The sequence below is a fragment of the Geotrypetes seraphini genome, chromosome 16 (assembly GCF_902459505.1).
Source record: "Geotrypetes seraphini chromosome 16, aGeoSer1.1, whole genome shotgun sequence".
NCBI lineage: Eukaryota > Metazoa > Chordata > Amphibia > Gymnophiona > Dermophiidae > Geotrypetes > Geotrypetes seraphini.
This window is the reverse complement of record NC_047099.1, coordinates 17,609,645-17,671,722: the sequence shown is the minus strand read 5'-3', so window position 1 is coordinate 17,671,722 and position 62,078 is coordinate 17,609,645. Positions and strand designations below refer to the sequence as shown.

The 62,078-nt window shown below is 41.8% G+C and overlaps 2 protein-coding genes across 2 annotated transcripts; both read left to right on the top strand.

The window, feature by feature from the left end:
* Nucleotides 1-16,427: 16,427 nt before the first annotated feature.
* LOC117349752 (olfactory receptor 8D4-like) lies at nucleotides 16,428-52,450 on the top strand. The gene is made up of 4 exons (XM_033923342.1): nucleotides 16,428-16,451; nucleotides 27,006-27,856; nucleotides 49,217-49,280; nucleotides 52,256-52,450. Exons 1-4 carry the CDS (start codon nucleotides 16,428-16,430, stop codon nucleotides 52,448-52,450), a joined length of 1,134 nt encoding a protein of 377 aa, XP_033779233.1.
* Nucleotides 52,451-54,194: 1,744 nt separating this feature from the next.
* LOC117349750 (olfactory receptor 1J4-like) lies at nucleotides 54,195-55,166 on the top strand. The gene has a single exon (XM_033923341.1). It carries the CDS (start codon nucleotides 54,195-54,197, stop codon nucleotides 55,164-55,166), a length of 972 nt encoding a protein of 323 aa, XP_033779232.1.
* The last annotated feature ends 6,912 nt before the right edge of the window (nucleotides 55,167-62,078 follow it).

The window sequence follows — 62,078 nt, the reverse complement described above, 5'->3', positions numbered from 1 at the left end:
CAGGAAGTCACAGCTTCCTTGATATCTTCATCACTTGAAAACTGCTGGCTATGGAGAGATTTCTTCAAAACTAGGAACAGGAAATAACCTGAAAGAGCCAGGTCAGGACTGTAGGGTGGATGTTTCAGCTGCTGAAACCCACATTCTCGGATGGCAGCCTGTGATTGTCATCAAGAAGCAGCATGCCTTCTGTGAGTTTTCCTCTGCAAAGTGATCATTGTGTTAGTGTAACTCTCCCTGGTTATGATTGTCTTGTGTGGCATAAACTCCGAAAGTAAAAGTCCTTCATCATCCAAGAAGACAGTTGCCATGACTTTGCCTGCAGATTTTTCTGTCTTGAACTTTTACGGAGTGGGGGATGACTTGTGCTTCCACTGCATTGACTTTATTTTAGACTCAGGATCTCTGTGATAGACCCAAGTCTCATCTCCAGTCACCAAACGATGAAAAAAATTCACTTGGTCTTCACGGAGCATCTCCAAGTTCTCCTGACAGCATTGGAACCTCATGGCCTTCTGACATGGTGTCAACATTCTTGAAACGTACACAGGTGAGGCTGGACTCATTTAGAGTGGACTGCTGGGCACGATGGACCACTGGTCTGACCCAGCAGCAGCAATTCTTATGTTCTTATGTTGGAGCCCATCTTGTATTAATCTTGGACATGCCCAACTTTTCATGAATTATTTTCCAAACTGTACCTGCCGAGATGCCCATTTCTTTAGCTGTTTAGTAAACCTTAATTCATCTGTCTGTCAAAATTAAATCCTCAACTTTCTTCCACATTTCTGTGGAAGTTGCTTCCACAGGCTATCTAGTGTAAGGGTCTTCTTCAATAGACTCTCCATCCCATTTAAACTACTTGCTCCAAAATTTTACTTTGTAGGATGATGGGGCAGACTCACCACCAACTGCAGTTATGCATTCATGGATCTCCTTTTGCTTTTTCCCTTCTTTTGTGAGAAATTTTATCACTGAACGGTGCTCCAAATCTAGCAGTTTCTTATTTAATTCACACAAGGACTCTCCTGACATTCTATCTCTTAGAATGTTGGACTTCAAATGAGCTGCAACTGTGCATAATTAACTTTGAGATATGTCACTACATAGGCTGACTTGTTTCAACACGTTTGCTACTTTCTTTCATACCAAGTAGATAAATTATTGAATGTCCTCATATTTATTATATACATTTATTTATTTGTGTGTTTATTTTATATATTTATAGTCCACCTACTAGCCCAACTAAAGTTTATAAAAAATAATAAGCATAAAATTAATAATACAAGACAATACAAATAAATATTAATATAAGATCATTGCATCATCATAGCATCATGAGTAACATTATATACAGTAAAACTAATTGAAATTCCTTTGCACAAAGCATCCATTATTTTAGTGCCACTTTTGACACACATTGGGGCTCATTTTCAAAAAAGAAAAGCATCCAAAATGTGGCATAAAGGGGCAGATGGATGTTTTTCTCACCAAACTCTTCCAATTTGCTATTTTCAAAACCTACTGTATTTTCTAGAAGGATATTTATGGTGCTTGTCCACATTGTATCTAAATCTCAAGGGAGCATGTTTGAGGCATGGTTTGGGTGGACTAGGGCAGGCTTATGATTTAGAAGTTTTCCTGCAATAATTGAACATTTTTGAAAACGTCCAGGGCACAATTTGGACTTTTGAGGCTAGACCATTTTAAGGTGCCCAAACCGAACAGATGACTATGGGATGAGCATGACCTCTCCGATACTCTCCCATTGGTCACAAACTCTGTCCCACCCCCGCAAACATCTGAATGGCGCATACAATACCTCTGACTGTATGATAGCTTCAGATATTATGTCCAGTCCTAGTAGAGCAGGAAGAAGGTTTCTGGAGTAGCCTGCTACATGTTGTAGTGAACCATAGAGATGAAGACTACGGCACATACTCTACTCTAACTACTACACTTAGAGTGGAATTTACGAGCCATCTAAACCCCATCCTAACACCACTGTACCCTCATATAAGTGTCACCTGTGGGCATAAGGGCTATTAGTATGATGTACAGTTGGGTACAGTGGGTGTTGAAGGGTGTTAAGGCCCGATTATGGCTGTACACACTCTGTCATTTGACAAGCAGATGCATCTGGGGACAATATCTAAGAGAAAACAGACACCTATTGTCTCTCAAATATGTCCACTTTATTGAATGTTCTATACCTCAATTTATATCATCTTACATGGGTAAGGGTCGTCAGCATATGACGTAAATGCAAACCATATCAGATCACATGCAACTTTAAAAGAAATAACAAAATCCTTTACTTATCTAAAGCCAAAGTCTAAAGGTGCTTTGGCTAACAAAGCCTTATCTAAATTTTCATACAAATACAGCTAAGAAAACAATTAGATTCACTTTACTACAGAATAAGAAAACACATCTCTCAAATATACAATGGCCTTGTAGTATATCAGCAGGAGAAGGCAAACAATCTGGATTTACAACTTCAAACACAACTTAAGGAAAACTACATAATAGAATAGCCTTATAATATTTGGCAAGAGAAGGCAAACAATATCTGGATTAAACATAGCATAAGGACACACATCTTTTCAAACATGGATGTCCTTGCATTATTACAGAGAAGGAAAAACAAACAGGGCCTGGGTTTCTTACTGCTCCAAAACACATTCTATGGAAAACTACAAGACGTGTCCCTTCAAATCCCCTCTTACGTCATGTAAATGACGTCATGAATGTACAGCATGAGCTTGGAGGGAGAGATATTCCAAATATGTCTCTCGAGGAGGAGTTTTAGGAGCTGTAATACGAATAACACAGCGCATGAGCAGTCGAAAACTTACATAAGAGACAAGAATGCAGATAATAATAGTGATTAAGACAATAAGAAGGTCTTTTACCCAGCCCTGCATCCAACTGAAATACTGGTCCCAAGGATGAGATAAACCAGAGTTATGTTTGAGCTCAGCAGAGAGGTCTGCTAATTTCTGAATGGCCATAGTAACTTTTCCTGTAGGACCTGTATTATCAGGAATAAATGTACAACACGATAAAGTACTGGGAAGAATTTTACAAACACCCCCCTTCTCAGCTAAAATCATATCTAGGGCCATACGATTTTGAAAAGCCATCTGAGAAGTGGGGCCTAACTGATCAGCAATACCTTGCAAGGCATCTCTAGAGTAATTCACAAAGCGTTGCTGATTATAATAAATGTAATTAATCCAATCAACATTCTTATTGATAGTAATAAGGGGAATAAGGGATTCAAACCCAGCCTTAACCTGGTCTCGGGCCTTGAATTCATCTGGGACCCCTCTTGGGACCCCTATAGCATCTATATATACATGCGGATCAAAACTACCAAGGAGATCACGTCTATGTCGAGACAGAGGAGAGGAAGAAAGTGAATAAGAGGAAGAGTGCCCTTCAGAAAGGATATGCAGAGGCATAATAACCTTAGCTAAAGCACACTGGCCTATCCACTGGCTGGGTAGCTTAACACGGAGCCTAAAGTCTCCACAGAGCCAGTAAATATCACCTAGAGTGAAAATCTGATGCTGTAACAATGGGGCATACCTATAATCCAAGACAGAACAATAACCTGGGGGAAAGTTGCCCACAAAACTTCCCTGTGTCAAATTAGAAACATGACATGTGTAATTACCCTTATAGATAGTAACGGCTATGTCAAGTGTTTTCTGTCCTGGCAGCAAAGGGTATTTAGAACGCCACAGCGCACAAAGGGGATCAGTAAAATTAGAGGAGATATTGGTAAATAACCCAAAAAAGCATGGTTGGATACCAGGAGGGAGGTCCAGAGGTACGGTTCCTAGATGGGGTCTAGCTTGAGCACATATGTAACAATTACTCTTATTATGTTGATCAGCAGTGAATTTCATCCATTCTAACCAAAGGTTACGTTCTGAAAACCCTACCTCAACAGCCATAGTATCTTCAAAAGTGGGATTGGCAATAGCCATCATGTCAGTAAGTTTATTGAATGTAGGGGCCAGTGGGTTAGTATTTTTGGGGCCCCCACAAAATGGCGGGAGAGGATGAGTGGAGGTAGATAGATCCCGTAAGAAAAACTGATGGGTCGGATAGCTAGACCCACCCTTAAACCATATGCCCATAACGTACATACCTTCATCAGTAGGTCTAGGGTTGTCAATAGTAAGAGAAAGCTTAATAATTTGTTCAGGAGCCCTTCTCCTATAACAGTTTCCAGTCTTACGAAGGGTCATACGAGTAAGCAGAGATTTACCATTTTGATCCACTTTTTTTAGAGCACTTTCTGGTCTATAAGCCCAGTCAGTGCCAGTATTCCACCCTACTGCTCCCCAGGATGCACACTTATCCCCCCAACGTAAGTCAGTAACACATATATATATATCTTTAGTTTTAGGAATCTCTGAGGACCAATGGCATAGCCTTGGGATATCAATTGATGAGCAGTCCATAATGTCACAATACTCAAAGGAGAAGGTGGCAACTTGCACACTACTGGAATTATACCAAAAGGTAGTATACTGTCTATCTTTCTGAATTCCAATTGAAGGACAGCCTTTGCGAGGGAGTAGTCCAGCTTGACGTCTCAGTCGCAAAGAGGCGCCGGGGGTGCTGTTTGCAGATGAGTACATTGTTGGAGTGTCATTTACAGATGGGTATGGGCAGAAAGTGTCGTGAACCCAGGACACATCATCCCTGTAGACACAGTTAGAAATGATCCATACAGGAAAGAAAACTAGCAGCAGCGCTGCCAGGAGGAGAAAAATAAAGTTGGTGGAATGCTGTGATGAGATCATCATGTTGTTCCTCTGAAGGGGGTGAAATCTGCGCAGAGACGGCTTGCTTCTGGGGTTTTAGGTTAACCCTCTTCAAGCGACTTGCGTGGATCCAAACAGGAGACTCCTCAGTGAGTACAGCGGTCCTGGTCACAGCGATCACAGTAGTGGGAGGGCCAAAGGGGAAATCCGTCTGCTTCCGATCCTTGAAAAGCTTCTGGATGATGACTTCATCACCAGGCTGGAAGGAATGGGTAGGAGTCTGTGGAGAGAAAGGAGAAGTGCAAGACACAGTTCTTTCAACATGCCCTAATGTTTCAATGAGCTTCCGAACATATTCTTCTTGTATCAAAGGAAGATCACTACTCTCAACTATGGAGGGTCTGTCTACCCATGGGGCGGGGAAAGGTCGTCCCATGAGAATCTCAAAGGGAGAGTAGCCAGTGGTGCAGTGAGGCTGCATCCTGATTTCAGCTAAAACAATAGGGAGGAATTTTTTCCAATTCACAAACGTGCCAGCTGTGGCTTTCCTGATTTTGTCTTTAATAGTCCTATTCATGCGTTCGACAATACCAGAACTCTGTGGGTGATATGGAAGATGAAATTTCCACTCAATACGGAGTGCGGTAGCTAAAGCTTTGCATACTCTGGCAGTGAAAGCAGGACCATTATCTGAATTGATGTGTGTGGGACATCCCCACCTAGGGATGATTTCACGAAGTAAAATGTTCACTACAGTCTGAGCAGTTTCATTTGTAGTGGGAAAGACTTCAGGCCATCGGGAAAACATGTCAACAATAACAAGAGCATAATCCTGGCGGGTCCCAGTGGCATGAGGTATATGAGTAAAATCAATCTGTAAGTGTGAAAAAGGAGAAGTGGGGTAAGTAAGATGCTGGTGTGGTGCTTTATGGGGTATGTTGGGGTTAGCACGGAGACAAGTTAGACATCGAGCTATATATGTCTGTATCAGGGAGCGAAGATCAAGAATGAAAAAATCACTGGCAAGGAGCTGGAGTGTCGAGCGAGCACTACGATGACCAATGCCATGATATTGAGCAATGAATAAGGGAGAACTAGCGGCTGGTATACAGGGTTTCCCCTCTTTGCACCAAAGTCCGTCCGAAGGGCGGCTTTGGGCACCAGCAATTTGCCAGGCATCAAGTTCAGAGGGGGTAACAAAGGATTGAAGCTGGGAAAAAAGAGAAGAAGGGGGAAAAGCAGGAGGAGAAAGAAGAGGAAAGAGAACAGAAGAAGGAGGGGGGTCCAAAGCAGCTTGTTTAGCAATGCGGTCAGCCAGAGCATTACCTCTGGCAACTTCAGTCTGAAGGCCAGTGTGTGCACGACAATGAAGAATAGCAACTGCAGCAGGCAGGAGTAAAGCAGAGAGAAGATCCGAAACAAGGGAAGAATGAGAAATAGGCTTACCATCAGCGGCCACGAAGCCGCGACGCTGCCAGATAACACCATGGTCGTGTACAACACCAAAGGCATATTTAGAGTCAGTATAAATATTAACGCGTTTACCAGAGAAAAGGTGACAGGCGCGAGTCAGCAGCCTGTGCCGATGGATAGGGGAGGGAAAAGGCCTCATGGATGATATCAGGGAGTTCAACCACAGCATATCCTGTGTGGAAGGTGTTGTCACTAGGACGTGAGCAAGAACCATCAACAAAAATGGAGGAAGCATCAGGGAGAGGAGTAGAGGACAAATCAGGGCGAGGGGAAGTGTCTTGATATATCAAGGAGACACAGGAATGATCAGGAGGAAGCGCATCCTGTTCACCCTTAAGACCCAAAAGACCATTTAAAAGTAGAGCAGGGCCATATGTCGGGGCAGAATATCTGATGGTGAGATTGGGATTAGAAAGGAGGATGACCTCATAACCACTAAGGCGCTGAGCTGACATATGCTGGGTATGAATATTGCGAAGGAGGGCTTGGACATCGTGAGAAGTATGAAGGGTAGTGGGGTGACCAAGGGTTAGAGGAGTAGCCATCTCTACCACCATAGCACATGCAGCTAGGGCCCTTAAACAGGCAGGCATGCCTTGAACTTGAACAGGGGTAACTTTAGAAAAAAAAGCAACAGGGCGTAACTTACCGCCATGATCCTGAGCCAGGACGCCCGCCATAGTTTTACAATTGTCACGAGCAAAGAGATGAAACATTTGTTCATAATCAGGAAGACCCAAGCCGGGGCTAGAAACCAAAGCACATTTCAAATGTCCAAAAGCGTCCAACATTTCTTTAGTCCATCTGATAAGATCAGTCATTTCAGTACCTAGGGTCTGTCTCAAAATCTGGTCATAGAAGGAACAATCAGGGATCCATTGGCGGCAGTAACCAATCATACCAAGAAAAGTAAGCATGTCTTTTTGAGTAGCTGGGCGAGGCAAACTCAGAACAGCAGCAATGCGAGAAGTGCTAATTTTCCTCTGACCATGAGTCAGGACAAAACCCAGGTATTCCACTTCAGTTTTACACCATTGTAGTTTCTTTCGTGACACCTTGTGACCACACAGAGACAACCATTGTAAAAGGTGCAGACTATCAGCTTGACAGGTCTCCTGAGTTATGGAACACAAAAGAAGGTCATCCACATATTGAATGAGAATAGAACCATGGGGGGCAGTCCATGACTGTAAAGTAGCCCGCAGGACAATGGAGAAAACCACAGGGGAATCAACATATCCTTGAGGCATTCTACACCAGGTATACTGCTGTTGCTTAAAAGTGAATGCAAAAAGGGGCTGAGTGTCCTCATCAACAGGGACAGAAAAAAAAGCATTCTTCAAATCAATGACTGAAAAAACATGAGCTGCAGGTGGAATGGAGGAGAGTAGAGAAGGGACATCCGGGACAATGGGTGCAATGGGAATCACCAGAGCATTAACAGCCCTAAGGTCTTGAACAAAACGGGGGGTGCCATCAGCTTTGACAACAGGATTGATGGGCGTATTGTAGGAAGAGATGGTGGTTTTAATAATACCAGAGGAAAGAAATGAAGCAATTAGTGAAATCATGACTTTCTCCTTTTCTTGGGAGATTGGGTACTGCTTAATGAAAACAGGAATGAGTGATTTCAGAGAAGCACGATAGGGGGTACATGAAATAAAGCCTACATCAGTGTCAGTAGAAGCCCAGACCGGAGAGTCTGGGGGAAGGGGCAAAAGTGTGTCAGGGCAAGTAGAAAGGTAAAGGGTGGACGGAGGGCGAATGGGAATAACGGAGGAAAAGACATGCAAACCTCCTGTATCATCTGTAGTGAGCTGAATGAGAAGAGGAAAAAAAAGATCTCGACCAAGAAGGCTGACAGGGCAATGGGGAATAATAAGAAAGGAGTGCTGAAAAAGAGTAAAGCCTGTATCAGGATGAGCTACAGACAGGGGTGTGGTACGATAGGATTTAGTCAAAACCCCATTAATTCCCATAGAAGGTTCAGCATTCATGCGTGGGCCCCGATAGTAATCCTCACTGATGGTGCTACAAGTGGCACCCGAATCTACAAGAAAAGGCACTGGACTCCCTTGTACAATAAGAGATATCATAGGAGAATCCTTAGCAAAGGCAGAGACCAAAGTGAATGCTGGGGTGTAAACCTCCGGGCCCCTTCATTGGGGAGTAGGGGGGCTGTGCCAGGAGATAGGAAAACGAGGAGAAGTGGCAGATGGTCTCACAGTAGAGGGAGGGGTAGGCACCACCGGTGGGGCGGGCTGAACTGGTAATGCGGGGGGTCTGGGATGAGGGCATTGATTAAGCCAGTGACTAAGGTCCCCACAATTAAAACATCCAGTACTTCTGGATGGATTATTACCACCTCGACCGGAGACTGGAGCCCTCCCCCTGCGAAACCCGCGACCCCTTCTTCCACGAGTAGTAGTCAGGCGCGGTCCCCAGGTGGGTAGCTGGCCCTGATGCAGGATTTCCCGAGGTTTAGAGATCTCAAAACAACCTGCTGCCTCTTTTTCCATTAATTTATTTTGAAATTCAGCACGAGAACTAGTGGGCCATTCTGAAATCATTTGTTTGACCAGAATTTGCAAGGGAGAACGGAGGTTAGAAAGGAAAGTCTGAATAAGTAGGGAATCCATATTAGCATGAGAACTGAGACCCGCCTCTTGGGTCCAGGTTTCATTAAACCTCTTCCAGAAATCCACAACAGTTTCACCTGATTTCTGTTTGCAGGCTACTGCAATAGGAAGGGAAGATCGAGACTTAAAACACCGATCAAGCTCTGCCTGTAATTCATTCCACATAACAGCATTTCCTGCTTCAGTATTCAGTCTATAAGCAGTAGCTGTGACAGTAGCAGGCTCTAAAACACTAATACTAGGGACGTTAGACCAGTCCCAAGGGGAACTGTGTCCAACAATGCCATCTATAATAAGGCGCATATCTTCCTGCGTATAATTTCGACCCTTGCATGCTCGTTTTAAATAGTGAAAAGTCGCACTAGCAGAGACAAGAGGCTTGGGGCAGTGTTTAATGATCTTGTTAATGTCTTCTAACTCAATGGGTTTCTTCAAAAGAGTATCCCCCACTGTGAGAAAGGGCATCTGTTCTTGCATCAGCTCCTGTACTTCCGCAACCCTTTGAGTACCGCTACGAGTGTGGAGGGGTGAAAAAGAGATTATCGGCCCCCGAACAGTGGGGCTGGTCGTGGATACAGTGGGAAATGTAATGTCTTGGGGCAAAGTGTCAGCAACCTGTCCTGATGCAACTGCACCGGACAGGACGGGAGGTGGAGGAGGAGGGGGAATAAGAGTACTACCGATAAGGAGGTCAATATCATCCTTAGATAAAGAGGGATAAAGTTTAAGAGGAGCACCGGGTGAAGGAATTTGTAAATGATAAGGAGGAGGGCTAGCAGCACAGATAGATTGTTCTGCAGCATGTAATTGAGCAGGGGAAAGAATGGACAGCTTGGATGTTTTATCTTTATCAGTAGCTGACCAATAAGGAGCATATGTAAGCCAATTAATGCCTCCCCTTCTCATATATTCTTTGTCCCAGTGCGGATCCCCTAAATAATATGGCCATGCCTCATGATCCCCCAAACACAATCCCTTTATCATATCCATATGAAACGTATCATTTGCCCCATCTCGGGGAAACGGACTCGAACTATGAAGTCCTTCAGTCCAGCCAGCCATATTATCTATCCAAGGATCAATAAGATAATATCCCGTGTCACATACACGGGCAACGTAAGCCTTACAGGTCTCAGCTTTCTTAGGGGGGGGGGGAACCTTACTACCGTTCTGACCCATTACAAAAACAATATAGCAATGCAGGAATCCCGCTTATCTTACCTTATAAGCGAGATACAGAACAGTAATATACAATATAGTCTTATACTCTATAAAATCTTATCTCTAAGCAATAGAAAAGAATAGCAATAGAAGAGAGAAAGCACATACAAAAAGTGTTAACCCCACAAACGACAGAGTGCGCAGGCAGCTCTATAAGTAATATAGTTCTTCCCAAAAGAACAATAGGAGTTTCTTTATTGTTATAAACTCCGCTATAGACTTCCCAAAAATCTATATTTAACAAATAAAGGGTGGGAACAGGGCACCTAATACCCGTGAGTATTAAAGAACAGAATTCAAAATTCAGAAATACTCACAAAATACCGGTGATATCAACGTCCCTCCCGGAGGAGCCCCCACTGTTAAGGCCCGATTATGGCTGTACACACTCTGTCATTTGACAAGCAGATGCATCTGGGGACAATATCTAAGAGAAAACAGACACCTATTGTCTCTCAAATATGTCCACTTTATTGAATGTTCTATACCTCAATTTATATCATCTTACATGGGTAAGGGTCGTCAGCATATGACGTAAATGCAAACCATATCAGATCACATGCAACTTTAAAAGAAATAACAAAATCCTTTACTTATCTAAAGCCAAAGTCTAAAGGTGCTTTGGCTAACAAAGCCTTATCTAAATTTTCATACAAATACAGCTAAGAAAACAATTAGATTCACTTTACTACAGAATAAGAAAACACATCTCTCAAATATACAATGGCCTTGTAGTATATCAGCAGGAGAAGGCAAACAATCTGGATTTACAACTTCAAACACAACTTAAGGAAAACTACATAATAGAATAGCCTTATAATATTTGGCAAGAGAAGGCAAACAATATCTGGATTAAACATAGCATAAGGACACACATCTTTTCAAACATGGATGTCCTTGCATTATTACAGAGAAGGAAAAACAAACAGGGCCTGGGTTTCTTACTGCTCCAAAACACATTCTATGGAAAACTACAAGACGTGTCCCTTCAAAGGGCTCACCATACAATATAAGGAGACAAAGATGAGATGTGTACCTGCGACTTTTTATGTGAGATTCACTGTAGAACCCCCTAGGGCAGAGGTGTCAAAGTCCCTCCTTGAGAGCCACAATCCAGTCAGGTTTTCAGGATTTCCCCAATGAATATGTATGAGATCTATTAGCATACAATGAAAGCAGTGCATGCAAATAGCCTATTCATTGGGTTAAATCCTGAAGACTGGATTGCGGCCCTTGAGGAGGGACTTTGACACCCTTGCCCTAGGGCAGGGGTGTCCAATGTCGGTCCTTGAGGGCCGCAATCCAGTTGGGTTTTTAGGATTTCCCAATGAATATGCATTGAAAGCAGTGCATGTATATAGATCTCATGCATATTTATTGGGGAAATCCTGAAAACCCGACTGAATTGCGGCCCTCGAGGACCGACATTGGACACCCCTGCCCTAGGGTGTCCAACTGCTCTGCTGGGATGTCTATGTGGCCTGTCTGCTAAGAATGCTTGCCCCTCCTCCATGCCAATGGCATGTTCTGTGCATTTTGTTTTGGATGTGGTTTGGGGTTTGTTTGTTTTTTTTCAAAGATGGCTCAACAAGACAGATGCACTAAGCACAAACACATCCATTTTTGAAAAGCGAGATAGCTGTTTTGCAGTTTTGAAAATGGGCATGTTTGGTACTGGATCTAAACTCAGATTTAGATGTCATATCGAAAATGCACCCCTTTAAGGATTGCCCCTATAGGCACACACATTTACATTTTCCTCAGGACAGGCTTAAAATTAATTCAAGATCCTTTGTGCATTACTCGGGATTCTCCTAGCAGTATACGTTTTATATAATTTTATATTTTTTTGAAATTTCTTGGGGGGTGCTCTGAAATTACTCCTCATAGTGTAAAGGACAGCATTACACTGAAATCAGAATTTCAATGTTTTCACAAGAGATATATCGTGTCTCAGAGCTGAATAGGGAAAGTATCGGATATGGTATACAGTACTTCAATTATAGCAAGACTTTTGACATAAGAATTGCCGCTGCTGGGTCAGACCAGCAGTCCGCACACGCGGCAGCCCTCTGGTCAAAAACCTGCACCCTAACTGAGACTAGCCCTACCTGCGTACGTTCTGGTTCAGCAGGAACTCGTCTAACTTTGTCTTGAATCCCCGGAGGGTGTTTTCCCCTATGACAGACTCCGGAAGAGTGTTCCAGTTTTCTACTACTCTCTGGGTGAAGAAGAACTTCCTTATGTCCGTACAGAATCTATCCCCTTTCAATTTTAGAGGATGCCCTCTCATTCTCCCTACCTTTGAGAGGGTGAACAACTTGTCCTTATCTACTAAGTCTATTCCCTTCAGTACCTTGAATGTTTCGATCATGTCCCCTCTCGATCTCCTCTGTTCGAGGGAGAAGAGGCCCAGTTTCTCTAATCTTTCACTCTACAGCAACTCCTCCAGCCCCTTAACCATCTTAGTCGCTCTTTTCCGGACCCTTTCGAGTAGTACCGCGTCCTTCTTCATATACGGCGACCAGTGCTGGACGCAGACTCTAGGTGAGGACGCACCATGGCCCGGATCCCATACAAGTGACTTATGAATAAGCTGAGCACCAAAGGAATGAAACTTAAATGGACTGATTGAGTTTGAAACTGGTTTATTAGGAGGTGAATAGAGTTCATTCAGTAGGAGGGAGATGGTGGATAGGAAAATGGTGGTGAAATTCAAAAAAGAATGGGATAAATATATGGAGGGGCATAATAAAAAAAAATCTAAGTCTGTTTTGGGCCTAGGGTGCTAGTCACCCAAAGTCGGCAGCGTCCAAAGTCCATTCTTGAAAAATACGTCCAAAATATTTTTTTTTCAAATATCGTCTAATTATACGTCCAGCTGTTTGCCACCAAGTCCTCTATCTTTATACCACATTCTCATCCCAAAAATCATCCAAGTCCCAAACGCCCAGAACAAGACCTTTTTGATGTGGGCAGGGCCAGCAAAGTAATGAACTGGACACCCAGACATGGCATCAGAGTAGTGGAGCACCTTACTGCAGTGAACTTCACAAAAAGGGTGCCACATAAGCATCTCACCATAATTCCCTTGCAGGTCATGGTGAGACCCCCCCAAACACCCCCAAAACCTACTATACTCACCTGTCTACAACCCCAATAGCCCTTATAGCTGCATGGGATATAGGGCTGGTGGGCTCATATTTTCCATCATGAATGCAGTGGTTAGAGTGGCTTATAGGCCTGGGTCCTCCTCTCTATGGTTCACTAGTCCCGTCCCCCCTCCCCCCCCCTCCCCCGACTACTTAAGCCACCTCTGTGCAGCTTTACTAGGCTTTTCTATGCCAGGTGCTGATGTTCCGGAGACAGGTATGTATGTTTTTATTCTGATTTTTATGGCGGTGTGAGGGGGGTCAGTGATCACTGGGGGAGTGTGTGGAGGTTTATACTTTGTCCCTGCAGTGGTTATCTGATCACTTTGGATACCTTCTGGGCACTTATACCTGTTTTTAGATCACCTAAGTCTCAACATATAATTTCCATCTAGGCAGTCTCATTAAACTTTCAAGTATCCCTGCAGTACAACTAAGTCTAGGTCAGCCCACATCCCACTCACCTCCTACCCTAACCACTACTCCAAAAATGCCCCTTTGAGCTCAGAGTGCACAGCGGCATTCAGAGGCCAAAAAGTCTCTGGATACGTCTAAAAACCTGTTTCGATTATTGGCACATGGATAACTTGTCTTTTAGGTTGTCCAAGTGCTGTTTTGAGTGGGTTTTTAGATGTATTTCCATTTCGATTATGAACCTCATGTGCCTGTCAGGAGGACACTCGCTCTCTCCTCCAGTTTCTTCTCCATTGCGGTTACCGTGTGTCTCTCCAGAAGGCTCAGTTGTGCCTTCCTCGTGTCACCTACCCTGGGTTTTATATTTCCCTGGGTACCAGGTCCCTTCCCCACACCATGTCCAGGCTGTCTGTAGTCTCCCTGCGCATCTTCCTCGGTATCGCAGGATACTGTCGTATCTGGATCCCTGATTTCTCTACCATTGCCCGCCCTCTGTATGATTCCACCAAAGGCGCTGACCCAGCCCCTTTCTTCTGGATCCAACTCCAGGAGCGGTCTTTCTGTTGCCTCCAAAAACTTCTGATTCAGGCTCCTGCCCTTGGCCTTCCTGACCCCTCCAAATCTTTCCAGCTCTATGTTCATGAAAAATCTGGTATCAAAGCCGGGGTCCTTACCCAGTTCCTTGGCTCCTGGCGTAGGCCCATTGCCTATCTCTTTTGATAATTGGATCCTGTTGCTGCCGGGTGGCCTCCCTGCCTTCGGGCAATTGCCGCCGTCTCAGATCTCTTACAGCATATATCTAAGAAAATGGAGCTGATGTGGTCTATCCAATGCAATTTTATGAATCAACTAGTATTTTAGCCCGTTACATTAACGGGTGCTAGAATATATGTCTGTCTGTCTGTCTTTATTTCCATGTCTCTCTCTCTGTCCTGCTGTGTTTCTTTCTCTCTGTCTCTGTCCCTGGCCCCCTTTGTCTGTCTGTCTTTCTGTGTCTCTCGCTGTCCCTGTGTCTTTCTTCTTTTATTTCTGTCTCCCTTCCTCCCGCTGGCGGTAGAATATATGTCTGTGTTTCTTTCTGTTTCTCTCCATACTCTCATTCATCTTGTCATCTTCCTTTTGACCTCATACAAATGGCTCACCACTTTCAGACTACCCCTCCCTCTCTCCACTGGTCAGTCTATATCTCCCTGTCCCTTTCTCTTCATCCCCTAGCATCTTCTTATCCCAGCTCTCTGCCCTCCCATGGATTCTTTTTTCCTCCATTTTCTGTTCTTCTTCCTTCCCCCCTTGATGCTGAACAATAAGATGGAGGGAAAAAAAGAGATGCTGCATCTCTCTCCCCTTTCCACCCCCAGACCTAACATTTCTCCCTCCCTTCCATCCCTAGGTCCAACTTCCCTCCCCCAGGTCCACCATCTCTCCCCAATAGTCCTCCCTTCAAGTATCTCCCCAGATCCAGCTTCTCTCCCTTCAGACCATTACCTACCATCTCTCCCTCTCCTCTGTTCCTGGCCCCATAAGCTGTCCCCCATGCCCAGTCTGGCACTTCTTTTAATACTCTCCCTCTTTGCACTTTATAAAAATTAAAAAAAAGTTAATCCAGGGAATTTCCTAGGCCCAACATGTTCTCCCTCTTCTCTCCATTCCATTCCGATATTGCCTTCACCTTCTGTGTCGCTGAAAAATCCGCTGGCCTCAGCTGTGATTCAGGAACGTTGTCCGTGGCTCCCCTTCCTGCTTTCAATCTGCCGCGGTTCTCCCCCCTCCCCCCCCGGCGGAATGTTTCTGAATCGCAGCCGAGGGTGGTGGATTTTTCAGCAAAACAGAAGGCGAGGGCGACATCAGACCGGTCCCTTTCTCCCTATCTCCTTCCCTACTTCCCTGTGCAGCAGCCGCAGCATTCCCTTTCCCTCCATTAACCGTGAGAGGAGCCTGCACACGGACCTAACAGGCCGAGCCTCCAGCAGTCTAACTTCCCGGCGGCTCCTCTGACGATCGCCGCCTTCTCCGACGCAGGAGCGGCTCGTGAGAGGAGCCGCTGCAGCGTCTGTGAAGTTGAAAAAAACTTCGGCCCGTTTCCGTGCTCGGCCGCGGCAGGCTACAGGTGCCGCGGTCTGCAGCTGCCGACATCCATTTTGACTTTTTTTTTTTTTTAGTTGAAAGACGCGACGGTGGCTCCTCTCATGATCCCCACCTGCGTCGGAAGTCCGACACAGGCGGGGATCGTGAAAGTAGCCACCGCCGCGTCTTTCAAAGAACCGTAAGCCGTGCATGCGCACTTCCTATGTGTCGCTACAGCTCACAGAAAAGCGTCGCACACTTAGGAACTGCGCATGCGCGGCTTACCATTTTATTATATTAGATACCCCCAAATAGCCCCAGGAACAGGTCTAAAACCCAAGGCACCAAGAATTTTTTTTTGGTTGGTCTGTGTAATAATTCAAAAGTGGGTCTTTTTCATATGATATCAAACTATGCAAAAGAAAACACATGGTCTTGGAAGATGTAGAAAAATGAGCATTCTAGTGAAGCATGACAAAGGTTCTAGAATGTGACAGCTAAGATCTAATGCTAACAATTTCAAGGTCCATACAAATCCACATTCCTCTACTATATACAATTAAGTAAAAAAACAGAAATCAGAAGGCAAGGAGCAAAGTCTGTGTGTCCAGGGATCAGATCCCAAAGGACTTATCAACCAACAAAAACACTCCTAGCATATCAGGTTATCCATACCAGAGATGAAGGATCCATTGATGAAGACAGTAAGTGATGGGGTCAGAGCTTTTTTTATTCTACCACAGGTCACTAGAATGATTCATTCTTAGATATAATTTACAAAATGCTTCTTACTATGATTTTATTCTTTATTTATTTATATACCACTTATATCCTAAGTGGTTTTAAATTCAGGTAATTTATCATATTTCCCTAATCTGTCCTGGTAGGCTCAAACTCTATCTAGTGTACCAGGGGCAATGAGGGGATTAAGTGACTTGCCCAGGGTCACAAGGAGCAGTGAGGGATTTGAACCCACAACCTCAGGGTGCTGAGGCCACACATTCCCCACAAGATCATTTCTGGAGCAAAAAAATACAAAAACCCCTGTTTCATTATAATATTTTGGTATAAAAGTTCATATGTTGACTCCACTGATCAAACAGACACTAGGTCTGGGTCAGGGTCTGCTCTGCAGGATCTGAAATGTGATTTAGGATGGCTCACGTCTGACCCAGTGAAGCCTTAAACAACATCAGCACATATCAGTAAGTTAGAAATAGGGAAGGGAAGTGACACCCTGATTTTGCAATAATTTCAAACCTCCTGCAAAAACTGCAGATTATGATTTTAAAGGAAAACCTTTACTAGATTTCTAAATTTCAGTAGAATTATTTACTATGACATGTTGATAGAAAGGTCAATAGCCCTGCTATTAATAGATTTTTCCAGGAAGGATTAAACGTGAAATCTGTCTAATGCAGTGCAACTTCTGGAGTGAAGAAAAAACAATGCCAGACTTGGTCAAAACAACTGTATCATTTTTCTAGAACTGTGTCCAGGTGGAAAAGCTGGCAGATCCACACAACAGACTCATTCCTTGTTTCTCACTTCCACAAGTGACCAGACCTTCCTTAAACTAACTTTTACTTCTTAAACCAACTTGTACTCTGTACCAAATTAGAACATAGATCATAGAACATGATGGCAGAAAAGGGCCACGGCCCATCTAGTCTGCCCATACTAATGGCCCACCCCCTAACTAAAGCTAAATTTTGCAAAGAGTGAAAAAAAAAATTAAGAATTATTTTTAAGTCTGCTACTATTTAGGTTCAGGGAATGCTCCAAGTCATGCTTCCTTTTCAGCACCCTGGCTAGTTCCATTAGACCTTTTTGAGCTAAGGAGCATTGCAGCTTTTGGCCTAGTGCAGGGGTAGGCAATTCCGGTCCTCGAGAGCCAGAGCCAGGTCAGGTTTTCAGGATATCCACAATAAATATGCATTAGATAGATTTGTATCTCAAGGAGGCAGTGCATGCAAATCTATCTCATGCATATTCATTGTGAATATCCTGAAAATATGACTGGAATTGCCTACCCCTGTCCTAGTGGCTAGAGCTGTAGCTTCAATACCCTGAGGCTGTGGGCTTAAGTCCAGCATTGCTCCTTGTGAACCTGGGCAAGTCACTTAACGCTCTATTGCCTTAGATATATTGTGAGCTCACCACAACAGGTAGGGGAAAATGCTTGAGTACCTGAATGTTAAAAACCATTTAGACAATCTCCACCGATAGGCAGTATATAGGTAACAAATAAACTTACCATACATCTAGCTAGAGCACTATGGAATTCACAGCTGGGTTCTCTATTCCTTTCCAAATGGTCGCTAAATGTCATGTTCTTTTTGACTTCTGCTACACACTGGGTTCTGATTGTCTGATTTGTTTGTATTGTATGCGACGTTGTTTTAATTATGTAACCCGCTTTGTATAAAGCAGGATATAAGTCAATAAGCCATATACCATAAACCATCTCCTCAGTGGCAACTCCTAATGTGAAACTCAGCACAGTGAGCATACATGGAGCAAAAAATATATCTTCTACGCTTTGTGTAATATAAAGATTTTGTCCAGTTTTACTCTCCTGGTCTCAATAAACCAATGAGAGCACTTTTTTTTTAATATGGCAAAATATAAGCATGTTAAAGACAGAATGCATACTTTTGGGCATATTAATGATGGGCAATGTTCAGACAGGTGTATTGCCTTGAAAAATGTCTTCTTATTTGGGACACATGGCTTGATATCTGGTAAGTGCCATGTTGACAATCCAGTGCCTGTTAACTTTCCTTGGTGACTTCTGTGGTTCTTTAGAGCGTGTTAAGTTTCATCTATCTTTTCAATCTCAAATCTTTGCCCTGCTGCCATTTAAGAGATAAAATATAAATGGAGCTTACATGTTAGGCAAAAGGGGAAGGGAAATGGAGAGAATCCTAATGGCTGACCTCCTGAGAAACTGGTTTCAATTCCCACTATAACTTCTTGCAACCTTGAGCAAGTCACTTAATCCTCCATTGCTCCAGGCCCAAATTTTAAATTGTGAGCCCACTAGGGACAGAGAAAGTACCTACATATAGTACAAGTCCATAAATCTGGACAGCTCAGGTATTGGATCAATCCAGGTTTTCAGACAGTATCTTTAAAATTCTGCTTTAAGGAGTAAAGAAGAAATGAACCAGCCAACGTTGTTGATTTCTTCATTAATAAATGCAGAATGTATCATTTATTAAAATGAGTGTATTTAAAGGAATACATAGAAAGAAACTTAAATATTGTTTATCATTGGATTAGACAATATTAAAAGATTAATGTGTTAACAAATTATACGAGGACGCACAACATATAATATGTTCATTTAATGAGTCAAAATGTTGTGTGATTGTGGCACCGAGGTACCCCCCCCCTCTTCAAACCCAGCATGCACCCAAAGAAAGCATGGGTACTTTACTGTAAAATCTATTTTTGAATGTTCCTATTTTCCTACCTCTCTCTCCTTCCCCAAAAGTCTGGATTCTCAGGCAGCTGGAGTGAAATTTTAAAGGGTTCAGCATTTCTGGAAGCCAGATTTGGGGACTTGTACTGTACAGTATAATGCGTACACCACTGTGAACATCTAGTATCACTGAAGAAATGATTACTAGGAGAGAAGATGAGAAAGGGAATCTTGAGAGGTAGGACTATCTGTCATCTAAATACTAACCCCAGACCTGTTTGCTGTGAAAGGGCATCTTCTACAAAGCCACGGTAGTGATTCTCCCACGGCAAATGTACCGAAGACCATAGGAACAGGGGAATCACTAACATGGCTTGGTAAAAGGAACCCTAAGAGTACAGTTTACAATTTTAGCATCTAATACTGTGAGCCAGAGGACTATGCAAGCATCTCTCTCAAGGTAACACCCCCCTTTTTTTTTTTTTTTACAAAACCATAGCAGTTTTTGGCGCTGACCACGGCGGTAACAGCTCCGACGCACATAGGAATTCTATGAGTGTTGGAGCTAAAAAACCATGCTACAGTTTTGTAAAAGGGGGGGGAGGGGTTTATTTACCCCACCAGGGTGCAGGATATGAGGGTGGTTTGAAAAGTTCAGTAAAATATGTTAAACAAATATTTTAAAAAAATTTGAGGGAAGGGGTAAAAAGCGGACCTGATGGACCTCGCGGATCTAAACCCGTACGGCCTTAAAAATCTGAGGTCCGTGTCGGTCCGTGTCCCTGCCGCTTGTAGCTTCTGTCGCTGACAGACCTTGATGAGATTTGAGCGCTGACGGATCCGTCTCAGCATAGGGAGGGAAAAGTGTTAGGATCCGTCAGCGCTAAAAATCTCTTCAAGGTGTCAGAGCCAGAGACTAGTGCTGGAGCGGGGAAAAGAAGTCTCCAAACTCCAGCACTAGTCTCTGGCTCTGACAGACCTCGAAGAAATTTTTCGCGCTGACGGATCCTAACACTTTTCCCTCCCTATGCTGAGACGGATCCGTCAGCGCTGAAATCTCAATCAAGGTCTGTCAGCGACAGAAACTACAGCGGCAGGGACACGGACCGACACGGACCTCAGATTTTTAAGGATGTGACGTGCAATTCAGATTCGTGAGGTCCTGTTGTGTAGGACCCCTGAACGATTTGTTGAAGGGGACGAATAGATTGTTCAGAGGATCCTCCCGACAGCCAGTTCTGTTGGTAGAAACAAAGAAATCCTCCCCTCTTTTTTGCCTGGCTTTAGCACAGAGGTGATCTAGCTGAATACACAGATGTTATTAGTTCTTTTAAAACTGATTACTAGTTTCTACCATTAGCCGAGCGAGGGAAAAAAATTGAAGAGGATGAGCTTTCAGCTTTCTAAAGAAAGGACAGATGTGTCCATTGTTTGTCCATTAACAACATAACATTAAGCCAATCCACCCAAACTGGGGCTTCTCTTTCCTCAACCCAAACTGCGGGAGTTATCTAAAGTCCGCCTTCGCTTTCCCTGCAGCTCAGCTCAGGCCCCCGACTCCCTCGCGGACCTCACGGATCTGAACAGCACGTCACATCCTTAAAAATCCGAGGTCCGCACACTTTTAGTCTGGCTCTGACAGAGCTCTATGACAATTTAACTCTGACGGATCCTAAAAGTGGCACGGACCTCGGATTTTTAAGAACTTGCGGGTTTAGATCCGCGAGGTCCGTCAGGTCCATGAGGTCCGCGTTTTACCCCTTCCCAAAATTTGACAAAACCTATTTTTTTCCAACAGGATTGAACAATTAGACACTCATTGGGCGAAGTGTACAGGCCACGATGGAAACTATGGCCCCCTTTTCTCAAGCCGCAATAGGGTTTTGTAATCATTGGCCGCTACAGTAAAAGCGCAGATGCTCGTAGGAATTCTGTGAATGTTGGAGCTTTTACTGCAGCTTCTGGCGATAAAATACCCAAATGCAGCTTGATATAACTTTTAACAAAAAAATTTGTTTAACTTGGGTTTTCTTTAATCAAACGTTTCAAACCACCCTCATAGGGCTGAACATGAGATAATGGTTACTGTGGATGGGCAGACTGGATGGGCCATTTAGCCTTTATCTGCCATCATGTTTCTATGTTTTCTATCCCAAGCTGTGTTGTATTTGAGCCTTAACAACGTTTTTGAGCTGCCACAAACACTCAATCTTCAAGAGATCTTCTATACTTCATTTAATAGATTTAATATTTAATTTTTTATTTTTTTTTATATAAGTCTTCAGAGTGCCAACCACCAGCCAAATAGTTGTAGGCTTAGTTATTTCATTGGCATATTTGTCTTCATCAGACTTGTTTTTATTTTAGCTAGTCCAGTGCTCTGTGCTTTAAATGTGCATTTTGTGCTTCTTATATCTTTGAATTAAAGACTTTTAGTCGGGATGCAACAGAGGAAACTCGAAGGGGGGTAATCGTTCTTGAAAAAGCCTTCAGGCGAAACATGTCAAGCTGACAGATCCTCACCCGACATTAGGAACAAATGCTCTCAGGTTTAAATAGAGATTGAAAACTGCTGAAGATAAGTACAAAAGCTTTTTTTTAGTAAAGTTGAAGATATATTTAAGAAGCACAAAATGCACATTTAAAGCACAGAGCACTGGACTAGCTAAAATAAAAACAAGTCTGATGAAGACAAATATGCCAATGAAATAACTAAGCCTAAAACTATTTGGCTGGTGGTTGGTACTCTGAAGCCTTATATAAAAAAATTTAAAAAATATTGAATGTATTAAATGAAGTATAGAGGCTGTCTTGAAGATTGCGTCTATGTTTTCTATGACATGAAAATTGACCACTCTCAACATTTTGGATCTGTGATTTTTAGTCATGCTTTTCCAGAGACAGTGACATATAAGAAAAAAATCAGTCCTTACAAAGAGAACTATTGAAACTATGGTCTCCTTTTACGAAGCCGCGTTAGCGGCTTTATCTCACGTGACTTTTATTACACGCTAACCCCCGCGCTAGCCAAAAAACTACCGACTGCTCAAGAGGAGGCGGTAGCAGCTAGCGTGGCCGGCAAATTAGCGCACGCTATTACGCGCGTTAAACCGCTAACGCGGCTTCGTAAAAGGAGCCCTATATGTAAAAAGGCTGGAACGTACAACAGATTTACTTTGCCGGCTCATGGTTGGAACCTCTACCACCGCTTTGTAAAAGAAAGTCTATAGTCTGATAAGATTGAATCATTTGACTTATGGTGGTTTTTCAAAGAGAAAATTGATAAAGATTTTTAAATTGCAAAAATTCAGCTGAATTTGTATAGCGTACACATTCTAAGGGTCGCTTTTACAAAGCCAAGTTAGCGATTCCTGGCGTGGCAACTGCGACCAAGCCCTTTGGATCTGAATGGACTTTATTGCATTTGCCGCACGGGAATCACTACCGTGGCTTAGTAAGAGGGGCCCTAAATTAGGATATTGGCAATTTTAGGGGTCCTTTTATCAACGCTAACTGATTTAGCGCATGATAAAGATTAGTACATGCTAAATAATAAGGCATCCATTATATTCCTGTGGACATCTTAGCATTTAGCGCAAGCTAAATCGGTTAACGCAGGATCCCTTAGTGGATTATATCTAAAAGGATATTCTCAAAATGAATTTGAAATCTTTCAAACATTTTAAATAATTTTAATCAGTTTTAAACAATTATACCTAGTGTAATGAAATTATCTTAATTCCTGAATAATATAATCATCTTTTACTACAAATAGCTTATCCATGTAAAACTAGAGTTTAATACCTTTTCTCTGTTAACCTTATTAAATTTAGAACAAATATTTCCCCTATTATAATTGAGAAAAAAGGACATAGTTAGGTTTTTTTTTTAACATATTGATTCTTCTTTTCCAAATGAACCTGTCCTAAGATAATTTGGCCACTGTGACACATAATTGGAAATCAGGTAATTGTAACACAATTGGAAGGTGGGTCACATACTAGAGACCCAAGAGATTAAAGGGGGGAATTCATCAAAGTATGCTTCTGTGTTAGCATGCATTAAACAGTAAAGATGCCCATAAGAATATATGATTAATTCCCTCCTTAGGGCCATAGGCCTAGATTCACTAAACTCATCGATCCAATCCATAGGCGATCCATGACCGGGCAACCTATTCACTATGAGTCTTCATGCATATATATATATTTTTTTTTTATAATCTTTATTTCATTTTATACTTTTGACATAATTATAAGTCAAAACAAAGAAACAATACAATACCAGTTCCAACATTGAGATAACACAATAATCTATAATAAGAATTTACATAAGAGAAACAAAAAGACTTATTTTTCTCAACTTAAAGACAAAAAAAAAGAAAATTAAACCAATATATATAGTATACTGGATTGTAAAATTAGACCTCAATTAAAGGGGGAGAAGGCAATACATTCACTGAATTTTTTAATCTAACAATATAAGGAAAATAAAAGATGGTAGCTGAGAGGGAACAAGAACCTTATTAAACTGAGCTAGCTTGAAACAGAGATTCTCTCAAGAATACTAAATTTGCTCTTTAGCAGAAATAAATTTTATCAACTGCGGAGATTCAAAAAAAACCAAATCTATTCCCTTGGTAGGTCATCACACATTTACAGGGGAATCTGAGTACGAATGTCGCACCTAACTGCAGGACCCTTGGTCTCAAAATAAGAAACTGTTTTCTTCTCTTTTGGGTCATTCGTGACACATCTGGATACATTCTCAATATTTTAGTCATAAATGGTGTATCCTTAAACTTTTTTTTTTTTTTTTTTTTTTTATTTTATATTTATCAAATTTTACATTTTATAAATCAAGTATCCACTTGTACAGAAAGTTGAAGAAAAGCAGAAAAATAATACTCATAGGTAAAATACATAATAATCAACTAAATAAAAATAAATGTTTAGCTTAAATTCAGCTCAAGTCCTCTAAATTAGATCCAAGATGGATGAGGCGGACATATTAACAGATGCTAACAAATATCAAATCAAGTATTAGGAAAACAAAGTCCCTTAGCTGAGGAAGGATATCATTTATTCAATTGGACCTCGCTTGATTTCCCTTCATCCAGTCGAGTTCCTGCCAGAAAAGCTGTCAACTGGAATGGCTCAAAGAATACATATTTCTTCATATGGTACTGTATTACACATTTGCAAGGGTGTCGTAGGAAAAAGGTCCCTCCAAGAGATATAACACCTGGCTTCATCAAAAGAAACTCTCGCCTTCTTCTCTGGGTTTCCCGTGCCAAATCTGGGAACATTAATATTTTATGTCCAAGAAATTCTTTCATTTTATTCCTAAAGTACATTCTAAGCAACCAGTTTTTATCTGGTGCAAGGGCCACCGTAAGAAGCAATTTGCTATTGATTCTGACAGAGAATGGATGCTTAAGTTGTTCTTTAAGTTTAAGGATACACTTTATTCCTAAAGTTGCTTAGAATGTACTTTAGGAATAAAGTGTATCCTTAAACTTAAAGAACAACTTAAGCATCCATTCTCTGTCAGAATCAATAGCAAATTGTACAAGCAGCGAAGCAGTTGCCAGTATCTCATTATCAGACCTCTCAAGGAAATTTGTCAAGTCCAAACTATCAGCAGATAAATTCTGCTGGTTTGGTTTCTGAGCAGGCGGTCTAGTTGGTAAATAATGTAATCAGAGGTATGCCCCACACCGACCCCACGGATCGCACGCATAGACCATCTTCTAGTCTATAGATGTGGTCCGCTCATGCGCTTGCTCTCTGCACAAGGGGAGGGGCTTTGATGGAACAAAACACACTGCAAGGGGGGCTTGCACAACTTTGGGTTAAAAAGCTATATGGAACAGAACATGCTTTTAACCCACAGGCTCACACTGCAGGGAAGGGCGGCAGAGAGCAGGAGAGTCGGCAGAGCTTGCCTTCTACTGGGATTTCAGGACTGCAGGGATGGGATTTCAGGGCAGCAGATAGCAGGACAGATGGCAAGGACGTGAGCGACTGGTCCTTAGCAGTTACTAGCCCAGTCCAGCCCAGTCGGTGTTCCTTCTTCTGTTTAGTGAATCGCTGCCTTCCTACTTTGCATGCCATTTCTCCTCATTTTCATGTGTGGATCGGATCGGGTGGGAGGTTGATCAGCCAGGAGGTTAGTGAATCGGGTCGGGGTTGGAGAAGGCTCGCAAAGCTTAGTGAATCTAGGCCACAGTTACTAACATGTGCTACTTTTAACATATTGTTTTTCTAATACCTTGTGCTGTTTCATAACAGATCCCACATTTTGCAGTGAGACATGGGCCCGGATTCTATAAATAGCATCATTGTCAGTGGCCGCCTTAAAAATGGCCACCAACTGTGTGTCAATCACATGACTGCACCATTTATAGAATTGCAGCTTCAGGAAAGGTAGGCGCCAGAAATTTAGGCCAAGATTTTCAAGGCCTACATTTCCAGCATCTACCTTTTATGTGAATCGTGCTTATGGAGGTGCTCTATGATGCCATAGGCCACTTCTAGCATTAGCCACACCTACAGTGGAATAAGGGGTCGAAAAGAGCCTCTGTAGGCATAATGCAGGCACTGTTTTATAAGGCATTGCTAGGCACCTATATTTTTCCTCTTAAAATGCTTTTTTATTTTTATAATGGCATTTTCACCTCTTTTACTAAATCGTGGTAGAGGTTTCTACCACAGCCAGGAGTGTTAAATGCTCCAATGCTGCTCCGACACTCATAGGAAGTCTAAGAGCACTGGAGCAGCATCAGAGCATTTAGTGCTCCAGGCTATGGGAGAAATCTCTACTGTGTTACATAAGAACATAAGATTTGCCGCTGCTGGGTCAGACCAGTGGTCCATCATGCCCAGCAGTCCGTTCACGCAGTGGCCCTTAGGTCAAAGACCAGTTCCCTACTAGAGTTTAGCCTTACCTGCATATGTTCTGGTCTAACCTTTTCTTGAATCCCTGAAGGGTGCTTTCCCCTATAACAGCCTCTGGAAGAGGGTTCCAGATTTCTACCACTCTCCGGGTGAAGAAGAACTTCCTTACGTTTGTACGGAATCTATCCCCTTTGTACTTTACAGAGTGCCCTCTCACTCTCTCCACCTTGGAGAGGGTGAACAATCTCTCTCTACTAAGTCAATTCCCTTCAATATCTTGAATGTTTCAATCATGAGTTAGGTGCTGGTAGGGCACTGTTTATAGAATATAAGCCTTAGTTACTAATAACGGGTTAAGAGTAAAATAACACACCTAAACAATAGTCCACATTGGTAACTATGTGTCTTTAGCTTAAAAGTCAACACCGGTAAGCAGCAGAAGCCAAAATCTGATCGGCAGTTAAAATAGATTCTTCCCACATTTCCTAGAAGAATAATCTAGAACAGGGGTAGGCAATTCCGGTCCTCGAGAACCACAGACAGATCAGATTTTCAGGATATCCACAATAAATATGCATGCGATAGATTTGCATCTCAATGAGGCAGTGCATTCAAATCCATCTCACATATATTCATTGTAGATATCCTGAAAACCTGACCTGCCTGTAGCTCTCAAGGACCGGAATTGCCTACCCCTGATCTAGAAGAACCAGGATAAAATTAAGATAAGCGATATCTTTTATTATGTCAGGCAATGATAGCTACCTCAACGCTCACATAGAAACATGATGGCAGATGAAGGCTAAATGACCCATTCAGTCTTCTAGAAAAGGCTGAAAAACTATCAGGGCAAAACCTGTTTTTCTTTCTTTTCATTGTGGTCACAATTCTGTCAGATTTTCTCTTATTCTGGCCCTTTTCCTTTGTTTCAGAACAACAAGGAGAATGAATTCATTGAAATGGTGAATCACAGCAGTGTGACAGAATTCTTGCTTCTGGGCTTCTCAGAATTCGAAGAGCTACAGCTCCCTCTCTTCATACTTTTCTCACTCCTCTACCTCATGGCTGTCCTGGGAAACCTCTTTGTTATCTGCATAGTATGTGCTGATCGACATCTCCATACCCCCATGTACTTCTTCCTGGCCAACTTGTCTCTCCTAGATATCTTTTCCATGACAGTCACTCTGCCAAAATTGCTGGCAATCCTCCTGACTCATAATCATACCATATCTTTCAGTGTATGTATTATACAAATGTATGGTTACATGGGTTGTACGGAAACAGAATATCTGCTCCTCACAGCCATGGCGTATGATCGTTATGTTGCAATATGCAATCCCCTGCGTTACACCATCATTATGAATACAAAGGTCTGTGCTCTTCTGGCAGCTGCCTCATTGATAACTGGTTCCTTAGACGTATTGCCACACATTATTACTGTATCCCAGTTTTCATTCTGTGACTCCAATGTAATTGACCATTTCTTCTGTGAAATCACAGCACTTCTAAAACTGTCCTGCACAGATACCTCCATCATCCAAACTATGACTTTTGTAATGTCAGCATTTACAGCCTTCGCCCCATTTCTCCTGACCTTGACATCCTACCTGTTCATCATCTCCAGTATCCTGAAAATCCGTTCCAGAGAAGGGAAAAGCAAGGCCTTCTCTACCTGCTCATCCCACCTTACAGTCATCGTTCTGTCTTATGGGACTATCATGGGAGTATATCTGCAACCTGAGTCAGGAGACTCTGTGAAATCCAACAAGCTGCCTACTGCAGTGTATATAGTCGCTTCCCCACTGCTAAACCCCCTGATTTATAGCTTGAGAAGTAGAGAATTAAACATGGCTCTGAAAAGGGTCATAAGAGGAAAGTCAATGTTGTTAGCTAATAAACACTTTCAGAACTAGTTCTAAACTAAACATAAGGAATATACAGGGAGGCAGGCCTATATGGTGATTTTGTGATACCACTTCCTAGCAGTACCTCAACAGCAAAAAACAGATCTGAAATACTTCATAAAAAGCTATTGGTTATGGGGCTTGGATGACTATTAAAGCTTATTAGTTTAACGAGAGATATTCAGCCTGCAGGAGTTTGTGGTTAGGCTGTATTAAACCCAAATATTCAATACCAGGCCATGTCTGGACATCAACTTTGAATATCTGGATGATCTGAATGATATTCCACCTGGGCAAAGATAGGACTGTTTTCTATGTGGACCTATCTGCTTAGTTAAATATGCAAGCAGTAGCATTGATTATCACCTGTGTGTCTTCATGGTCTGCCCAACTTTTGTCCATGGACTGCACTTGCACTAGCCAGTCAGTGCCACAGCAGTCAGAGAGGATAATCAGTGGCCCTATCTGGTTAAGTGCCTCTCAATAACCCCTCCCAGCTCACTGATCAGGGTTTAAGCAAGCAAGACCTCTCCTGCCTGCTAACACTGAAGATTCAGAGGATAATGGAGTGCACCTAAGCCAAAGACATTCTTCAGTTGACCATTGGTGCTGGTTCACGGACCACCTATATGTTTTTAAACTATATCACAGACTCCTGATGCAGGCCTAGTGGCCGAAACACATGTTGAGTCAAGTCAGCCAAGAATCTAGTCTGTTGTGATAAACCTCTCCAATAGAACTCCATAAGACTTTCTTGTGTATTTGCCTCCTCCTCTGTGTATGCTTGTTTCTGGCCTGTGGTGGACTTGTCTTCTGTTCTGTACCTGCCCAACTTTTATTTAGTTAGTTAGTTTTATGTCCTGTCCTTTCAGGGGAGCTCAGTATGGGTTACAGTATTACATACATAATTTAGAGTGATATAGCAGAAGACTTCCAAATTACACGCACAGAAAGGGACATAGAATTACATACTTGATTCATTCAGTAGAGTTTCAGGGAAAGATTGCAAGGTGAAGAGGGAGAAGAGCAGGCATATGGGGAGGAGAGAGTGAAGGAAGGTGTTGCCATAGCTGACCGATGACAATTAGAGACAAATTGGGTTACATATCCGGTAGTAGAATCACATGTCAAGTTACATATAGCAATTCAAAAAATAATCACCTTATTTCCACATAAATAAACAACCAAATACTTTTATGGTCACACAATGACTCTAGATTTCAAAGTGAACGCTCAGACCCATAACCAAACTCTAGTGAAACATCATGGAGTCAGTTATAATAGAGACAATCACAGCAAGTTCACTGTCTCTGCCACCTGCTAATAACATACAAGCGTCTGACATCATGGTTGACCCTGGTTGGCTGGAGCTTCAAATTCTGGGCTTGCTCCGGGTTTTGACATCACTAGAGTTGCTTGTCAGCCAGGTGAAGGAGTGTCCAGTCCCTGGTAAGCCTATTTAATAATATAGTATTTGAAAGGTTTTGAAACATTTAGTGTGTATGCATTATTAGTCTTGGGCTTCTAGTTCGCTCTGACCCTGTTGTCACAGTAGAAGGTGGTTAGAATGTTATTGTTTTTCCTTTGCAATACTCCTCCTGATGAAGCCAATCGTGAAACCCGGGTTGGGGGGGTTTAACAGCTTATGGCAGTTGCAATGTGTTTGTACTTTAAATATGTACCCGGAGCAGTGAAAGAGCAACAACAGTGCCAGAGCAACAACAGTGCCATCCTGCATTCAGATAAGTTACCTATCTTTTCTTTGTATGTTATTAGCAGGTGGCAGAGACAGTGAACTTGCTGTGATGGTCTCTATTATAACTGACTCCGTGACTTTTCACTAGAGTTTGGTTATGGGTCTGAGTGTTCACTTAGAAATCTAGAGTCACTGTGTGACCATAAAAGTATTTGGTTGTTTATTTATGTGGAAATAAGGTGATTATTTTTTGAATTGTTATATGGTTATCACCTTTGAAGAAACAAGGTCCCTTATATTTTATGTGTAATAAGTTACATATAGCATCATGCTCTGGCCTGAATTGTATTTAGGGTTCAGGTTCTATTACATATAGGGTTATAGTTAATTTGCAGTTGGGGTGCTAAGTAATAGGTAGGTTTCCGCTGCCTTCCTGAAGTTTAGTATTGGTTTGAGGGAGCATATCGATTGAGGTATTTGGGTCCATACTTTAGGAATGCCACAGCAGTCAGAGAGAATTAGCGGCCCTGTCTGGTTAAGTGCCTCTAAATATCCTCTCCCAGCTCACTGATCAGGGTTTAAGCAATTGGTAACCTTCCTGTCTGCTTAACTCCATTTGAATATCTACCCTTAGATATTAATTTAGACTCCTGTTGGTAGGGAGGGGTTGATATTGGATTTAAGCTGTATGAGATATCATGCATCACTCGATTTTTAGGGAAGAAAGTTGAAGACCCCCCAAGAGCTCAAAGAGCTTACCAAAAAGAAAAACTCCTCAATACTTTGTTCTGCAATGAAATGGCAGTTTATTTCATTCCATTAGCAAAGCATGCAGCATACAAATCAATCAGTATGGAGAAGGGGAAAAATTGTCTCACACAACAAGAGTGCAAGAACAAGGCTTTTTCCGAATCTGTTCTCTTACACTGATTTTTATAACATTTTTCATATTTCCTTATACACCCTATACAAAACCTCTACTTTATATATCTAGATCCATTTTCTTGAAATTACTTGTTTATTGACCATGTCCCACCCAATTTGGAGAATTTTCAACAGGACTCACGACTCAAGCTCAAGAGATTTCTGTTAAAGATTACTGACCATGGCCACCTTTTGCAAGACCCCAGGTCATTCCACTGATAAGCGGAGTCTCCCTCCACCCTTTCCTGCTTCTTATTTTTCTGCACGTCTTCTGGTCATTTCTGCAAGTTCACTCACTGTTGCTTAAGAGGATTCACTCAGAGTTTATACAGTACACACAGTTTTCTTCTGTACATCCCAGCTCCAGGTTCAGAGGTCACACCACTGCCATTTTTTTTTAAGGCAAAACTATACCTATTCCCTCAAAAGTGTAAGATGAATCTGACAGGCTAAATTTTAATCATTATTTCACATAACTCTGGGCTCATTTTCAAAGCAGAAAAATATCCAAAGAGCAACATAAAGTGACAGATGGATGTTTTGTCCTCCAAAACATCCATATTGCTAATTTCGAAACCCATTCTGTAGATGGTTTTCTATGCTGTTTATCTGCAGTGCATTTAAACCTCAAGGGGGCGTGTTAGGGATGTGTTTTGGATGAGCTTATGATTTGGGCATTTTTCTGCAATAATAGAACATTGTAGAAAACATCCAGGGCAAAAATTGAACATTTGAGTCTAGACCTGTTTAAGTAACAAATAAGTTACAAAAAGATGACCACACTGACCAGATGGCCACTGGAGGGATTAAGGCATGGCCCCCACCTTACTCCCCCAGTGGTCACTGACCCCCTCCCACCCAAAAAAAGATGTGAAAGAAACATGCCTGCCTATATTAGAGCAGCCAATGGGTCGGAGCAGTGGACTATATCTCACTCTAGTGCACTTGTGGTGGAACATGTGAGCTTTCCAAAACCTGTTGTATCTACATTGGGGGTGCCCATACTTTTTGGGCTTGCGAGCTACTTTTAAAATGGCCAAGTCAAAATGATCTACCAACAATAAAATTAAAAAAAAACACAAAGCACACTGTACGCTGAGAAAATGTTAATTATCATTCCTATTCCGGGTTTTTTTCAAAGAGGTCAAGGCAGATGACTCTATGCACTGTCACTTCAGTAACAACCATACAAAAATAGACAAATATCCCCCCCTCCCTTTTTACTAAATCACAATAGCTGAATGCCCCACGCTTCTCTCGACACTCATAGGCTCCCTGCGCTAAAAACCGCTATTGTGGTTTAGTAAAAGGGGGGGCCATAGTGCAAAATATAGACAGCAGATAAATTCAGACACATTTTGAAAATAAAATCATTTTTCCTACCTTGTTTGGTGATTTCCTGAGTCTCTGGTTGCACTTTCTTCTTCTGATTGTGCATCCAATCTTTCTTCCCTTCTTTCAGCCTTTATGCTTCCTCTCCTCCAGACCACATTCCCTCCCCCAACTTTTCTTCCTCTCTCCCTGCCCTTTCTTTCTCCCTGACTCCCTTTCTTTTTTTTTCTCTCTTAATACCCCCTTTCTTTTTTTCTGTTTCCCTTCTTTCCTTCTGTCTCCCTGCCTGCCCCCTTTCTTTCTTTCTCCCTACCCTCCACCATGCCACTGCTACCACCATCGGGGAACAGGCCCCAAAGCCGCCACCGCACCAAGCTCCCTCTGCTTCCCTGCAGGCCGACCAGCATTTCTCTCCCAGACGGAGAGGAAGTTCCACCCAGCCAGGCAGCGATTGGCTGGCCCGAACTTCCTCTCTGACGGCAGAATTGACATCGGGGAGAGGAAGGCTGATCGACTCGGTAGATCACCAAGGCAAAGTGAGTCTAGCGATCTACCGGTCGATCACGATCGACCTATTGGGCACCCCTGATCTACATATAGATGATATCTGCAGACATATGTGGTGTATAGTTGGATACAGTAGACCTGGGGTGGGTTTTGGAGGGCTTACCATACAATGTGAGGGGATTATGGTGAGATGTGTACCTACTCTACTGAGATGTCTGTATGACCAGGCTGCTAAGAAAGATGGCCACACCTCAATGGCTTCTTTTGTGCATTTTTCTTTTGGACTTGTTTTTTGAAATGGTTCAAAAAGATGCACTGAGCTCAAAAACTTCTGACCATTTTCGAAGCAAAAAAGAATAGACATTTTCTTGTGTTGAAAACGGTCATGTTTACTACTGGATTTTAGGGCATTTTCCGCAAAACATCTAAACTCAGATTTAGACGTCATATTGAAAAGGCCCCTCCATATCATTTTTCAACTGCAAGCTGCACAAAGCAGATTACAACTTAAAAACCTTAAGGACCAGATTCTATAAAGGAGTGTCAATCCACCAACCCATTAGGAGGAAATGGAATATCACTGTAAACACCCACATAGATGAACAGGAATGACGAGAGAAATTGGAGCCCCCAACGATGTCTGCCAAGCATTGCAGTGCAGAAGAGGGAAAATGTGGAAGACAATATTCATCGGATCGACTAGCAGTGAGATCTACAAGGGACAAGAAAAGGGATCTGATAACTCTTATGTTTTCCACATGTTCCTGTTCATCTATGTGGCTATTGCCCCAAATGCAGTGATTTTTCTGTTTACAGCGATATTCAAGTTTTCAAGTTTCAAGTTTTATTAAAATTTTGATGTATTGCAATATCATTAATTCTTCCAAATAGATTGGTGGATTGACACTCCTTGAGTGATGGGAGGTGACAAAAGAGTGTGGTAAACAGAGAACATTCAGAGGAAAAGAGTATTACAGGTGGGATGCTGTAGGGAATGATCCTTCATCTGGTTCAATGTTTTTGTATGCAATAATTTGAAAGGGATATCAGAAAAGATTCGCCCTTTTCAGGTAATACCAAACTCTGCAACAGTATAGACACTCTGGAAGGTATGGAAAATTGGAGCAATCTAGCAAAGTTTGATGAATGATTTAGACTGTGGCAGCTAAGATTTAATGCTAAAATTTCAAGGTCAATAATTATGTACATTCCTCCACTATATTAAATTAAACAACATATTCAGAAGATAATCAGGTCTGTGTGTCCAGGGACCAGATCCCGAAAGGACTTTTCAGCCAACATAAACACTCCTAGCTCATCAGGTTATTCATTCCAGAAATGAAGGATCCACTGACAAAGAAAGTAAGTGAAGGAGTCAGATCTTTCTTCATTATACAGTAGATTCATCTTGCAATATTATTCATCTTCAGATATAGTTTGCCAATATATTTTCTCTAAATGTGATTGTCATTTTCTTCTTTCTTTTAATGATAATTCTGGAGCTACTGTAACAAGATGTTTTCTGGATGAAAAATAGATGTGTGCTCTTCAGATGTCACTGAAAGAACAATAACAAGTTGTTATTTCTATAGCACTAACAGGTACTGTATATTGTACATTCAAAATATGGTCCCTGTGCAAAAGAGCTTACAATCTAATTATGACAGACACACAGAGGGGACTAAAAGGTGATAGGAGACTATTAAGGGAATGAGAGACATAAGTTGGTTGAATCAGCTAAGTAATCTCTATTTTATCATATGTTTGGATAAAAGGTCACAAATTAACCTTATGAGATAGATACGGGATCTAGGACAGAGTTTCCACTGCAGGTTTTGAAATGGTATTTAGAATAGCTCAGAACCAACCCAGTGACACCTTAAAAGAACATCAGCACAAATCAACAGTTTAGATATTCAAAAGGGAAGGAAAGTGTTATGTTATGTCATATTATATATGCAGTTTTATCCCATCTAATCCCTGCAAATATGATCAAAGCAGGTTTGAGGGGCCACTGAAAAGTTCTCAGCCCAACCAAGAAGAAAAAAAAAAAAAAAGTGGAGCCATGAAACTTACAAGTTATTCCACACTTGTCTTGACACTTTTCATTTTGTTTCCTGTCATTGAAACAAAAAGTGTCAAGAAAAGTTTGGAATGACATAAGTTTCATGGCTCCACATCTTGAATGGGCTGAGAACTTTTCTGCGGCCCTTCATAATATATCAGGAACTAAACATAACTTTCAGGAATTACTACAGTTAACAATCAAAAATTAAAAGATTCAATGAATAGCTAAGATTTCTGTGCAAAATTCTGCTGCACGACTCATCTTCTACCAACCTCACTGCGCTCATGTCAACCCTCTCCTTAAGTCACTTTACTGGTTCCCTATCTGTCATTGGTGACCCATCAATTGAGTGCAGGACAAAAATGTTCCGATAAAGACATGCCGACAATTGTGCACAGGAACGTATGTGCGCTGCCGGTTCTGCTGCTTTAAACCTGTAACATTAGCGCTGTGAGGGGGTGTGGGGGGAACCCCCCACTACATGTATGAGTCCTCACGCTCCCGTTGGGTGGCTAGGGGGGAACTACCCCACTACACTGAAAAACTCCTGAACTTTGAAAACTGAACAGAAAATGAGAGTTTTCAGTGTACTTGGTGAGGTTCACCCCTCCAACCCCCCCCCCCCCCCCAAGAGAGCGGGAGGACTTCTACATGTACTGGGTAGCTTCCCCCATACCCCCCTCACAGCAGTAACCTTACTGGTTTAAAGTGGCAGGACCAGCAGCGCACATACGTCCTACGCCCAATTATTGGCATGCCAATGTCCGGCACACTTTAGTTACGAAACCCTGTCATCGCATACAGTTCAAGATCTTATTGCTGACCTACAAATGTGTTCATTCTGCTGCCCCTCAATATCTTTCCTTGCTTCTCTCTCCTTACATACCTCCCAGATAACTCCGTTCCTCAGATAGGTCGCTCCTAGCTTTGCCATCCTCCTCCACTGCCAATTGCAGACTTCGTTCCTTTCATCTAGCTGCCCCCTATGCTTGGAATAAATTACCCGAGAATTGTCCATCAAGCTCCTTCCCTTGTTTAAAAGCAGACTGAAAACCCACCTTTTTGATATAGCCTTCAATCCTTAACCCTACTCTTCAGCCTTTCAACCCAGCCAGGTTCACCTTAACTGTATCCATGACATCCTGTTTGTTTGTTTGTCTTGGCTGTTTAGATTGTAAGCTCTTACAAGCAGGGACTCTTTTCTTTCTGACTCTGTGCAGTGCTGTGTGCATCTGGTATCGCTATAGAAATAATTAATAATAGTTGTAGTAGTAGTAATTTCAAGTCTTTCTGAAAGCACTGATAGTCAGCATTAAGATATCCCAAATATGGCAGAGAATTCCAAATTTTCACTGAACAAAAGTTGAATGATTTATCAAACAACTTAAGTTGAATGTTTTTTTACAGATAGAAAATCCAATATTAAACAGTTATTATCACAATCATATTTGGTCGTGTCAATTAACTGAACTAAATTAGAAAGACTGGGGAATAATCTGTCAAAACTGCAGACCTTAAAAATAACTTTAACAGGGAGCCATTGCAGTTGAAACAGCAAAGGTGTCACCTGATCAAACTTCGGTTTACCAAAAATCAGCTTAACTGCAGTATTTTTGGATCAACATCAGCTTTGGCACCACTTTTAACAAAATATCCAAATACGAAGAGGTACAGTAGTTCCAGTTGGAAAGTGTTAGTAATTGAACCGGAATTCTAAAATGGTCAGTATAAAAGTAAGAGCGAATTAAACATAAAATTGATGTGAAGCTCCATGCTTAATGAAGAGTCCAGGATTATTCCCAGTACTCTAGAACAGTGGTCCCCAATCCTGTCTTGGAGGACCACCAGGCCAATCGGGTTTTCAGGATAGCCCTAATAAATATACATGGAGCGGATTTGCATGCCTGTCACTGCCATTATATGCAAATCTCTCTCATGTATATTCATTAGGGCTGGCCTGAAAACCCGATTGGCCTGGTGGTCCTCCAGGACAGGGTTGGGGACCACTGCTCTAGAAGAGCTGTCTGCCTATAGTATGAGACCAGGATCAAGAGACAAAGAATCAGGAATCAAGTTAGACTTTAAAACAAACCAAAACAATTTGGTGTTATCTGTATTCTACTTTACGTGATGCATTGACGTCCACTTTTTTTTTTTTCCAATTCTTTATTCATTTTGCATCTTACAACAAGTGCACAACATTACAACATATTAAACTTTTACATATCACTTGAAATTCATTCAATTATGATTTTACATAGATAAATTTATTCCCTCCCCACCCATACTTCCCACAAGTAATTTACTTCAAAATATCATATACATATTGTATTACTATCTATAAAAAAAGATCTTAAAAAATAACTTTCTACCCTCCCCCTACATATAAATACACTTTCATTGGAAAATGATGTCTACTCATTACAATAATTTGTTAATGGTCCCCAAATCTTTTTAAAATTATTATAATTCCCTCTTTGTATGGCAATTGATCTTTCCATTTTATAAATATGACATAGCGAATTCCACCAAAATGTGTACTTAAGCCTATTATAATTTTTCCAATTGCTGGTAATATGTTGCATGACAACCCCTTTTTAATATTATTAATGCTATTAATTATGGGAGTAAAAAGGCAGCCTAGCATCAAATCAATTGGTACAAACAAAAAAAATATCATTAGCATATAACACTTCCCTGAAATCCATTTTTAGTTATTAATTCTTTATTCATTTTCAAAAATACATTAAGTGTTAAATATATTCATTCATATTAACAATAAATACATCACTTACAAACAATCATTGATATATTTCATAAATTCTTATCCCTTCCCCTTTCCCATCCCTCCCTCCCATATATTCCATTATCATATAAAACATATAACAATAAACTTACCCCCTCCCTATACCTTAAGTTGATAAATATAAGGGAAACAAATTCAAATTAATCTTTACAATACTTTGTCAATGGTTTCCACACATCCTGAAACTTCTTAAAATTTCCCCGTTGTAATGCAATAAACCTTTCCATTTTATAGATATGGCATAAAGAATTACACCAGAAGTTGTAATTTAATCTCCTCCAATCCTTCCAATTATATGTAATTTGCTGAATGGCAACACCAGTCATTATAAGTAGTAATTTATTGTTATTCGCAGAAATCTGACTTTTTGCTCTCATTTCCATACCAAATATCACAGTATCATAGGATAATGCCACTGGGTTATCTAATAAATTATTAATTTGGTCCCAAATTGATTTCCAAAAATTCATAATAAATGGGCAATGAAACTATTAAAATGATGATTTTACCTGTGGTTTGTTATCAGATGGGTATCTTACCATTATATTTTCAAGGGTCCTTTTATAAAAAATTAAATAGCATTCTTTTAAAATTTATTTGGCTGGGTAAAACTCCTAGAGTGGCTTTGGTATCTTTACAAAGGTCAATTTCAGAGGTGGGGGGTAAATTTTCCAAATTTTTATAGGTACCACCAAGCCTATATTTTACGCCAAGGTATCTATTGGGTTCTCCAGGGCCGCCATCAGAAATTTCTGGGCCCCTTACTGAGCAATCCTATTGGGCTCCCCACGCACCCCTTCCTCCCCCCCAACCCCCCCTTCTTCCATGGGCCGAATACACACATACTTTTCTCTGTCGCCGCACTCTTTGACCAAAAGATTTGTAAGCCTGCAACCACGTCAAGGTAGACTCTTTAAGCAGGGCCCTAACCTAACCTAAACTAAACTAATCTATACCTATATATTCTAAACTAACATATGTCTAATACTGAACTAATAACAAACTAACAAACATCTGCATAATAAATAACTAATAAATAATAGTGCTAGTAGCTATAATTCACTTTTGAATGTAAAATATCAGTTAAGGATTTCTTTTGACCTTTGTAGGCCAGAAGTAGATCACAATTGCACAATATTTTTTGTAACAAGTATTAAATGAGTTTTTATAAATACTGTAAGCTTAATAAACTACACATCTTAATAAACTACACATCTGAGCGCATATCTGAACATACACATCTGTATGATCCCATCCTCCTCAGCTTGCCTATAGCTGCATCATGCATGTTAAAAATGTACGATATGTTGATATGTGCACCTTCCTTCCTTCCCATCCATCCTCCTCAGCCTGTCCTTACACATCCACAGCTGCATGTTAATGATGATGTATATATTATGATGATAAATAAGTGCATATGAGCACATCATTAACATGCAGCTATGGATGAATATAAAAAAGAAACAATATTCTGTACAATTGTCAATTTATAAATCAGCATCTTCTCCCCACTCTCTCTTCCCCATTTCCCTTCAGCATCCTCAGCCCACTCTCTCTCCACTTTCCTTCAGCGCACGCACATAAAAACAAGCAAGTAATTTATATCATTTTCATTCTATTCATTCATAGAAATTAAAGTCTAAATAATGCCAGTCACATAACAAAACATGATTTTACAAAAATAATTCCCTGCACAGTCAAGCCTGCAAGGATTACTAGATGTCTTTCAGCAGCTCCCCTCCCTCCCCCTTACCTTTGTGGCCAAGTCAAAATGATCTACCAACAATAAAATTTTTTAAAAACACAAAGCACGCTGTACGCAGAGAAAATGTTAATTATCATTTATATTCTGCGGTTTTTCAAAGAGGTCAAGGCAGATGACTTTATGCAATGTCACCTCAGTAATACTATACAATACTAGACAAATATTCCCCCTCCCTTTTTACTAAAACGCGATAGCAGTTTTTAGCGCAGGGAGCTGCACTGAATGCCCCACGCTGCTCTCAATGCTCATAGGCTCCCTGCGCTAAAAAACGCTGTTGCGGTTTAGTAAAAGGGGGCCACAGTGCAAAATATAGACAGCGTATATAAATTTTCAAAGCAGACACATTTTGATCACTAAATTGAAAATAAAATCATTTTTCCTACCTTTGGTAATTTCATCAGTCTCTGGTTGCACTTTATTCTTCTGACTGTGCATCCAATATTTCTTCCCTTCTTTCAGCCTCCTGTATGCTTCATCTCCTCCAGACCTCATTCCCTCCACAAACTTTTTCTTTGTTTCACCCTGCCCCTTCTTTCTTTTTCTCTCTCTCCATACCCCCTTTCTTTCTGTATGTCTGTTTTTCTCTCTCTCTCACCCTGCTCCCTTCTTTCTTTCTCTTTCGTTCTGTATGTCTGTCTTTCTCTCTCTCTCTGTGCCCCATTTTTCTTTGTTTCACCCTGCCCCCTTTCTTTCTTTCTGGCTTCCTATCCCCCCCCGTTCTTTCTTTCTCCCTGCCCTCCCCTATGCCACCACCATTGTGAAAATACTGCCACCGCCACTGGGGAATAGGCTGCCACTGCCGCCATCGGGAACAGGCCGGCGCCGAGTTCGCCTTGCTTCTCTTCCCCGCGTGGCTGACCAACTCTCGCCACCCGACGTCAATTCTAACGTCGGAGAGGACGTTCTAGGCCAGCCAGGCAGCGATTGGCTGGCCCAGAACATCCTCTCCAACATCAGAATTGACGCGAGTGGCGAGAGTTGGTCGGCCCCACAGGGAAAAGCAGGGAGAACTTGGCGCCAGCCTGTTCCCAATGGCAGCGGTGGCACTCAAGTGGCTAAAGAGCCGCAGTTTGCCGGCCTAGGGAGAACACTGGAGGGTGGCCAGCTGTGCACCCCCTTCGGACGTAAACCCTGGGCGGGGCGGACTGCCCCCCCACCCTCCCCCACCTTGGTATGCCACTATCTGTACCTCACTCCCTCCCTATGACCAAAAATTCTCCTTTCTTCTATTCCCTGTGTACACAACCATCTCTTTCCCTCCCTTCCTCTCTCCCAAGTCCATTCCTTCTGTGTCCAAAAACACATTCCCTCCCCCACCTCAGCATCTCTTTCCCTCCCTTCCTCTCTCCCAAGTCCATGCCTTCTGTGTCCAAAAACCCATTCCCTCCCCCACCTCAGCATTTCTTTCCCTCCCTTCCTCTCTCCCAAGTCCATGCCTTCTGTGTCCAAAACCCCATTCCCTCCCCCACCTCAGCATCTCTTTCCCTCCCTTCCTCTCTCCCAAGTCCATGCCTTCTGTGTCCAAAAACCCATTCCCTCCTCCACCTCAGCATCTCTTTCCCTCCCTTCCTCTCTCCCAAGTCCATGCCTTCTGTGTCCAAAAAACCATTCCATCCCCACCTCAGCATCTCTTTCCCTCCCTTCCTCTCTCCCAAGTTCGTGCCTTGGGTCCAAAAACCCATTCCATCCCCCACCTCAGCATCTCTTTCCCTCCCTTCCTCTCTCCCAAGTTCGTGCCTTGTGTCCAAAATGCACTCCCTCCCCCTTTTGTGTTCCACGTTTGCCTCCCAGCCCATCTTTGCAACTTTCTCAGCAAAACGGAGTTCGAGCCGAGAGGCTTGTCTCCTGTTTCCTGCCTGCCCTGCCACACACAAATAGCTGACCGGAAGTATTCTCCGACGTCAGCACTGACGTCGGAGGGCAGGCTTTGCTTAAGCCCTCTCTCCGATGTCAGCGCTGACATCGGGGAACACTTCCGATCGGCTATATGTGAGCGGCAGGGCAGGTAGGAACAGAAGACGAGCCTCGCGGCTCGAGATGTATTGAATTCTGCGGGTCCCCCATCCAGCTCTCTCCTGTGCACCTGGGGCGGACCGCCCCCCCCCTAGGTACGCCACTGGGACCGGCACCGGTCCACGGACCGGCGGTTGAAGAACTGTGGCCTAGGACCCTGGGGGAGCCCGGGCCCCCTGTCAGTTCCGGGCCCCTGAATGCAGGACTTGTAGTTCTGCCCTGATGGCGGCCCTGGGGTCCTCCCAGAACTCATGGAAAAAATTCCTTGACTGGTTATGGTTAGAATGGCAACTCATGTCTCCATTGCATCTGTGCCATGTGCTCAGTATCAAAATGCCTAGCTACAGTAAGAATAATAGCATACTAGCCGATACATGGAGAACATTGCGGTATGTAAGCAATTTAACAACTATTCCAATTTATAAATCTACAAATCAATCTATATGGGTAAACTCCAAGATCCAAATTGGCGGAGAAAGGCTAGTCTGGAAGCATTGGATGGTAGCAGGAATACGTATATTGGATGATGTTATTTCTAATGGTGCTATGCTTGAATTTTCACAATTGCAACATAAATTTGGTCTTAGAAACTCAGATAATTTTAGATGGTTGCAACTGAAGCAACCTGATTGGAAAAACCTTAATAATCATTATAGTATGGAGTTTCTGTGTTTTCAGACAGACTTCTTGGGTCACCAGGCCGCCCAGTGGTACAAAATGATATGTGGATTTAATAAAAAGAAATTAAAAACTGGTTTAAAAGATATTTGGAGCATTGAGATTAAGCATGAAATTACTGCATCTCAATGACCACGAATTTGGTCTTGGAGGATGAAATGTACGCTGTCAGCATCTATGAGACAAACTTGGTTTTTTCTGTTGCATAGAGCGTTGTGGACCCCTGTTAGATTACAAAAATGAGATAGTTCTTTGTCTAATAGATGTTGGCATTCTCATCTAGAAGTAGGAACTTTAGATCATTTATTGTTTCATTGCCCATGTATTATGAATTTTTGGAAATCAATTTGGGACCAAATTAATAATTTATTAGATAACCCAGTGGCATTATCCTATGATACTGTGATATTTGGTATGGAAATGAGAGCAAAAAGTCAGATTTCTGCGAATAACAATAAATTACTATTTATAATGACTGGTGTTGCCATTCAGCAAATTACACTTCCCTGAAATCCAGAGCAACATTGGACAACGGAGTCATAAAAAGATTGTACAACAATGGAGAAATAGGTGATCCCTAAGGGACACTCCAGAACTTATATTTAACACGTTTGCTGACACCTTACATAGCAGGTAGAAACTAATAAGCAACTACTTATAATATGATATAATATAATACAGTCAGATCTTGGTTTGCGAGCATAATTCGTTCCAGAAGCATGCTTGTAATCCAAAGAACTCGTATGTCAAAGTGAATTTCCCCATAAGAAATAATGGAAACTCAGACAATTCCACAACCCCAAATCTTTAATACAAAATACTGTATGTACTTGTATTGCAAGACATTGCATGTTTATCAAGTTAAAATTTAATAAAATGTTTTGCTTGTCTTGCAAAACACTTGCAAACCAAGGTACTTGCAATTCAAGGTTTTACTGTATATAAAGAAATAGTACACGAACACGTCAGAGATGCAATCTTCGCGATAAACAGTCCTAAATATTGGAATTCATTGCCACTGTCATTAAAAAATGGAACCTCAGTTGATAAGTTTAAAGAAAATGTAAATACTTATCTTTTTTCTGATGCCTATTCTCAGGTATGATGGGTATTGCTGGGGGGATCTTAAACGACGAAGGAAAGAGTATTATTTATGTTAAATTTATTATTATTTGGATTGTGTTGTTTATTGGTTATATTAAGTGTTCATTTATTATTTGTACACGTAAGACCTCCTGGAAAAGGCTGTCTATGCCCTGTCCATATCACACCCCCTTTCAAAATACTCATACTTGTGATATACACATGTAAATGTCCAAAGGAGAAGCAGAATGAGCCAAGGTCTTCAAACGAACTGCATTTTAATGGCAACCCAAGTAACATATACAAAGTGAACTCGCATTGGACTCAACACGGGCCACGGGTGTTTTGGCGAGCGAGCCTGTATCTGGAAGCTAAGATGTCAGTGAATATGTCTTGAGTTAGTCAATGCCCATGGATTTAATATCAATTCATAAATAATGCGTACACACTTTTCCTTCAGGAATTTGTCCAAACCTTTCTAGATGGTTTTAAGAAAGATTTGGACAAGTTCCTGGAGGAAAAGTCCAGTCTGTTATTGAGAAAGACACGGGGGAACCACTGCTTGCCCTGTATCGGTAGCATGGAATATTGCTATACCTTGGGTTTTGGCCAGGTACTAGTGATCTGGATTGGCCACCGTGATAACGAGCTACTGGGCTTAATGAACCATTGGACTGACCCAGTAAAGCTATTCTTATGTTCTTAACACCAGTATTAACATGTATTTTGCAACTGGGACTTCTAAACTAAGGATCCCAGGCTCAATATTTTATAATGACAAGCCAAAAACTAAAAGGCAGTACAAATGCATACTCTTAACCCACTTCCTGAAGGATTAATCTAGAAGAACCAGGATAAAACAAATATAATTGATATCCTTCATTATCTTTGGTAAATCATGCCAGGTATCTCAAAGCCATTTCTTTGGTCGCAAGGAACAAAATAAAAGACAGGTTTCACTTTTGCTTTGTCCTGGTAATGTACCACTTGTGACAAACCCATAGCCAGCTTTGTCCCTGTAATGGATAAAAGAAGAGCACGGTCCCTGGTCAGGAGAGCTGACCAGGTTAAAAGTAAGGATAGGGAATTGGCTGACTACCCCTCAGACAGTGAGGTAGAGCAGGAAAGGTATGAGCCTAAGAATATCCAGCAGAGAGTGCCATATCAGAATAAGTTCACCAGCTGCTGGAAAAAAGGAGGCAATGGACACAGCTGAAGTGTGTCCAGAAGCTGACTATCACCCAGAGGGAATGGAGATTAGTCCATAAGCTAAAAGAGATCCAAGAATCTGTCTCACTAAGCTGCGTATGAGTGCTGGCTCTCTGTAACCAGAGCCCAGGTGTCACTGATTAGGGAGAGAAGGAAAACCTTTCCTTTAATGAGCCTAGGAAGCTGGAAACTGGACATGTTACCCAGCTTGGTTAGCTGGAAAACCTGGAATTTTATTTCTAAAGTTTGCTACTCCATTTATCTGCTTTGTTTATGCAGTTTGTTTTCATTGTTTGGAAGTTTATTTTCATGGCATTTCTGTTTATTTGAGTCCTGGTGAAGAGGACTATCTATAAAGCAGAGAAAGTCCAGGGAACTGGAACTGTATGCCATACTTGGTGCTCAATGAATCTATACTATAACACAACCAACACAAATCAATAACCGTTCTTCCCAAGGTAGCGTATATTTAACCACCCTGATATGCCCTCATGCATACATATTTTAATTACTGCTCTTCAGGATCCTCAGCGGCACCACTTAGGGCTCAATACCATCTCATTGCCCCAAGCTTTACGTGTCAAAGTCTTCATCGGGTCCTATCTTAACTTAATTCAATCACTTATTGTTTTTATGCTTTTGTTTTTATAGTTTTTATATATATTTATTTCAATATTTTTTTAAAAAGCTATACTTAGCTTTTATCATGTGGTCTCTGGCCCAGGGATTGTCATACCGACATGTTTCGCTATGGACTAGCTTTATCAAGGATAATCCCCTAGGGAAACAACAAAAGTTCACATTAAAAAATATATAAATTATTATAGCTCTCTAAGTGCCCCATATTCATTTACATAAGTCACAAAAACAGCCTTCCATTTCTTACCATATATTAAAACGCCAGCAAACACGACCACTCTACCTATAGAGATGGCGGCGGCATTCATTACAGGAGTTAAATAGAGCCGAACCCGAGTACACTGTACACCCGCGATTATGTGGCAACAGCGTCACGGGCTGGCATTCCGGTTTTAAAGAGATAGTAACACATTTAACTGGAACCGTATATTCTACATTTAAATTGTAAACAAGAGCCCGCCTCCCAGTAAAGCTAGATCAGGGAACCCCACTCTAATTCAGCATTTAAACCAAAAGGTATCACTGTATTTAAAAAGTATATCCACCTCTGCTCCTTATACTTGGTGCTCAAGCCATTCTGACAACTCTATGCTGTTTTTGTTTTATGCTTAATTTTTGCATTCCATGAGGGTGGCTGAAAGTATTCAGACCCCCTGTTCAATAAAGCCTAAGTATGTGAATTTGAACAAATCTGAATCGTGTCTCCTTTTTGGCAAAGTATCTCAGTGTGGCCTGGCACTAGGCAGGTGCCTAGGTCTGTTTTACCTGAAAAGCCTTCCTCTTTCCTGAGGAAGCCACGCCGACAGGTCAGGAATTGGCACAGCTACGCCACCTGCCAGTCAGAGCAGGGGATAGCTGTGTGACACACTTCAACAATTGGTGGAAAATATTATTATTTCTCTTTGGTCTCAGTTTTACCTATTTTTTATGTATTCTGTCTATCTGTCTTTGTTTTAGGGCCTCACGTAAGATGAATACAGAGAAATGATGAATCAAAGCAGTATAACTGAATTCCTGATTCTGGGATTCTCAGAATTCCCAGAGCTGCAGCTCCCTCTCTTCACTCTCTTCTCACTCCTCTACCTCATGGCTGTACTGGGGAACCTCCTCGTTATCTTCATAATATGCGTTGATCGACACCTCCACAACCCCATGTATTTCTTCTTGGCCAACTTATCTGTCCTAGACATCTCGTCCGTGACTGTCACTATGCCAAAATTACTGATCATGATCCTGACCCAGAGTTATACAATCTCTTTCAATTCATGCATTCTTCAAGTCTACTGGTTTTCTACCTGTGCTGCAGCAGAATTTCTGCTTCTTACTGCCATGGCGTATGATCGTTACGTTGCGATATGCAATCCCCTACGTTACCCCACCATCATGAGTAAGAGGGTCTGTGCTCTTCTGGCAGCTGTCACATGGACAGGAGGTTTAATCGAGTCCTTGCCACACACCATTGCTATTTCCCGGTTTTCTTTCTGTGATTCCAATATAATCAATCACTTCTTTTGTGACTTCCCAGCACTGCTGAAACTTTCCTGCACAGACACCTCGGTCATCGGTACTATGAATTTTGTTACATCCGTGTTTTCAGTCTTCACCCCTTTTCTCCTAACTCTGACATCCTACGTGTTTATCATCTCCACCATCCTGAAAATCCATTCTAGAGAGGGGAAAAGCAAAGCCTTCTCCACCTGCTCCTCCCACCTAACCATCATCATTCTGTCGTATGGGACTATAATAGGAGTGTACGTTAACCCTGAGACCAGGGAGTCTGTGAAATTGAACAAGTTGCCAACTGCAATGTACATAGTCACTCTCCCGCTGTTGAATCCTATGATTTATAGTTTGAGAAGTAAAGAGTTGAATGTAGCCTTGAAAAAAGTCATAAGTAGGAAATCAAGACTGTCAGCAGCTAAGCTCTTTAGAAAGTCCATTTGAAGGTGTGCTGGTTGGACTAAAATGCACGCGTTTAGCGCGTGCTAAATCGATTAGCGCACGCTAATCGGTTAGCGCCCCTTAGTAAAAGACGGCCTTAATTGGCCATGTTGAGCAGACTTAGGGATTTATGGTGCACTTTGAATGTGACTCAGTTACCTTTACTTATTGTAGATTTATGCTTATCAAAACCTTCTGATTTTCTCTCCTCTCTCTGCCATATTTGGGGACTATGGGAATCTTATAATTTATTGGTTCTTTTATTTTCTGTGGGGCAATGGTTAGAGCTGCAGCCTCAGAATCCTGACGTTCTAGGTTTAAACCCCATGCTGATCTCTGTGACCCTGGGCAAGTCACTTAATCCTCCACTGCCCCAGGTACATTAGACAGATTGTGGACAGATAGGGAAAATGCTTGAAGTGCCTGTATATAAACCACTTTGAATATGGTTATATAACTACAAAAAGGCAGTATACAAGTCCCAGTCCCTTTCCCTGATGTCATAATGCCTCATTCACCCAATAAGAACCAACCTCCTCAGTGATGTCACGATGGATTCATTGTTCTAGACTTGGCTCACTTCTGATATTATTGGAGGAGAGTGTAGCACAGTGGTTAGAGGTACAGCCTCAGCACCTTTAGATTGTGGGCTCTCAAACCCTGAATTGCTCCCTGTGACCCTGGGCAAGTCACTTAGGCCCAAATTCTGTAACCAAGCGCCTAAAGGTAGGCACCTATTTCAGAGGCGCCTATCTAAATTGAATAACAGATAGATAGGCGCCTATCTAAATTGAATAACAAGCTCAATTAGGCTTTTTAATCAGCCCTGATTGAAACATAGGCGCCTATCAAGAAAACGCGATTCTGTAACAAGGCGCCTCTAAAAATGAAGGCGGCCTTCAAAAAAATAGGCGCTATGTAGGTTAGGCATAGTCATGCCTACGTGTTAGGCGCCATCTTACAGAATCCCTGCTCTTAAGTGTGCTTAAGCGCTCGCATGGGCGCCTAACTTTTAGTTGTGCCTAGAGCTGGCCTATTTATTGGGCGCCTCTGTCAGCAGAGCTATTGCTAGCAATCAGCATTTTTGGTTGCCCTAACCAATGTCAGCAAAGGCCTATGGGACATTATATCAATCTGACTCTGGAATGTTGATGCAGAATTCTGGGCTCCTGCACAGAATTCACATACATTAATCATCCAGCCAGACTGGATTGTTTATCAAGAAGATAGGCTGCTTGAATGGGACAAAGAAGCCAGAAACTAATCCCATCTACCATGCCTGCAAGTATCACGCCTTTCTTATCAATTAAACTAACCATTGTTTCAAACAGTTTACAAATTATAAACAGAAAGATACTGGGAAATACAATAGTTTCTATATTCAGAATAAGATTCCAAGCTATAAAAGCCTCCTCTCTGCAACACAGAGGGATCTATCTCTTTCTCTATCTATCTCTCTATCCCTTCTCTCTATCTCGGGAACCCGAAGCTTAGATCATCACCCCATCACCCTTTTTTTTCTCTCTCTCTGCCTCTCCCTGGAACTTAACGCTTCTTTCTGGACTCTGTAAGGCAGGGAAACTGCTTTGCTCTCTCATTAATTGTAATGCTTAATTGTAACTATTATGAATATTGCTTTTCTGTAAGCCTATTTCTATAATATATTCTGCATCAACATTCCAGAGTCAGATTGATATAATGTCCCATAGGCCTTTGCTGACATTGGTTAGGGCAACCAAAAATGCTGATCGCTAGCAATAGCTATGCTGACAGCCTCCAAAATAGGTGCCGAAATAGGTGCCGCTCAGCGCGATTCACTAAACAGCACCCAATTTTACTTGAATCGCGCTAAACAGTGCCTAATTAGGCACCTAACTTTTGGGCACTTCTTATATAATTTGCCCTTTAATCCTTCAGTGCCCCAGGTACATTAGACATATTGTGAGCCCACCAGGACAGATAAGGAAAATATATGTAAACCGCTTTGAGTGTGGTTGTAAAACTATAAAAAGGCAGTATACAAGTCCCTTTCCCTTAATTATTTTTCCTGTATTGTGTATTAGAAATTTAAAATTAGAAATGTAAAATGATATATTTATTGTTAATGTGATTGAATATATATACATTTAATGTAATTTTGAAAATGAATAAAGAATTTATAAAAAAAAAAAAAAAGAAATTTCAATAAATATAAAGTTTTAAAAAAAGAAAATGATCACATCTATGTAAAGAATACCCACTGAAATGTTCTCTACTCTCTGAAGTATACTTTTCCAATCTTGAGACTGCATTTGCACTACACAGTAAAATTACTTGAAAAAATTAACAAGCTCTGAGTGTCCAGGGATCATAGCCGAGATGGGACTAGCGAGCGTTTTAAATGCTCCTAATTTATTCATACCAGAAATGTAGAAGCTGCTTGCCAAGAAAGTAAGTGACGGGACCTGACCTTTCGGCTTACAGATTAGGATAAAGTAGCGTGGCTGCCATGTTGGACTACTCTAAAGGTAATAAATAGAAATAAAACAAAAAAAAAAGATGGAAAATGAGTTGATATCTTTTTTATTTCTTGATATAGCACTCTTAAAGCTAAAAAGCAAAACAATGCAGTGTACAATAACAAATCTCTCAAAAGAAGGAAAGTAATTACAGGAATCAAATAATAACATGAGAACAATAGAGGAGGAGCCAGAACCTTTTTCCTCTACTTAGGACAATATGAGCAAAAAACATAACAACTTAAAATCATTCCAAATCTGAAGGGGAAAGGCAGGGATTGGTGTGGTGGGAGACTTATGAAACATGTGTGAATAACATGAAGAAAGACCTGGCGAAGCTTGAAGAATGGTCTGAAATTTGACAGCTAAAATTTAATGCTAAGAAATGCAAGGTCATGCATTTGGGCCGCAAAAACCCCAGGGAACGGTACAGTTTAGGGGGTGAAGAGCTTATGTGCATGACGGAAGAGCGGGACTTGGGTGGGATTGTATATGATGATCTTAAGGTGACCAAACAGGTCGAAAAGGTGACAGCGAAAGCTAGAAGGATGCTAGGTTGCATAAGGAGAGGTATAGGCAGTAGGAAAAAGGAGTATTTATACCCCTCTATAAAACTTTGGTGAGACCTCATTTAGAATATTGTGTACAATTCTGGAGGCTGCACCTTCAAAAAGATATAAAAAGGATGGAGTCGGTCCAGAGGAAGGCTACTAAAATGGTGTGTGGTCTATGATAAGGCGTATGGGGAAAGACTTAAAGATCTCAATCTGTATACTTTGGAGGAAAGGCGGGAGAGGGGAGATATGATAGAGACATTTAAATACCTACATAGTATAAATGTGTATGAGTCAAGTCTTTTTCTATTGAAAGGAAACTCTGCAATGAAAGGACATAGGATGAAATGAAATGAAAAGTGTCAAGAAAAGTGTGGAATAACTTGTAAATTTCATGCATAGCTCCACATCATTCTCTTCTTAGTTGGGTTGAGAACTTTTCAGTGGCCTCTCGTATAATGTGCCCTTTGTTGTTGGAGTCAAACTATTTTAACATTTCCTCTTAGTATTCTGACCAAAAAGTAGTCCTAGAAAATGCTTATTCACAGAGGTGTCACCTTTGCTTTGTAATGTAAGAAATATTTGCCCTGTAGGAGTTGATTCTTGTTTTTACGTTTTCTGCACTGAATTATATATACTACCTTTGAGGGAAAGCATAAGTAGGATCCCATTATCTTAGATGGGTTTTTTTCATGTGGGGGTCCTGTAATACGGCTTGGTCCAATTTGCAGCTCAGTATATTACAGGGACTTGTTCCATTCTCTTCTTGTTAAACTTCTGTCGGGAGCTCACTTTCTAATAAATTGTTGCTTCAGATTTGATGGTTGTTGGAAGGCCAGCCTTGGTGCACTTGAGAATGCCTCAGTAATTTATTATCCTAGAATCTTTTATCATTTCATTCCATTTTTCTAACTCTGGATTTTATGTCACGGCAGGAGGAGACTCTCTCTGAGTCTCTTCTTGTATTGCAGTACTGTGTTTTACGTGAAGAGGCAATCTTCCTGGAGATCATTTGGGGGGTTGTAGCCATTTTGTTTTGAAGGATTCAGGTAGGTTTTGAGGTGCTTATCTCATCAGTCAGAGCATATGCAATGGTATAATCAGTGGTGCAGTAAGGGGTGGGGGATGGTCCTCCCTGGGTGCCCTCTTGCCCCCCTCAGTCTCCCCCCCCCCCAAAATACACACACACACTCCTCTCCTTGCTGCGTGCACCCCTTGCCTTCCCCATACCTTTTTTACTTCCCCGGCGTGAGGTTGCTGCCTGCATTGGGGCGCTCTCTCTAACATCACTTCCAGGACCCCTGCCTAGGAAGTGACATCAAAAGGTGAGCCAAGGCCAATGTGGGCATGATGCTCAAGCTGGAGGTTATAAAGGTATGCGGAAAGAGAAGGGAGTACGTGAACGGCAGGGAAGAGGCTCCACTGCCCTGGGCGCTGCTCACCCTTACTATGCCACTGGGTATAATGAGACTTGCCAAGGGTCACAAGGAGTCATGTGGGTTTGAACACACCACTTCAGGGTGCCGAGGCTGTAGCTTTAACCACTGCACCACATACTCCCCTAGTCTGATATTTATTTATTTATTTCGATTTCTATCCTGTTCTCCCAGAAGCTCAGAACGGACATCTTTGTAAATGACCGCGCACCATCCCAACTTCAATAGGAAGCATAAAATACTTTAATTAAAGTACTGAATTTGGGATGGTACGCGGTTGTTTACAAAGAGGGAGCTGATCTTGAAAAAGCCTAGTGGCGAAACATGTCAGCCAGTCCCTTCCCAACATCAAGAGATATGCACAAAGCATAAATTAAGACACTAAGGGGGTCCTTTTATCAAGCTGCGGTAGGCGTTAAACCGCCTGCCATGCTAGCCGCTAACACCTGCATTGAGCAGGTGTTAGTTTTTTGGGGGTTAGCGCATGATGAAATGTCCGACGCTCTAACCCTGCTAGCGCGGCTTGATAAAAGGATCCCTAAGCTAAATTATTTGAATGTTTTATAAGAAATTATATTATTTATTCACATGAATTTAGAGGATACCAAACAAAAATATTTATAAAAAGGATTTATTTATTCATGAGATTAACATCAAAGCAGTACAGATGATGAATATACAGCCGTTTTTGGAATTATACATTGCTGGCGGTGGCATGTCTGACTATGAGTATAATTGTTTAAGAGATACAGATTGGGTATGATTACGTATTGCAGCAACAAAAAATTGTTGGCTATTTTTGACTACATAAAGGTTAGGCAGGCCATAGAGAGGGTGTAAATGCTTCCTAGAAACATCCAATGTATCAACCTGAGCAGAACTTGGAAGGGGCTCACATGTACATGCTCTAAATTGCAGTTGAATTCTTTCAGTTCTGCAAATATTTTACTTTACATTACATTAGAGATTTCTATTCTGCAATTCAAGGCGGATTACAAAAGAAGATCATTGGTCATTTCTAGTAAAGAGTAGATCAGGTAGTATCGGTGAGTCGGGAGGAAGATGGGAAGAGGAAGGTTTTCGTGGTGTTAAGACTTTTTCAGGGATTTCTTTTCTGAACACCTTGTAGTCTGGAGTTGTTATCAGTCCCGAAAAAAACAATGCAAAATGCAGTGATTGTGACTATGGAAAACAGTATCAGATTGTATCTGTCATGATGCTGATGCTCCACTGTGACTCCAACTCTAGGAATGCAAATTTAGAAATTGTCCTCAGGCTGTGGGATTATGTAGATAAGAAGCTGCATATTACACAACAATTATGAAACCATCTGACAGTAGAACTGTAGAACTCTGTGTCTGCTGTTTGCATGACTCTTTCACTAAATGACAGGCTATGAGCGTGATCTGTGACACTGTGATACGCAGATGCACAGATTGTGCTGGAAAGGTTTTAAACGTGAAAAGAAGAAACTAGGATATGAGGGGCAGTAATGCCACATAATCCTCCCATAAAGTAACTCAAAAGGTAGTATAAATCTTAACTACCATTAATATGCCCTTATGTACTAAAAATTTTTCTGAAGTCTTCCAGGATCCTCAGCGTCACCACTTGGAGCTGGGGGGATCAGCGCTAGGGGTGAGCGACCTTGAAAGAGACCTGGGAGTGATGGTAGACACAACATTGAAGGCGTCGGCGCAGTGTGCTACGGCCTCAAGGAAAGCAAACAGAATGTTGGGTATCATTAAGAAGGGTATCACGACCAGGACAAAGGAAGTCATCCTGCCACTGTATCGTGCTATGATGCGCCTGCACCTGGAGTACTGTGTTCAGTTCTGGTCGCCGTACCTCAAGAAGGACATGAAGGTACTTGAGAGGGTCCAGAGTAGAGCAACTAAGCTAATAAAGGGCATGGAGGACCTCTCATATACTGACAGACTGAAAAAGCTAGGGCTTTTCTCCCTGGAAAAGCGGAGACTTAGAGGAGACATGATAGAAACCTTCAAGATCATGAAGGGCATAGAAAAAATAGACAGGGACAGATTTTTACAATTATGGGGATCAACAAGTACAAGGGGGCACTCAGAGAAATTGAAAGGGGAAAGGTTTAGAACAAACGCCAGGAAGTTCTTTTTCACACAGAGGGTGGTGGATACATGGAATGCGCTACCGGAGGATGCGATAAAAAGGAGCACGCTACAGGGGTTCAAAGAAGCTTTGGATAGGTACTTGGAAGACAAAGGGATTGAGGGGTACAGATAAGAGTAAAGGTAGATTATAGGGATGGGATTAGAGGTAAATTATAAAATTAATCAGGGACCACTGTTCAGGCACTAGGCCTGATGGGCCGCCGCAGGAGCGGACCGCTGAGCAAGATGGACCTCTGGTCTGACTCAGCGGGGGCAACTTCTTATGTTCTAATTCAATCTCATTGCTCCAAGCTTTACGTAAAATTCAGAAAAATTTTTAGTACATAAGGGCATATTAATGGTAGTTAAGATTTATACTCCCTTTTGAGTTACTTTATAGATAGAGTACCCTTGTGTAGTTTGTCGATTGTGTTATTGCATAATAACATAATCCTCCCATGCATCCTAAAGGAATAACCTAGAGAAATCAGGACAAAATATCAATAAAATCAATCATTTATCATGCAGCAGAGAACAGGGGGAGGAGAATGCATCTACCTCAAAGCCATTTGGTAATGTTATGGCTGGTTCAATATAATACTTCATCCACAGATAAATAGTTTAAACTGCTATCATGGTTTTCTTTGATTAATTCCTTCAATTTATTGCATTGCACAGAACTATTTCAAGCAAAATAAAGGAGGTTTTTTTTATGCCTATGAGGTGTTGTTCAGTCTGGCCCTGAGCCGTTTTGGTGGCTGGCTTGTGCTGTGTTTTCTGAGGCTTTTTCCTCCTTTTCATGCTTGCATTGACTTGTGCAAGTTTTGCTTAGGTGGGCACCCAATATTGTAGAGGGTTCTCATTTAAAGCACCATTTATTGTGAAAAGAGTTATTTGTTGTTGCCAGTTTCATTCTTTTTCCTCTTCTTATCAGTGCCCATGGATCGTGAAGACAGGGAAAGCGCAAATCGCAGCAGTGTGACAGAATTCCTGATTCTGGGATTCTCAGAATTCCCAGAGCTGCAGCGCCCTCTCTTCTCTCTCTTCTCCATCCTCTACCTGATGGCTGTGTTGGGGAACCTCCTCGTTATCTGCATAGTTTGCGCTGATCGGCATTTACACATTCCCATGTATTTCTTCCTGACCAACTTGTCTGCCCTAGACATCTCTTCCATGACCGTCACTGTGCCAAAATTATTGGCAATCCTCCAGGCACAGAGTAATACCATTTCTTTCAATTTGTGTATTCTACAGGCGCACTGCTTTTACAGCTGTACAGAGACAGAATTCCTCATTCTAACGGCCATGGCATATGATCGATATGTTGCAATATATAATCCCTTACGTTATACCATTATAATGAATAAAAGGATCTGCGCTCTATTGGCAGCTGTCTCATGGATAACTGGTTTCCTAGAAGTTTTGCCACATACAATTGTTGTATCCCGTTTTTCATTTTGTGAGTCCAATAAAATCAATCATTTCTTCTGTGACTATATAGCACTGATAAAACTTTCCTGCACAGACACTTCAGTCCTTGATATTATCACTTTTACAGAAGGAGTATTATCATTTTTCACCCCCTTTCTCCTAACTCTGACATCCTATGTGTTTATCATCTCCACGATCCTGAGCATCCGTTCTAGAGAAGGGAAAAGCAAGGCCTTCTCCACCTGCTCCTCCCACCTGACAGTCATTGCTCTCTTATATGGAACGCTTATAGGAGTGTATATGCAACCCAGCTCGGACAACTCTGTGAATTCAAACAAACTGCCTACCATAATGTACACGGTTATTCTCCCACTGTTAAACCCACTGATTTATAGCTTGAGAAGCAAAGAGCTCAATGTGGCCCTGAAAAAAGCCATAAGTAGGCAAGTAACATCGTCAGCCATTAAACACGTTCATTAGCCCAACTCTCTAAAGATTTTGAGGTCAACAGTGATGTGTCGTGAGGGCTTTCATGGGACTCAGTGAATCCCCCAGCTCTACAGCCCTGCTTTTTTTTTTGTTTGTTTGTTTGTTTGCTTTTCACTTAATGCAGTTTGATTTGTTGAATAGGCAGCCTGCTCAAGCAGTCAAACTGCATCAAAAAGTTTAAAAAAAAAAATGCAGGGTTTTTGGGCTGAGGATTCTCCAAACCCCCTGAAGGCCCTGACAGTACTGATCTGAATTTGATTGGCTGAGCAACATCTGCCTGTTGCCTGCCTAACCAATCAAACTCAGAGCAGTGCCCTCAAGGTCTTTAGGAGGTGAGGTAAATTCCCTGAAGGCTCTGACCCCCACACCACTGGAGGTCAAGCATTAGCAATTGGTAATTGCAAATAATGTATGATATGTTCAAAAGGTGTGTGGCATATTCCACAAGCATAGGGTGGCCTACTGAAACAAAAGGACCAACCCCAGAGGAAGGCTACTAAAATGGTCTTCATCATAAGGCATATGGGGACAGACTTAAAGATCTCAATCTGTATACTTTGGAGGAAAGGCAGGAGAGGGGAGATATGATATAGACGTTTAAGTACCTACGTAATGTAAATGCGCATGAGTCGAGTCTCTTTCATTTGAAAGGAAACTCTGCAATGAGAGGGCATATGATGAAGTTAAGAGGTGATAGGTTCTGGAGTAATCTAAGGAAATACTTTATTACAGAAAGGGTGGTAGATGCATGGAACAGTCTCCTGAAAGAGGTGTGGAGACAGAGACTTTGTCTGAATTCAAAAGGGCCTGGGATAGGCACGTGGGATCTCTCGGAGAGAGAAAGAGATAATGGTTACTGCAGATGGGCAGACTAGATGGGCCATTTGGCCTTTATCTGCCATCATGTTTCTATATCTTTCATTTTAGAAATCTATATATACATTCCACTAATGGCTTTCTGAAATCAGTTTTTACATGGCTTCGCAATGCTGTGATTGGTCTGATCCAGTAAGGCTATTCTTATGTTCTTATAGTCTAAGATTATCTTTATTTTAAGTGATTATAAAACAACCCGATGTGGGCCACATTTTGCCCAAAACAGGGCTGCATCCAGGGTTACAGTCAATTGAAAGCGTGTCAAAATCACACAGTCTAACAAAGCATACTAATAATCCGTACAAGTCTGCTGCGTGTACTTGAAGAAACTAATGGCTGATCTGTGCCATGTGTTAATATGTTTTGTTAGCATGTGTGATTTTGGCACACTTTCAATTGAATATAACCCCTGATGCAGTCCTGTTGTGAATGGATTGCTTCATAATCACTTGAAATAAAGTACATCTTTTACTCGATCTGGGATCCACTCTTCATTTTGTTACCTACTATCATCTATAGTCATCAACATCTGCTTCAGACCAGGCTGAATTGGCACACTGTGGACATGATCCTGTGTAGTGTGACCAAAGCTGAGTGCACAATTCTGTGTGCATTGCCAATTTTTGATCACAACTTCACTGAATAATGAGCCAATCAACTCTAATCATTGGCAATTAGCAAGTAATAGTTGGCATTAATTAGAATTTACACGCACATCTTTCTGGAGCAGATTCCATAAATGGTGTCCCAATTGTAGGCAGCAGTAGGCATCCTACCGCTGTCTAACCAGCCAATCGGGATGCTCGTTTAAAATAAAACCTGACGCAGGATGCCTACATTGTAGGCCTCTGTTGCAGGTAAAGGGAGATAAATCAGAACACTTAAACTCGACCAAGGCTGAACGTGGGCATGGTTTCACCTGAAATTGGCCTTGGGCAAGCTTAAGTGGCCCTAGGCATCTTTCTAGGGCTGCAAAAGATACCTGAAATGTAGGCCAGCAAAATGCTGGCCTACATTTCAAATAGACGCGGCCGCTGAGCTGATTGCAGGAAGGGAACCACACCCCCACCATGAAGTTGCCCGGCAGGAGGGATGCACACTCTCGCCTGCCCTGGAGCTGACACCCTCCTTCCCCCCGCTCCTTCCTGCCCCGGAGCCGCTGCCCCTCCCAAGGCAAGCCAGGCAGTAGGGATGCCCACTTCCTCCTGCCCCAACCCTCAAACTCGAATCCCCCCAAACCCTCCCCTGATACCCCCCAAGGTTCAGGCTCCCCATCCTTCACTCCTAACTCTCCAACCTCCCATACCTTTCCGTTTATTGTCGGGCTGGAAGGATGCTCACATCCTCCAGCCAGTTGGCCCACCACTCTAAAATGGTGGGCTTTCCACTTCCCAATGCATTCTGGGATGCACCGGGGAGAGGCCTAAGGCTCTGATTGGCTCAAATGCTTAAGGCCCCTCCTTCTACACCGATTTTTTTGGTTCTATATATACAGTAGGATTTAGCCCTTAGGGACAGATTCTGTAAACAGCGTCTAAATCAGCAGCCACCTACAAAAACAGCGCTGGCTACACTTAGGTGCTTTTTTTAAAGAATCATAGCTATTTATCACTGTTACCATTGATGATTATTAAGTGATATAGATATTGTTAATTTGTTTGGACATTTTATCACACTTATTGTAAGTTTGAAAATGAATAAAGAATTAAAAAAAAAAAAAAAAGAATCACAGCTAACGGTACCTACCAGAAAACTTAGGTGTCTGCAATGTAGGCGAGGGTTTTACTGGCCTACATTACAGAAGGGATGGAAAACCTTTCATACGCTGAGAGACTGGAGAAACTGGGTCTCTTTTCCCTGGAGAAGAGGAGACTTAGAGGGGATATGATAGAGCAGTGATTCCCAACCCTGTCCTGGAGGAACACCAGGCCAATCGGGTTTTCAGGCTAGCCCTAATGAATATGCATGAGAGAGATTTGCATATGATGGAAGTGATAGGCATGCAAATTTGCTTCATGCATATTCATTAGGGCTAGCCTGAAAACCCAATTGGCCTGGTGTTCCTCCAGGACAGGGTTGGGAACCACTGTGATAGAGACTTACAAGATCATGAAGGGCATAGAAAGAGTAGATTGGGACAGATTCTTCAAACTTTCGAAAAATAAAAGAACAAGAGGGCATTCAGAAAAACTGAAAGGGGACAGATTCAAAACAAATGCTAGGAAGTTCTTCTTTACCCAGTGTGTGGTGGACACCTGAAATGCGCTTCCAGAGAACGTAATAGGGCAGAGTACAGTATTGGGGTTTAAGAAAGGATTGGACAATTTCCTGCTGGAAAGGGGGATAGAAGGGTATAAATAGAGGATCACTGCACAGGTGGGCGGACTGCTGGGCACAATGGACCTCAGGTCTGACCCAGCAGAGGCATTTCTTATGTTCTTATGCCTAAGTTCTTTAACGAATTGCGCCTAACAGCGCCTAAATCCTGCTCTGCCCCTAAGCACGCCCACTTAGGCATAAGGCATCATTAACTCAATCAAAATAATAACCTCAGTTAAACTCATATAATAAGACCAACACACAACTCCAAGGTGGCCACAGCTCAATACATAGAGATGAAGACTAAATTTCTCCAGTGCCCAAGGTTAACACCCAGAATTAATCTTCGTAGTTAAACCCTCAATTGAGCTATCATCTAATATAGTCTTATTTTCTCTAAGAGCTTTTTATGTTCTCATTATATATGTTATCTCAATACAAGCTGAATATCTTCAAAAGATCATAAGCCACACAAAATGATTTTCATAAATTTCAAATACCAGAAAGTAAGTGCTAATACTCTTCAATATAGGACTGCGGAAGAGACCTCAGTGTTTCTCAGGAATAACCTGTGAAACTATCTATGGCAATATGCGTATTGTCATAGAGAAATACATCCCTGGTCTCATCTATTTCCGCTGCCTTATCACTCTTAACTTTTACTTTTTATCACTCATTTGATTTTCAAAATGTTATCTTATCTATATATATAAAATCGGAGGTATGTATGTGTGTATGTTCCGCGATCACGCAAAAACGGCTTGACCGATTTGAACGAAACTTGGTATGATGATATGCTGATTTGAACGAAACTTGGTATGATGATAAGGCATCATTAGGCATCCTGCTATAGATGTGATTCCAGCACCTACACTGCAGTTGACTTCTGGCGCCTACTTTTTATGTAATGAGTTTTTAATTTGTTTTAAATAACGCAGTCAATTACTGCACTGTTTAAAGTCCAATTAAAACAATTTAGCCAGCGGTAGGGTGTCTACCACCGCCTAACATACAGCACCGTTTATAGAATTTAGCCCTTAGGGGTAAATTCTCTATTAGTACGTCTAACTTAGGCGTGCTTTAGACGTCCGGTAAACGCAAGTGCCAATCAAACGGTACTTAGGCGTGCGGTAGACGTCCCTACAGCCTATTCACGCAATATAGACGCAGGTTTCTGAAACGTCATTAAGACGTCTCCAATGGACCCGTGATAGACGTGGGTACAATTTTTTTTTTTTTTTCTTAAGATTATACTTTTTTTATACTCTTTATTATCACTCATTCAGCATTGTACGTATAGGATGATGAAAAAGATAACCAAAACACAGTATACCATTTTGTAAACTATATATTAGTTGATCTAGCAATATCAGTGAGGTAGGGAATGGCAGACAGAGAACACTGCTGTGTTGTATCTTTTTCCTCTAGGATATCAGAATTGTACAGTTTACCATTAATACAAGGAAAAAAAATATGTTATGTTTCAAAGGAGAACTAGAAGATGAAACGTACCGAGTGGGTGTTGAACTTACATTATCAGTATGGAAGGTGGGAACCGGTAGATGTATGCTACACAGAAAGCTGTACAGAAATGTCATACTCACCTCCTATTAGAAGTGGAAAGGATAGGACTTTGAACACCATATAGACTTTTTATAAACTTCGTTTAAGTTCCACAAAGACTGGCAGGAAAGGCACCCTAAGTCATCCAATAAGCTTTCTCTCGATTTCCCAGAGACATTATTTCAGAGAGGATAGTTTAGAAGTGATATCTTGCTCGAAAGAACACTCTCCTGGTCTTAAAACATTGCAACAATCAGCTCATTCTTCACAACAAAGGTAAATCCCATAACTTACACTGGCCCAACTTAGAAACAGAATCAAAACACAGATTAGACCTGAATGTGGCTTCTAGTTCACAGGAAGAGGAAGTAGCAAGCAGCACAATGCTGACCTCATTGTGACATCATCAAGGTGCACCTGGAAGGTAGATATGCCACAAGTAAAAGACAAGCCTGGAGTTGAACTCACAACCTACAGATGATCAATATAGTGCTTTTACTCACTGAGCTACACCTGTGTTTCTGGTTCCCCTGTCATAGCATACCTTAGTGATGTGCTAAAGTATACTCTACTTAGCTATCATATTACAGTCAGTTGAGGCAAAAGACTGGTAGCTCAATGGTGTAAAGCACCGTTGTCACGGATGCAACACCCATATTCTTAAGTATGGTTCAATAAATGTAATACAGAGTCAAAATTATGCTGTTTATTTTATCAAACCCAAGCTCAACTTTGTAATGTATTGTGTATAGTCTCGCTAATGTGTTTGTGATGAAAATGAGATGCGATAGGTGTATATCCTATATAATAAAACCCTAGCCGCGCATGCGCACATACCTGCTTGCTTCTGTGATCTCTGCTCTGTGATCAGTAGGTCTGTGGCCAGCAGGAGTGCAGATGCAGCAGCCAGGCGACTCCCCCCTCCCGCCCTCACTCACCACCAAAACCACCACCGCCAAAGCCTCCTCCTTCTGCCCAGCCGGGAGGAGGGCTCCGAGTCGCTGAAGACTGTCCCAGATCAGCTTACACAGTCCCTAAAAAATTAACCTTTTCATCTGAGGCGCGAGGCTGCGGTGACCTTCCTCCCCCGGCTCACTAAGGTTTCATCTTAAGAAATTCAAATGCATTGTTGAAAATGCAAGTGACTATTCTCTGTCATCCTAGACACCCCTGCAACATCCCAACAACACACTCCTGCAGCATAAACCCCTCATGTTATAATCAAGTAAAAGATAAGGCGGGAGTTGAACTCACAACCTATGGATAATTGGTACAACATATTTACTCACTGAGCTACCGAGCTACTTAACTGTAGCCCTAACCCTAACCATAAAGTAGCATCTGACGTCATAGAAGCCGTTAGAATTTTGAAATCGTTTTGGACGTTCATTGGGTGTTCTCAGATCAAATACACCTGTAGATACTTGCAATGATACTTGCAATACCTAAAGCCATTTCTGGAGACTCCCACTCCCAAGTCCCCAACATAGCTCAGTGCTTAAAAGCACTGCATGTATCTTTCAAAGGTCAGGGGTTCAAGTCCTGATTAAGGTTACCAAAGACATAATATTCTTTTTATTTTCCACCCACCCCAACATGCATAGCTAAGCTAAAATATGTGAACCTCCTACTTCCCAATCTTCATTTATTTCATTTATAATTTGTCATTGTGTTTGGGGGAGGTGAAGTTTCATTAGGTTTACATGGTAAGCTTCTAAGCATTCTGCTGTATTTTTTTGTATAACAGTGATATCGGCGTCGTTGAGCATGTAATCAACAGTGTTGATGTAGCGCGGAGCAGCCGCTGCAAGCACGCCCAAGCGGCACAAACACGTCATCGTGTTTTTTTGCGTTGTGACATCATAGAATCGCCCGTTCTTCATACGCAGTTATTTCTGCTAAAATGGCTGCCAGGAGACAGCCAAACTTCACCACTGAAGACTCCAGGCTGCTGGCCAGGCTCTTTTTAGTGCATGAGCACCACTATTTCAGAGTGGCAGGCCATCGCAGGTCATACCTGCAGTTCAGGGACTCCTGGACCCGCCTGACCCGGCGGTATAACAGAAGAGCCTCATGTCCCAGGGAAGTAAGTATTCCAAGTCAGGCCCTCACAAATAATCATGTAAAATGTAATGATGGAAACCT

What these genes read in the sequence shown, in the direction of transcription:
- LOC117349752 (XM_033923342.1), top strand. Translation starts at nt 16,428, where the DNA reads ATGAAGGATCCATTGATGAAGACA. An exon ending in AGGATCCATTGATGAAGACA is followed by an intron (nt 16,452 to 27,005) that starts GTAAGTGATGGG and finishes CCTTTGTTTCAG; the next exon opens with AACAACAAGGAGAATGAATT. An exon ending in AACAAGCTGCCTACTGCAGT is followed by an intron (nt 27,857 to 49,216) that starts GTATATAGTCGC and finishes TTCTTGATATAG; the next exon opens with CACTCTTAAAGCTAAAAAGC.
- LOC117349750 (XM_033923341.1), top strand. Translation starts at nt 54,195, where the DNA reads ATGGATCGTGAAGACAGGGAAAGCGCAAATCGCAGCAGTGTGACAGAA.